We start from the raw sequence: 72,089 nt of genomic DNA, 5'->3' as shown, positions 1-72,089 counted from the left end.
TGCACTGGTAAGTCCCTCTGTTGGTCCAAGGAGGCTGTAGAAAACCATACAGTATGTCCCCTTGAATACACACAGTGTTGCATCCCTTTTTTGGCCACACTAACATTGTGACTGTATGGATGGCAAACCCAGCCAGTCCGCCTTTTGGATGGATTGCTGTGTACATTTTGTACATATGTTCATGGTGCCCAGAGGATGATTTCTAATGACTTTTGTCCATGTTTTGGGCGTACAATACGTGTAGCCTCTCAGAGCCACTAGCATTGTCGTAGACTTGTTTCTCAGTGTGGAGCATCAGTAGTTGGGTCAAGCATGCACAACTACTCATGTTAGATACTGTGCTAAAACCAAAATTATTGTCTGTATACATGGACATGTTCACACATGTTTCAGCTGTGTTTTTTGGTCATCCATCTCATAAAGAACAAATATGCTTCTGTTTAAATCAATCCAGCTGTCTGCACAGGTTGCTGAAGTGCTCGTCTTTTACTCGTGCAATACATCCGTAAACACAACCTGGAGTGTATTTTCATGCTTTTCTTCTGTTTTTACACATGTTACTTCAATGATTGTGTGTAGGGCTCTGAGCACTGCCAAAAAAGATAGTGACCTACAGCTCAATACTGTGCCTGAACGCATCCTGTGTAGACACAGACGGAGCATTGAGGCTGCTGCTGTTCTGCTGATGCTATGCTTCCTGTGTAGAGTAAGACAAAGTTAAAGTGTAAGACAAAATTTACACTGTGAGCATGATCACAGCTATGTGGATGCAGCGTGTAGTGTGTGGTACTTTTAGCAAGAATTAACTCATCATTGGCATGAAATGTGTTCAGAAACTACATATTTTATCTTTAGGCTAAAGTCTACTCACCTCTGGAAGCAGTATATTGATGCTTATCTTGTTCTTACAAGGGAGGAAAAACGAAAGGCGTGTTCATCACTCTTGTGCTCTTTTTTATTTTGCAAGTTTTATTCCATAATTATGGCACAGTAGACGTTTTATTTTGACATTTATATCAAGATTGTGTTAAATGTCCATAACAAAACACCAAACAGCTGGTTACAGTTTGTCATATATGAATTAAATATTGGGTGTTCAATCATTGCAATTTGGAAATCTCTAGATTAATCCATGATGAAAATAATTGTCAGTTGCAGCACAGGTTGAGATCAGAGGAACAAAGACAAGAGTGAAAGGTAGAGACCAGAGTACACGTGTAGCTGAAACTGCGGTGACTCAGACTTGAATGTTGGGAGAAATGAGATGGAGAGATGAGTGGTGGAGAGCTGGAGCAGGGTTGTAGAGGAAGAAAATAGGTGGTGGAATGGGGGTGGAAGAGGAGGATTGCTCTGGAGAGAGAGCTGCATGGTGAAACTGGAGGTTAATTTTGGGTTTACCCGCTACCTGCCTCATCTTTTGAATGCTCCTCTTTGGTTGATAACCACAGTGTAAGAAACGCTGATGTTTTCATCTTGACTCTTGCGTCACATCACCAAGCCTAGAGAAGTCCTTTACTCACTGAATATGTCTATATACACAGAACCTGCTAGAATAGCTGGTGTATAAAAGGGAACTGTGGGGTTCTGCGTATTTCTTTCTTTGCATGTGCAAGCAAGTTTCCTTCTCAATGACTTGGTCTTTCTGTGTGTTTATGCACATGTGCATATGCATGGTCACTGTGATACAAAATTGGAGGAGTGAACTCAGTTTACCCGAGCTGAGGTGAGCCGTGCAGCCATCATGTGGTTACTCTGGGCTGCTCCACTTAGCCAGACTGTCAGTGGAGCCTCTGCAGTAACCACGGCCAAAACAATGATTACATTGCATTGTTACATTTCACATCTCAGAACACTTGAACCAAGATGACAAGAGACAATGGCTAGACCACGATTAAGCCCAGAAACATTTGTCCATGTGTATTTTTGACTTTGTTTAAATTCTTATCAAGACTCAGAGTTCAAAGTTATGTAAATCTTATGTGTTTGAATACACATACAGAGTTTGGGGAGATTTTGACTGTTTTAATGGAATGATAAGGTCATTTAACAATAAAGAAGTATTTCACCACTAGAAAGATCGCCCTTGCATAAAATTGGGCTGGCTATGCAGAAGGAAGAGACAAATATTTTTGAAATTGGTGCTACATGACAACATGAAAACTACAACAGCCAGAATGCACTGCAACCGACCAACAAACACTCCCGCTCATCGATGACGTACTGTGAGTTGGGCAGTGCTTGGAAACAAGAAACAGTATGACAGCCAGCTGGTAACGAATGATATCATATTACAGCTCAACAATACACTAAAATATGTTTTTGAAGACATTTTAGGTGACAAATAGACAATGGACAGGATTAGGGTTCATATTTCATCAGCACTGCCTTGTTTTACGGTTTGATTGGAGTTTTTTGTACCTCCATTTTCAGCACAGAAACAATAAGACAGCCACTTCCAGTTCACGATCGTTTCTCTATTGCAGCTACAGTACAGTACAATACAGTTCAGTCAGTTCAGCTAAAACAGAGGGACTGAGTTGGCATTGAGGTCTTGACCACTGCCGGGGGGGCATGATGGTGCTGATTCCTTCACAGCCCTGTGTATCAGCAGCAGGGTGTAGGTGGACAGACGGGGTCAGTCTGTTGCAAAGATTGACCACTTTATTACCACAGAAATTTGAGTTGTATAAAAGAGCTTAAACTTGTCAGAGTTAGAGTTTTGTGTTATTGTGCCTATACTTTATGGTTTAGTTTGCTTTTAGAGCAGCAGAAATGCATTTGCTGACGACATTAATGTGAAAGAACTACCGTATTATACTGTCAATTGTACTTGGATGGATGGATTGCAGCTTGTAATCAGTTGTTGTAGTGGTAGTGACCCATTTTTCAAACAAATGTTTGAATTAATTACTGTCATACTTGTATGGACATGTACTTATACTACTGTTTATTTCTATCACTGTTTGCTTTATTTAGCAGTTTTCACATTACACCCTTTAATATTACATCCTATTTATCAACACACAAGAACTATCACCACGTCTGATTTTATTTTCGTATTTTCTTTCCAGTTGTAGGTAATCACTGTAGGATACTATAATTTTCTTCTTGTCCGCAGCTGGATCTCTTCACACCATCAGCAATCTTATGTATCCACATTTTTCAGTTCTTGTCTAACCTCCTGTATCATCTTGTTTTCCTTTAAGGCACTGGAGAGAGTGGAAAGAGCACCTTCATCAAGCAGATGAGAATAATCCATGGGTCAGGCTACACAGATGAGGATAAGAAGGGCTTCACCAAACTGGTCTACCAGAACATCTTCACCTCAATGCAGTCCATGATCCGTGCCACTGAGACCCTCAAAATCCCGTTCAAGTATGAACAGAACAAGGTGCGTACCAGAATAAACATATTGTTGTTATTGCAGTGCATATCAATGACCAAATACTAAGTATTTATAACATTATAAATAACAAAATCATACCTATAAATGTTGTCTTTTTTTCCAATTGTCGCTTATTTGTAATGTAATGTTAAAAATCAAAAACTTTAGATTTGACTGACGTGTAGTGTATTCTACAAGTTAGGGACTTAGTCAGAAATGAACTTGGCAGAACTGGTGAGGCAAGCAGCTCAGGACTACATTAGCCTCTACTAGGGCTGGGCGATTAATTGAATTTTAATTTCGATTTCGATTTTGGCTTCCCTCGATCATGAAAACAAGATAATCGTAATAAAACGATCATTCTGCCGCACGCCGTGTCTTGTGTGGTAAATGCAGCGAACCCTTCCATCTCCACCTGTGCACTCCGCTCCGCCCCGCCCCCGCCTGAACAGTTTCGCTTTCAGCCACGCCGGTGCGTGTTTGGAAAAAACGTGTAGAAGAAGACGGTAGAAGATGGCAGAAAGGAGCCTTTGGTCGGGAAGAAAGATAAAGCGAATTCTGTGGTGTGGAAACACTTCGGTTTCGAGGAGTCTGACTCGGAACAAACGAAGATATTGTGCAAGATAGGCATATCCACCCGGCTCCCGCAGGCATGAAGAAATAACGGATGCCGTCACATACATGATGCCAAAGACATGTGCCCTATCACCACCGTTAGCGAGCCGGGGTTCAATAAACTGATTAACACATTGGACAAGCGGTAGTCAGTGTTACCATCACGTCACCATTTCAGCAGAATTGCGCTGCCCTTTATGACGAATGTCGCGGAAAAGTTGCAAGAGAAGTGTCAACAGCATTATATTTTGCCACCACAACGGACCTATGTTTTTTTATTTTTACATTACATATTATTTAATTCATTTTATTAAAATATTTTTCTTATTTATTTGCATTTTTCAGTTCAAACTTATCGTGTTAAAAGAAATACCAGAGTTAAAAGTTCAATAAATGCTTGTTCTCAAATCAATGAATAATCGTCTTTAATAATCGTGATTACAATATCAATCAAAATAATCGTGATTATGATTTTTGCCATAATCGAGCAGCCCTAGCCTCTACTACAATGTAGCATACTGCACCTGATTTGCTTCATTATAGGTAATGTGCGCGCCAGATTTTGAAATGAAAGAAGAATACATGGATTGAAAAATATGAAACTCTGGTTCTGTTGCATCGATTTTTAACCTTTTCTTTCGAAACCTGAGTTTGATGATGTTCCAGCCTTTCCACTGCTGGTTGCTTGTCCAGTGTTCTGTGTGAATGGTTGCTCAGTCAAACACTTGTGTGCGGTTCATCTAATGTGAACCACATTCAAATAAGTCATAAATCTGGTAGTAAGATAAGATGTAAAGTAAACTGAGTTAACTGTAGCCTCTTACAATTCACTATAACTGAATCCAGGCCACAAACTATGTATTCTTTAATAGTACAATAGTACTTTAATAGTATAATAGTACTACAGTACAGTACAGTACTACTAATATTTCCCTGAACTCGAAAAAGAAACCATCCATCAACACCTACTTAGAGATTTGGAAGCTGTAACTGCTGAATTTCAATTGCTAATTTAATTTTGCATAAAATCCACATCTACCTAATTCATATGTTGATGTTCAAAATGTATTTTTTGTGCTTTGTTCTTTCGTTCTACCAGAATAATGCCCAAGTGGTGCGCGAGGTGGACGTGGAGAAGATTTCATCATTCGATCAGCCGTACATTGGTGCGATAAAGATGCTGTGGGCTGACCCTGGCATCCAGGAGGCCTACGATCGCAGGAGAGAGTACCAGCTCTCCGATTCGACCAAATAGTATGTCTGCAATGCATTAATCTACTGGGATGATTGATTATTTACTTTATATGTTCAAATGGAGAAGCAGTATCGCTGTTCAACTGTGACCTCCAGGAATATCCACTGCAATATGATGAAATTAGTAAATATCAGTTGCCATAGTAAAGACATGAGTGATGAAATCACAGATGCATTAATAATGTTAATAGCCCTTTTTTCAGCAGTTTTAAATCTGTGTTAACATCCATTCGACTAGAGGAAGGGAAGAGAGTTGAGGCAGATGGGGAGAGTTGGGAAAAGGAAGAAATGTTGGCAGTTTTATAAACGACTGCTAATAATATCAGGGCTAATTCCAACCTGCATTAATCTATTTCAGAATAATATGTCTCCTTTATAAAGTTGAGGAATTAAAGATTATGCATAGATGGTTTTGTGAATACTTATTATTTTTTCTTATGATCTCCTGGTACCTAAAACAGGGTTTCTGCAGATCCTTAATTCTAAAATCCAACAATCTGAATTTTAGGCCTTACAATGTCTTAAAATTAGGGATGCACGATATAGAGGAGGGATAGTCTATGAGATTAACACAATAATTCTTATTAGAGATATGAATAATAAATCATCCATCTTTGCCTGCCTTAGCCGTTTTACCCTCAGGGGTGCATAAACTACAGGTTGTGAACTTATTTTTAAAATAGAAAAATGTGAAATTATTATCGGGTTATTGGTATCGGCCGTGAGAAACAGGTAATTATCGGCTGAAAAAATCCCATATTGTGCATCCCTACTTAAAATGTCTTCAATCTAATTTTGACCGGTCTTAAAAGTTGCATTTATGAAGGTGTATTACCTTAAGTCTCTCTTTTAAATGTGTTTTGGGAAATAGTGATATTGACACACACACAACAAAATGAAACCAACATGGAGCCAAGAACCACTAATGCAAACTGTGCAGCCCAGTCACACCCAGCTAGTGTATCGTGGTTTCTGGGTTAACATGGCATCTCCTCTCATCAATAAAGCTACTTCTTGAAGTAATTAGTTAAAACTGTTTCCGTCAATGTAACTTTCATCTAATATATCTGTAGATACAAGATCTGGCTTGAGAAAAGCATATTTAGTGCTTGATTGAAGTCAGTTGAAAATAAAGAATTTGAATCCTGCACGAATGCATGGGAAGTAGGTTTGGACATCTCCTTAAAATAACATCACAATGTTTGTAAGCTAAATTACGGAAGCCCTAAAGGGCCATGCATTCATACATTTTATTTCCTCCATTTTCCCGTGATAACGAGTTAATTTCATTTGTTTTCTCGAGATCTCAAGTTATTATCTCGAATTAACAACTGCCGTTTTCTCGAGATCTCGAGATAACGAAACTTTGTTTTCCCGAGATGACGATATAATTAATTCGAGATCTCGAGATAATGACTGTTATCTCGAGATCGCGCCACCGATATAGCTGAAGCCTTGCTAACCGTCTTTTTAGATTACGCACACTAATGTGTATATTATCTGTAATAGCAAGGCATAATGCTTTTTCAGCCTGTGTCAGGCCTTGATTGAAAACATATGTGACGCGGTGATCGATATGCTCCTGCTCCTCTGGCATTGCTACACTGAATGATGTTTCCTGCAATGATTTAATATACTACACAATTGTTTTGTTTTCTCAAGATCTCGAATTAATTATATCGTTATCTCAGGAAAACAAAGTTTCGTTATCTCGAGAAAATTATCCCGTTATCTCGGGAAAATGGCAGTTGTTAATTCGAGATAATAACTTGAGATCTCGAGAAAACAAATGAAATTAACTTGTTATCACGGGAAAACGGAGGAAATAAAAAAGGATGAATGCATGGCCCTTTAGGGCTTCCGTACTAAATCACAATACACAATATATATCTTGATATTTTCAAATCTCCTCAAAAGCACTTCATTAAATTCTAGGACTGGGTGACATAATCAAATATTACAATGTATTTTACCAAATACCTCTGTATTGATATTGATGACTATTTGTTCTTTCTCTATTAACACAATGACATTTTTGATAAATAATCATCATTAATGTGAATATAATGACTAACTGGGTAAAAGTAAGTATTAAAACAAGAATAACATTTCTGGTAAGTTAAGAAAAATACATCAATTTACTGTGATGCAGCCTTTAAAACCAGGAAAAGACAACACTCATGTCATATCACTATAACCAGAATCTAAGACGATATATAGTCTGATATCACGATAACGACAAACTAATATATTGCCCAGCCCTGATAGGAAGTCAGAAAAACCTAATGCTGCTGTCGAAAGACTCAATATTGTACTGTATTCACATCAGGAGCATCACTAAAAAAATGTATTAAATTACTTTGTAGTATTTCTCAGAATGCGTTTATGAAGTTCTTAAAATGTCTTGCAGAAACCCTGTGTTATCATAATTATTTGAATGTTTTGTAATTATATATTAGTGACTGTTTTTTGTATATACGTGTCCATGTGGTCTCCTGCTGTTGAGACTGGTGGTTTGCCTACATGTACTGTACATCTCTTGTCATATGTCCCCTCCCCCTCCACAGTTACCTTAATGATGTAGAACGAATAGGAACGCAGGGGTACGTGCCCACTCAGCAGGATGTGCTGCGGGTCCGAGTGCCCACCACCGGCATCATTGAGTACCCATTTGACCTGGAGAATATTATCTTCAGGTACTGGTGTCAAGTGCTGCCGATGATGTCACTGGTTGGCTTGCTGCCGGACAGTTGGTCAGCCAGTTGGAAACCGTCGACACCGCTTTCGCCATCTACCCTGTGCTGCACAGCGTGGCTCAGCACTTTAACACATCCCTGATGGTACACTCTCAAAGACTGGCCTCAGACCGAGCCTCAAACCTCCTTCCTGTCAAGTCTCACCAGAGAAGCAGTCATTTCTATTTTCACCGAGGCAGTCAATGTTGGCCTTTTGAGTGCTAAATCATCTTTTTGGAGTCAAGTTAAAGGTTTTGCTCCCCTAAACCTTCTCTGAGAGCAGTTTGAGGGGGAGCAGAGAATGAAATTGAGGAATGTTTTGTCTTTGGGAGCTGCCATCAAGGATGAAGCTAAATTCCTGAGAAAATTTTGGGGTAGAGGTACAAAATGTCACCTAATCCCCTCATAACTCTTGGGAATGGTTTTCTGTGGTTACATCTGGACTGATCCACTTGCTTTTGGAGGGGGTGCGCTGTATCTGCTGTTATGCTTCACTTTCTCTTTCCTCCCTTTCTCTGTCTTTTGTTGTCCTTCCTGTCTCTAGCTATCTAAGCGATCTGGATCGTATTGCTGAATCGTCCTATCTGCCAACCCAACAGGATGTGCTTAGGGTTCGAATCCCAACCACTGGGATCATAGAATACCCTTTCGACTTGCAAAGCATCATTTTCAGGTAGAAGAAGAATAACACTACTTTTACTAACCCCACTTTTGTACCCTACTAGTGGTCTGTTTTCATTTTAAAATCTAAAAGTCCATCTTAATGTACCTACAACATGTTTTGTGTCCCCATTTTGTCTGAAATGCGTCCATAGTCCATTCTGTTATTAGCAGTACATTCAGTACATGTGCAGTGTTACCGTAGATTAGTACTAGAGCATAAACAAGTAATCAATCAGTCAGTTAGACGATGTCTAGTTTGTATTCCGTTTGCAATAACTTAATATAGCTGGGAAATGGTATAAAGGGTGTGAACAGTGAACAGTGAGGCCAATATTGACCAGATAAAATGGTGCAGGATTACATGCACGCAAGCAGGCAATTTGAATCCAGTGCAGAAATGGCAGACCTTAGCCACTAATAGAGGGAAAAAAACTACTAAATTTAGAGGTAGTTACTGAATGTTAAAGAATTAAATGGCTACCGCAGAAAATTCAGACCATACTAGACAATGGTATCAAAGATGGGGTTTGATTTCATGAAAGCCTTTAAGGTCATATCTTAGACAGTTTTTCCAAGTTAATTCACCAGTATCAGGATTTACTGCTTTTTTCTTTATATGTTAGTAGACTGACTAACTTCAGGTTTTGAATTGTTTGTAGGAGAAAACAAACAATTTCATGACAAACCTTGTGATGGACATTTTCACCTTTTTCTGACTATTTATAGACCAAACAGTTGATCTGTAGAATTAGGCTGGATTCACATTAGATCCAGCAGTGCGGTGAAAAGGCGCAGGTTGGTGCAGCGGTGTGGGAGTGTCACTCTATGGTCTGTGTCTGTGACGTGTTGGGAAGCCCCCCTGATCAGTTTGCCGAAAGATGAAGCTGCTATATTGTAATGCTACTGGTATGCTGTGATCGTTTGTCCTCATCAACGAATTAAAATAACAGTAAACAACCAGGATGCGAGGTAGATCATTACTGTGTGTTTTAAACTGAGGTACAAGACCAAACCGAAGTGAAAGTGAAACTTTCAGAAAAACGTGTTCCATTGGTAGTATTTATCTATGCTAAATAACATACCCCACTATTGACCCGTTCTTCTCTGCCTACGATCTCCGGTCATGCCTCTGCTGTTAGGGGTCTCTCAATCAAAACAATGAAAATGAAAGAACTTGGTTGGTTAAGTGGGTTAAGTAGTGTGCGTCTTGGGAGTTGTCATCATTGTCAAAGAACCACCAATGCTGATAAAAATCTATCTGTGACTCAGGCAGAATGGTTCACCGATGAGGAAATGTTTTGAAGTTTCATTCACGTTACATTTAGTCACGTTTGCCGACTTCCTTCCTCACTCTCTGATGTATCATTCAATGTTTCCCCAAAAGTTACAGCGACGATCATTTGGTTTGAACATTGTTGGAAACATTCAGGATAATGTAAGTACAAAGCTCAAAAGAATATGTGACATGGGTGTCATCGTTTTTCGTTGGTCTAGTTTTAATGTGGCAATGCTTAAGGAAGGAGATGTTGTGTTGACAGCTCTGAAAAAGAGGCACAAGACCAATGAAGAGATCTATAAATGGAGCTCCTCTATGGTGTTTAAGTAGTCTCAAAACCCCCACACATAAAATCCAGCCCCAGCTTCTACATATATCTATATTATTACCTAATGGCAATCCATAATTTGGCACAATAAAATGAAGCCTAGATGAAAGGGTTATTGTAAAATAAGAATGTTTAAATAATTATATATGGATGCCAAGTTTGCATGTTCAGGAACTGAGAGGCTCAAGAAGGCAGCATTTCTACATAATAATCCTTCCCAGTTTTTCTGCATTGCCCAGAGACACAGCCTCGAGGACTTGGCACAGAGATGGTCACCAAAAACGTAGAGCAGCTTCCCTTCCTCCTTCTCTTGCAAAAAAACCCCAGAGAAGATGAGGAGATAGAGATGGACTCAGGGAACAAGAGCGATTACAGAAGAGTGCAAATCGATAGGAAGCCATCATGTCAGCCCCCTCCTACGCTTGGCAAGGCTAGAAATAACTCTGCTTGCAATGAGGTTGTGCTGAAGAGGTTCCCAGCAGCTCTGCTGCAGCTAGCAGATAGGCTCTACTCTGCCTGCCTGTGCTGCTGATGGTGAATCACTATATGCTCTCAATGACATCAGTCTTGTGTTAACAGACCGAAAATACAAATATGAAGTAGGAATAATTGTGAGGTGTCTTATTGGGAAAAGAGCATTATTATCATTGCTTCTTAATTTAGTAATTTATGAGAATGTGTTATATGTGTATATGAGTTATATGGTATATTCCTGTGGTTAAACATGGAGGATCAGACGGTCCACAGCCTGAAAGTCATGTACAGTAACAAGCACATGGGGGACTGTACTGCTTCTGCTTGCAGTTGGCAAGGCCTGAGCTACAACAAGGAAGCCTTTCATAGACAAACATCTCCATTAGGCTTGCTTCCTTCTCTTTTAATTGGCTTTTGAAGTCACAGAAAATGTCATTTTACTGGCTTATCCAGCATAGGAGAGCTTATCGTACTAAGTAGGTCACCCATCCTTGCTAAAGGAAAAAAGGAGGTCGTCTGATGCATTTTATTTTAGGCCAGCTCTTGTGGAGGACTCCATTTATCAATGCCGTCCCTCTGTCTGGCAGACTCAGACAGCGAGTCTCACCTTTGTGATGTGTGATCAAAGTTTCAAAGTCCAGCTTTTGAATGATATTGGGTATTGGGTGACATTCACTTAACTGATGAGCACAGCCGGAGTTTGATTCAACATCTTTTAGTTTGTATTTTTAGTAGCAGTTCAAACAAACAATCTGACTGCCTTTTTTTCTACACCTCTTCTGTTCGGGCAGCATTTGGTCTTCAGTCTAATTTAATTTAATTTATTTCCCAATTTTTTTAGAAAATTCATCCAAATAAAAACGTGGACGTTACAATGGAGCAAATGGAAAATCAGTTTATCCAAGAGTCAATCTGTGTCTCATACCCCAGAATCGAAACCCATATGTCATGCCTTTACAAACTTGTGTTTCATTTTTCTCGCAGTCTTCAATGTTTCTTGCTTGATTTTCCAATTCTTTAATATTCCATTTTTTACTCATCTTTGTTCCTTCAAACACTGCCTTTGTCCTCCTCCAATCACGACTTGTTGCTCCTCTCCTTTCCCTCACATATAACACCTTTTATAGGCACTTTTAAATATTACTGTTACTTTCTATCTTCTTCATGGACACTCCAACATCTACTTTGCGGAGTAGGGAGTGAAGGCTGGCATTGTTTGTACACATACATACACTTCCTTGTAGTTATTTTGGTTCACCATAGGGAAGGTTTCTCTGTCTGCTCTGTGATTCATGCTGCAGATTCTCGCCTCACGTTTCCTCTTATTATATTCTTGGTGCAAAAGGGGTGTTTGGCTTGAAGTACACTAGACTCATTCGATATTAAGTTGAAGTTTTGTACTAATGGTCATACCACACTGGCCTTATTAAATATTGTTTGGCCACCAGTGGATACAAAGTTTAGTGTAAATGAAAATTAAAAATGAGGCCACATTTTACAAGATGAATGCCTCTTTGCACTCGTAAATTTTCTGTTTGAAAATTAATGGGAGAGCCCAGATTCTTGGCTGGTGGCTCATCCAAATTAGTTGAGGATTTCCTCTATTACAACATTTTCAATTAAATGTAATACATTATTATTATTTTTAATGTGGGCCATGTGTATTTTGATTTTCTGTAGTTCAAGTTTAATTTGTTAGACACCCTGAGTAGTTCCAAAGATTTAATAAAAGTTAAATCCTTGAACTAATGATTGCAATGCATGCTTCTCTATGTGACACTAATTCTGAGGTTAAAACACCTAAACAATAAAGATAAAACTAATCTGAGTGATAGATTTAGAGCTAATTGTAGTATTTCTCTCTTTTATGATTCTTTCTGCCCTGTTTGGCGGCCCTTCCTCTCATCCCAACAATCAGGATGGTGGATGTGGGGGGTCAGAGGTCAGAGAGGAGGAAGTGGATCCACTGCTTTGAGAACGTCACCTCCATCATGTTTCTGGTGGCGCTCAGCGAGTACGACCAGGTCCTGGTGGAGTCAGACAACGAGGTGAGACAGAAACACAGAAATAGTTGTGATCTACTGAACTGTTGAACACACACGCGCACACACACACACACACACACCAATATCTCACACGCACTATTCACAATGAGGCTTTCGTATTTTAACTTGCAAAGACAAAATATTTGCAGGTTTTCTCTCTGGTTTGTGAGAAGATTATTTTGCTTCCATAACTTTAATTTAGATTTTAGCTTTCTCAGCAGCCTGTTTAATATCCTACACTTACATTACAAACACTCGCATGAATTGGACTCATGAACAGTTAAAGCAGCACTGCTCAATATTGTTACATTGACAATGGATCAAATGACTGAGTGTCATTTAAAAGGTGACAACCCAACTCTACTCTATTTCAGGAGTTTAAGCAAGTTTCAGCTCATTGTTTTGTTTTTTTACAGCCTGCAGCTTCATTCTCACTGCTCTCATCAACCTAATCTCCAGCAGCAGCAGGCAGCTGTTTTTAGTGACAAAGCTCAGACAAAAACCCGCTGTACATCAGCATCAACTGCTCAGCACTGAACAGCTGACTAAGTTAGATAATTCCCTCAGAAGTTGGTCATGACCGAAATGTACCTAAACACAGAATAAATAATGGACCTAATGTATATTGGTTGAGTGGCCACAAACACGACTTCAAATAAATGCTGAAGTTGGTCTGTGTTTGCTTACACGTTTACCATATCAACTTTACAAGTTCATAATATACTAGACAATTCCCCGTTGGGAAATCGCGAGAGTGGGCTGTGCTGCGCTGCATGTCTGTGTGTGTGTCTGTCTCTGTGTGTGTTTGTGTCGTCTGTCTGTCTGCCTGCCTGCCTGCCTGCCTGCCTGCCTGCCTGCCTGTCTGCGTGTGTGTGATTTACATTGAAGTGAATGGAGCAGTTGAGAGCTACTCTTGTCGGTTAGAGGCAGATGAATCAAAAACTGTAAATCCTACTAATAAAGTAGATACATTGGGAGAAAGAAGACAAGTGTGGCTACAACTCTGTGAAAAATCACTGTTCTACTGTGTAATTTGTGGCTGGGGTCGTCACAGAAAGAGAGAATTTCTGAGAGTTTTTTTGAGTCTCCACCACTCTGTCATTTGGCTCCTGCAGCCTGCTGCATCAACATTCTGCCATACACAATCATTGAAAATCCTGAATTTTTCCAAAATCACTCACCATCATTAAAGGGTCAGGGTTCAAAAACAAAACATCGTAGGAAAAAAGTTCAAATAGAACTTAAGTACACAAGACCCGTGCCTACATTTTAAAGTTTGAACGGTGTTTGTAGGTGAACATAGGCCAGAGCAGGAGATGTTTGAAAAAGTGGCAGATTTGCAAGTTTTTTGACCTCATCCCATTCATTGCTTATGGAAAAGTTTGTTTTTTTAAAAAAATTAATATTCTGGAGATAAAAATAATAGCACACCGAGTCCGATCGAGCCGCACGTGTTGATATATTTTTTGTTTGTGTGCGCTCAACGGTGCGGCACGAGTTAAGCGCCGAAAGTTAGACAGGGTGAATATGAATTGTGTGTCTCTGCTGGCCCAGTTGATCTCGGTTGCTACGGTGATGGTTGTCGGAACTCCCTAGCAACGGCCTGTGACCACAGCTGCTGTCTGTGACAGAGCTGATCTGAGAGTGACTTTTGGCTCAGAAGCAGGACTTCAAACTAGTGCTATATCTTCAAAACCAAACATGATATGGGCAAAATTTCTTCACCATCAAGCCAGAAAGGCCTTAAAGAACACAGCCATAATTTTTTGTGGTCCTAGCTTCTAAAATGTGGTAATAGGAGCGAGTTAAAAACAGGTGCAGTTTGGAAAATCCTGGAAAATCCTCCTCCCGATTAACATTGGAGTAAATGGAGCAGTTGAGAGCTACTCTTGTCGGTTAGGGGCAGATAAATCAAAAACCGTAAATCCTACTGATAAACTAGACACATTGGGAGAAAGAAGACAAGTGTGGCTACAACTCTATGAAAAAATCACATTTCTACTGTGTAATTTGTGGCTGGGGTCGTCAGAGAAAGAGAGAATTTCTGAGAGTTTTTTTTGAGTCTCTCCCACTCTGGCAGTTGGCTCTGCACGAACATTCCGCAATACACAATCATTGAAAAAACTAAAATTTTCAAAATTCTTCAAAATTCACTCACCATCTTTAAAGCGTCACTGTTCAAAAACGAAACATCGTAGGAAAAATGTTCAAATACGACTTAAATAGACAAGACCCGTGCCTACATTTTAAAGTTTGAATGGTGTTTCTAGGTGAACGTAGGCCAGAGCAGGAGATGTTTGAAAAACGTCGCAGATTTGCGATTTTTTTTACCTCGTCCCATTCATTCCTTATGGGAAATTTGTCGCAGTTTTTCGCGTCTTACGACGCGAAAAATTAATTTTTTGGAGATAAAAATAATAGCACCCCTCGCCCGATCGAGGCGCACGTTTTGATGTATTTTTTGTTTGTGTGCGCTCAACGGTGCGGGGCAAGTTACGCGCCAAAAACTGAGGAGGGGGAATAATAAAAAAGAGGCCCGGTGAAGAACAATAGTGGGCTGTGCTTCGCACAGCCCACTATGGACACCTATAGCTTTGCTATAGAGGTGTCCATAGTGGGCTTTGCGTAGCACAGCCCACTAATAAATGTTATGTTCACAGTTTGCTGTACTCTCGACATAAATCAATTAATACAGGTCAAAAGCAACCTTACCTGTAATGTCATGGTCTCACAGCAACTTGGGTGTAAATGATCTACCATTAATTGAGTAATCGCCGTTAATAATTCAACTGACTAAAACTGTATTAACAGACAATCAGAGATGGGCACAGATGCATCAAAATATATCTTAATACAAATACTTTCAATTCAAGTAACTTGGTGTTTATTTTTTCTGTTCTTTTAACTCTTATGTAGCCTACTCTGATTCTGCATCAAACGTAGATCAAGTCAGTGGCTAAAACTGTTTTCTAATGGAAGAACATCCAACATATTTCACATATTATTAGTGATTAAACAGTAATCATTTGTTTTGGCCACTCGACTATCAATCAAAGAAATTGCTTAGAATTTTACAGCAACCATTAGGTAATTAAAAAGCAATTTTTATTAATGTATTCTATTAAACTACCCTATGGCATTGTCATAGAAAGTATTTATTCCATGTACACACACACACACACACACACACACACACACACAGAGTTATGCTTATTGGTGAATCTCTCATAAACAACAGAAAAGAGGTCTTGTATCTCTTCACTGCAGATATTTTATTTGAACATGTCGTCAGCTCTGACTCTCCTCTGTTCAGATAGAATTATCGCTAATAAAGCTAATGTGATCAGCCGCTGCATGCCCTCTGCTCCTCTCCTGACAACAAACCCTTTCTCTGACCTGATCATATGACATCTGGGTTTCATTAACCAGACCCAGCTGCCAGCTTGACTCACTATATCTGCTGTACATCGCTACTACAGTTTACCAGGGTCGATGTTTGTTAACTGCACACACATACTGTACTTTGTCTTCAGCAGGCCTGCTCAGGTGTTGGGCCTTATTGAGCACAGAAGGACAGGAATATGTTTTCATTTTTGTAGGTTGCTGTTTATTTGCTTTTCCTGCTTGTAATGCATACATGGTCACAGCTAGTAGGCCACACTGGACAATCTCGATGCTGTTACTGAGCTCTGATTGACGGCTGAGACGAGGCTGGTCAGCGTTTAGGCACCACAGTCTGAAGAGATTATCCTGTCGTGTTGACAGGCTCAAGACCGAGACTTTGACCCTTCAGACCAGCCAGAGCCTGACTAGATTGTTTTCAAACATCTTTGACTTCATCGGGTCACGTCTGGCCGGGATCATAGTATGACTTGTCGAGACTAAACTGTGGGAGTGATACTTGCAAGGAGCTTAGATTAGAAAGAGGAAGAGGAGTTGTGTTTGTCAGCAGCTCTTAGCTTTTGGTAGTTTTTTATGTTTTCTAGACAGTTTTGTTTGGAAGAATAAATCTAATATGTGCCTTGATCAATTAACATTTGTCAAAACAACTACAAAAATTACACAAAATACACATCTTAAATGTCCCCTGGCTGTTTCTCATACTACAATTCCCTGTCGTTACTGTAAAAGCTGGATTAACTGCTGCACCATGATGCTGTCCAGCTCCAGTCCATCACTATTAGCAAGCTAATATTTTGTCTCAGAAAAGGCACTCGACGAATGTAAACACACAGGGTCCAAATATAACCTAACATTGTCTTCTTTGTGCATTCATGAAGGGTTAGAAGAAACAATGGCACACTGACTATTGATCACAGCTAAGCCATGCTAGCAATGTTGGCAACCATACAATCATAAAAAGTACCATTGCAGGTTTAGGTAAATAAAATTTTTAACTACTGTTTTCTTCCTTCATGGATTTGTCTTTGAAAGGAAACTGAATGTTTGTTTCATTTAGCTGCATTGTATTCTCCTCAGTAGAATTTTTGCTGGCAACTTGATCATTTTTTTCAGTTTATTATTGAATTGGGTCTTCTTATGGCACGAATCCAGAGACCATTTTGCCCTTCTATCCAAACAGAGGGACAACAATGTTGTCCATAGTGAAGTTAACTGCACTAGAATTCACTTGGTTCTTTTGATCATTGCTATAAGCTCCGTCTAGCTAAATCTTCAAAGTTTCATCCCATATAGAAAGAGCTTAAAACGTTAATAAAGACTAAATAGCTGAAAACAAGGAAGTAAGGGCTGTACTTTTTCACATTCACAGACTCACTGGCATAATATAACTGGCAGGCACTTTCTAGCACTGCTCTGGCTGTGTTTCAGAGGCACAAACACAAAGGCCTGTAGTGTTTGGGCTTCTAATTGAATATCAGCCTCAAAACTTTCAGAGATAATCCTGAAAAACAAATATTTTCTTGAAATACTGATATTAAGTGTAGCATCTGTCTATATTCCAGATATAATAAAACCAACGTTTGATAATTGCATTCATAGTGAAGAGTGAATTAAGCAGAATTAGAGAATCAGAAGAAGTCTTATGTTTTTAATATATCCTAAAGTTGTGTTTATTTTCCTTTGCTCTCTGTCTCTCTCTCTCTCTGTCTCTCTCTCTGTCCTCCCCTGCACTTGTTAGAATCGTATGGAGGAGAGTAAAGCTCTGTTCAGGACCATCATCACATATCCCTGGTTCCAGAACTCCTCCGTCATCCTCTTCCTCAACAAGAAAGACCTGCTGGAGGAGAAGATCATGTATTCACACCTGGTTGACTACTTTCCAGAGTTTGACGGTGAGTTTTTATTTACTTATTTGTTTTTTGGCCCTTCTGCTTTATCAGATTTAGTCTATCACTTTTGGGCAGTGTAGTTTGCTGAGCCTCAGTAGTGAATTCAATTCCAGGATTTATTTATTTCATTATCCATAGAGGTGAGAAGTTGAGCCATCGGTCAAGTTCTGCAAGAGAACTCACTTTTAGCCAGTAACTTGACTGTGTCTTAATGCCCTTTATCAGTATAAGCATCGAAGTAGCTGCTTGCTATCTGAACAGTGAAAGGAGCTGTACCATCATTTGCACACATCAGGTTTTTTTCTTTTTCAATCTCAAGCTATAATTTTATGTAGGAGGGAACCTTTCACTTATGATTTTAATTGTACAGTGACACCTTGTGGTTATCATTCTGTACTACAATGCAAACTAGTACATAACTGAACATGGCAGCACTTCCCCCTCTGATCACAGTCATCCAGAAGTGATTTTTTTTTTCAGTCTAATTGTTAAAGAGCAGGTCATATTTTAAACCATACTTACTGAAATTAATTATATATTATTTAAATTAATATTATTAAAATGACAAAAATGATCGATAAAGCTGAACAACAGTTCACTACCTCTGGTTACATGGACAACATTTCTTCAATCCAATTGAAATAATTATGATTGAGATTTTGTCTTGACTGTTTTCATGGATGCTAAATAAAGTGATTTAATGAGATGTGCTTTTAAATAGCATATAACTTTTTCTGACGAGCACAAAGGGGAAGAAGAAAAGCTTTTTTTTCCAACTTTATTGAGAAAATTAAATTCATTCAATCATTTGCACCACCTGGTATACACATTTTGATATGGACCCACATCATGTCCTGGGAACAGTATTTTTTTTGGTGGATTACTGCCTTGTTCATCTTTTCAACCACTTGTTGAACAACTCATTGTTCTGAGGATTTTCAACAAGTTTCAACTTTCTTAAATCCTTTAAGGGCTTAAAAATGTTTTTCGGCCACAGACCAGTTCTGTTTTGCTGCCCTCATGTATCTGTCCCTCCCAAGAAGCAACGTCACCTAATGTTAGCCCCAAGGGAGGCAAACGTAATTATACAAAGATTGTCACGAGGCATTTTTATTCTGATTATTAGTGTAATGTAAGGGTTAATGTTAATGCTAATGATGCTAGTACGATGCTCTATGCAGGCTAAAAGTAATAATCTGTTCTCTTCCCAGGTCCCCAACGGGACGCCCAAGCGGGTCGGGAGTTCATCTTGAAGATGTTTGTGGACTTGAACCCAGACAGTGACAAGATCATCTACTCCCATTTCACATGCGCCACTGACACGGAGAACATCCGCTTTGTCTTCGCAGCCGTCAAAGACACCATCCTGCAGCTCAACCTCAAAGAATACAACTTGGTGTGAAGAGTGAAACAGAAAGAGAGGGAGAGAGAGCGAGAGCGAGAAAGAAACCTGCAGCCCCACACACACACACAATGCAGAGTCTAGAAACACACACATCTGCATGAAACACAGCATTAAGCATTACCACATACTTTACCAGACCAACACTATCCATGATCTGTCCCTACTGTCCACTTTGCTCCTGATTGTTGGTTTGCCCTCTTTTTGAAAGAACGGCTTCCCGTTGTGTGGTTCCAATAATTCCTCCTCTTGTAGAAAAACACTCAAATACACTCCCTCCATTTCCCCCCCCTCTCTTGTGATCTCGCACCGGGGCTCCTCTCGGTCCTCATGTCGCCCTGGGCTTGGCTCGGCTCACATTTCTTCTTTATTTACACTACATTATCACCAGTGCTTGTGTGTTTGAGGTGGGTAGAGGGCCTTCTCTTGGTAAGCTTTTATGGACAAAGGGCTCTCTCCCCTTCTTCTTATTTAACCCATGCATGCGATACACTACAGCATGAGGGCACGAGGCCAGGCCCTGGACTCTGCTCATCTCCGAAGGGTAACTAATTATGATGATAGGAATATATTATCAGGCAGTGCTGGGGTGCAGTGAGGTACTTCTTGGTTCCCCCGGGTCTTGAATTGTAATTTTGAATTTTTTTTGTTAACCCTGCCCCGAATCAGAGCACAGAAGCTCTGTTGAATGTAAATAAAGTTTTCGCGCTGCTCACAGAGATGTGAGGGCTCGGCGGAGATGATGTCCTCTGTAGACTTTAATAATCTCAGCTATGTTAACTTCTTGGTTCTATTATGACTGCTATTGTTCTCCAATTAAAAATTGAAGATGACTACTCAAAGGAATGCAACGCTCCAGAAAGAATCGCAGTATGTTCCTTTTACACTGCCCCTCATTTTATACGATGCGAGACAACACTACTGGCAGTTGCATACTGTATCAACTCCCCTGTCATTTTGAATCACATTGCCAAATTAAAACCACCTAGTTTTTTTTCTGTAAATATAATTACGTTGCCAGTATCCTGTTCATGTGGTTCAGATACTAACAAAATATATTTGGAAACTGGTATTGCCAAAATTCAGTGTTCTCTCGGGATGGATCTTTCAGATGTCGATGGCATAACAACTCACTTTGTGTGGCATTCCTTCATGCCGACCGTTGTCTGAATCACACATGTATTAGTACTGTGATTTATTTTATTTTTCTCTTGATGGTGAGAATAATAATCCTGTGCAGACGATGATACCAGATTAGTCCAGTGCAATAGTCAGTCGTAGATGAAATAAAGCTTTTGCGCTGCCAGTTAGCTTAAGTCACACGTTGGTCTTGATCATCCATATGGCTTCTCTCTGTAATCAACTTTACTTTGCCATATTATTTGGCCAACATTTATTAAACTGTAATGGACAGCAAAAGAGGGTAAATAGTTCTTTTTTGTATGTCTAATTTATCAGACAGATCTACGTATTGTTGATACAGTAAATGAGACTTCCTCCCTAGTTTCAGCTCAAATGTTTTTCCAGCCGAGGAGACAGGAGGAGATTTTATACTGCTGTAAAATATCAAAACTATTTTATGGACAAGTGTTCTATCTTTCTAATGATACTTCATATATTTAGTTGTTGCAGTTCTGTTTTGAAATGCCTGACAATGGACAACACTGTTTCCATGTCAGGTTTGTGCTTTATGCAAATAGGAAAATGAAAACAGACAAAAAACTTAGTGGTTGAATATTTACTGTTCAAGGATGCTTGCATTTTTTTGTAACTTTTGAGGATATGTGTTGGCTATTGGTACCAATCCCATATCGTGTCTCTTGCCTGATAGTTGTTTAAATATTCCATTAAGCTGAAAGTTGATAGATGGCTATTTTTGTCTTCACAATGTAATTCAGGTAAGTTTTCATAACTTTTTCATCACAAGGGCTACTACTAGCAGCTTTGATAGAAATGAAAGGACTCTATGGATGGCATAGAGCAAAAGGTGCAATTAATTAACAAGGGGGGCTTTGAATCAAGAGTGTGTTGACATCCTGTTGAGGGTGATGGCCGCAGGTTCAGTGAGGGAGGAATGCAGCAGTCCACAGATGCCTACATGACACGCCTGAGGGAGGTCCGGTGGCTGTTTGGCTCTGTGATCACTATCTTTTTGCCTTTAGAGGAGGAGAATGGCTAACGTCAAAAGAAGTTTTCCATGGTGCAATAGCACATTTTTACCACACTCTTATGAATTATGTTTTGATCTTGGCTCTATAATACTTTCCACTATGTGGTTATGCACATTTGGCTTATCACTGGTAGTGTTTCCTTGTTCGACTTTGGCATTGGCTGTGTTGGAGTCAGAAAAAAGGAGTGCTCGGGACAGTTTGACCTTTTTGTGCACATTGAAAGAGCTGGAGGGGTCAGAGCTAACATCAAAGAAAGTATTACAGATCCTGGCATACTCCCTTATCTTTAATTGTTTGCCAAAAGGTTTAATAGTCATATTTTTTGTAGAAAAGCATGATCTGTTAGTTATAGCAAATTTTATTCACCCTGTGTATTACTAAGCCTTTCATGCACCCAGTGAGAGTAACCTCCTCACCTCTGGTGGAAGTGTGTACCATACGTTGATAAAGCCATTATTTTGTATGTTTAGACATTTAATAAGGAAAGGGACATGTATTTGCATTAAGTGCCACAAATTTCTTATGAGTTGAAACAATGTTAGAGATGTTGCAGAGTAATGGGTTCATCTTTGATGCTTCAACCAACATTTAAAGGCCTTTTTCTTGATCAGTTTGTCCCATGTATAGGATGGTGCTTTTCACACCGACTTGCTAACAGAAGATAATTTTGAGGGTGCCACAGCTCAGCACACTGTAATTTTTTTTAATTAAGAGGTCATATAATGTGATAGATGAATAAATAAAGTAAGACTTTAAGTGAGCTTGTAAAGGAACATTGTGTTCTGGGTGTATTTGTGTTTTTAGCCTTCAGGAAGAACACTCTGAACTCCCTGAACTGTGGCGTACCACCTTAAGTGCAGGCGTGTGGTCTCTTCGGGCTGTTATGACGATGATAAAATGGAAGTGGTCACTCCAGGGACCAGTGTTGCCGTGATGTTGTACTCTTTAAAAATCAGTTTTCACCTACATGTGACAATACGTGTACTTCATGCCTTGTCCTGTTAGCACCTCACACAGAAAAAGTCAATCGGCAGCACTGCCAGTGATCGGAGCCAACAACAGAGCTGGGTCTGTTATTTAAGGTCCTTCTACTTTTTTCTTCAGCATTCTGGAGAAGGTTTGTACGACAATCCCGTACAAAACACTGTACCAAACAAAATCAATCAGCCACAGAAAAGATATTTTAAAAGTAATTTGGACCTGACCCAGATCTCTGTGATAAAACTTTAGTATGATCCACTTTTACAGGATAGTTTCTTTTTTCCACATGAAGCTTCTGTGTTAAGCCTCAGTATTAATGTATTTATTGAAAGACTTGCCAAGTGAAGGTACTGAAGAGGCCATTCTAATATTTTGGTGGTTATAGTAGAAAGTGAGTGAATGAATCTGCTGCGTGTTTACATGTCCGCCATTCTCGCTCCCCCCCTGTACTTGATTGGACTGTGTTCTTTCCCTGGGTCGAAGGCACTGAAACTGCACCACTGCAATGGGCCTGCGTACATGCAACTTAGATGTCCGTTCAAGCGCGCTCGTTGGTACTCTGAGGTGTGTGTGCGTGTGTGTATGTATGTGTACACTTTTGATGGCTATTGCTTATGCTTGAGAACCATTCTTATTAGAGGGATGGACATACAGTGATATTAAAAGCTATCTTTGCATCTTTTTTTTTGTTTCTTTTTTAAGGTTGACACACCTTAACACGTGTATTTAGGACCACTTAAGATGACAGACTTTTTTAAAAGAGTTCAAATAAACTTTGTGTAGTGGTGTACAAATTGAAAGTAATGTATTTTTGTTTGATTTTTTTCTTCTTTTTTAAGTATACCAAATGTAAATTATGTACAATGAGTGTGCCAATCCCCTTTCTTTGTAAAGCCAGATTCTTAACAAGTGCCAATGTTGTGAAAAATCAGAGGGCCTGTGAATTTCATGGTCCAGTTTTTAAAACAAATAAACACTTAAGTATGTGATTAATTAACTTAAAAAAGGACAATTTTATTCTATATTTAAGATTAATAATGAACTGCTGTTTTTAAGATAAATGTCATTTTAATTGCATGTGTTTGTCAGGTTGGGGAGGGAGTGGGTGGGTGAGATACTGTATTCATGCAACGCCCTCATGAAAAGGGTCCTAATGGTTATTGATTTACAGTATTTTAGCCATATTTCTCTTTTGTATGTTTCATTTCAACCACTGTTGCCTGAACCTCATTCAAACATGAAAATGATTTTCATAGCCTTCTCCTTTAAATGTTTTAAATTGGAATAAAATATGTTCCTATACTCTCTTATTGCATCTTTGTACATTTTCTTTGGCAACTACAAGCTGTATATACTGTAAATTCACTCACTCATCTATTCACCCTCTGAGCTGATGGAAAGTCAGGTGAAGAGTCATAGTCAACAAAACATTTCTGGAGCTTCACAGCAAAACAGCTACTAAAGTAGATGGAGATTTGGTTTAAAACTTAATTATTTTAATCATAAAATAAATAAAAACATAAAATAGCTCCATACAGCTCGTCCGGCATAATCCAAGTCTCTCGAAGCCTCGAGATCCCAGATGGATTTGAAAAGACGTTATTTACACCCTGAACGTGTGCTGGCGAGCTTGTGCACACACTTCAGACTGGGTACACAATATGCTTTTGGCTTAACCGATTTCGGCTTAAAAGGTTGTAAATAACGTCTTTTCAAATCAGTTTTCAATCCAAGGGCTTCTGGAGACTTGGATTACACCGGACGAGCTGTAAGGAGCCATTTTATGTTTTTCTTTTGGGTTTTTTTCTGCGTTTAAAAACTAGTCCCCATCTACTTCAATTGTTCAGGAGAGTGCTGAATGTTTTGTGGATTAAGAAACTTCACCTGACTTTCCATCAGCATGAGGTTGAGTAGATGATGACAGAATTTTCATTTCTGGGTGGACCTATCCTTTAAGTACATGTCGATAAGACCCACATACTTTTATTTCAGTAAGGTTTTGAAAGCATGACTTTTACTTGGATACTTTCAGGCTGTTTGTGACAATGTATTTTCCTGCTCATCCAAGAGGGTTTAAAATACTTTTAGTTTACAAATTCAAAATGACCAAATTTGGAGATGCATGGTTTTCACTGGACAGTAAGGGTATGGAGAAGAAAGTACTACATCTCTCTCTGAGATGAGTTGAGTAGAGACCAGTGTTATAAGTACCTCAATTTCATATTTGAGTAAACATACAGATATTATGCTAATATATTAATTTGGTAAAAGAAAGCCGTCCATAATTAAAGTGATTTTGAATGTACCAAAGTATCAAAAGTATTTGTATGGCAACAGATATACTTAAGTATTCCAAGTACAAGTGAAAGTAAACTATACATATATTTAAATGTGTGTTTATATGGGTTGACCGATTACCTGATATTCAGCTTTTTTCTGACTATCACTTTCTGTCTTCTTTATCAAGTTGCTGATAAATTTAAAAATACTTGGGCTCTGATGCAGCATGAACTCTGCAAAGTAACTAGTAACTAAAGCTATCAGATAAATTTAGTGGGGTAGAAAGTAAAATATTTACCTCCAAACTGTAGTGTAGTGGACGTATAAAGTAGTGGAAAATGGAAATACTCAAGTAAAGTACAAGTATCTCAAAACTGCATTGAAATAGGCTACAGTACTTAAAGAAATGTATTTACATTCCATCACTGGTAGAAGTAAGCTATAAAGTCTAATGACAGGGAAACACTATATGCACTGTTGTATAAAGTGCCCCAAAGTCATACTTGAGTAAAAGTTAAGATACAGTATTAAAATGATAATTTGGTAAAGGTGAAAATCACTCATACAAATTGTACCTGAGTAGAAGTCTTAAAGTATCTGATATTAAATGTACTCACATATTAAAAGTAATTTTCTAACAAAAAGTTAAGTAAAGTGGTAAGTGTGGTAAAAGTAAATTATACATATATTTACATGCATGCATATACTGTATACTATGGGTCGATCAATTATCGGCCTGGCCAATTATTAGATGCGATATTCAGCTTTTTTCTGATTATTGGAACCAGTGTTTTTTTGTTTTTCTTTATCTGATTGACGATAAAATACGTTTATTAATTAATTTAAACATGCACTCATTATGCATGGGGCAGCATGTAATCTGAAAAGTAACTAGCAACTAAAGTTATTAAAAAAGTACTATAGTTACCTCCAAAACGTAGTGTAGTGGGAGTATAGGTTAGCAGAAAATGGAAACACTAAAGTAAAGTACAAGTACCTCAAAATTGTTCTTAAGTACAGTACTTGATAGAAGATCAGAAGTAGGCTATAGTCTCATAACATGGAAACACTGACTAAAACACTCATTTCACACCGTTTTACTCTGTTGTATTTGGCGTACCCTGCCACCTTTCCTGATGCAGCATGTAATCTGAACAGTAACTAGTAACTAAAGTGCATTGTAGTGAGTATAAAGTACAGGAAGTAGTGGAAGTAAAAAACAATAGCAGAAAATGGAAACACTAAACTAAAGTACAAGTGCCTGAACATTGTACTTAAGTACAGTAATTGAGTAGATGTACTCAGTTACATTCGATCACTGGGTATTAATAGTCTTGGCACACACACTTTGTGAGAGCGTGTGTGTGTGTGTGTGTGTGTGTGTGTGTATGGGGGGACTTGTCCACACGAGGCGCTCGCTGCTCAGACATCAGCCCGGCTGATGAGGTAGATCCGCGGCGTGTAGAGCTGCTCTCGCCCCGCTCTTCTAGCCTCTGTGTTTCTGTGTGGGGCGGACTGCTCGGCGGCGTCGCGTCTACCTACGAGCTCCAGGAATGGACTGACTTTCCAGCTTCACCAGCTCCGACAAACCCACCGTTTCTCCTCCAGTCTTTCGGTTGAGAAGAGACAAACGTTCAGAGTTTGTGACCTGGGCACATTTTTCACGCGGAGTGGATCAGCCGTCAGCAGCACGCCGCACATTCAGCGTCTCTTTTCTCCTTCACTCGCGAGACTTATTTGTAGCCATTGGACGGGATTCAACTTAAACGAACCCGCAGACATTTTGTTATTTCTGAGAAATTACACCGTTTTTTTTTCTCTCTTCATCTTACTTTTTCCACCAGTGTAGCCGCAGCTAGCCGGAGAAAAGCGAACCGAAAGCTTCTGACGGACCGCCAGAAAGACGAAGGAAGAAGAAGAAGAAGAAGAAGAAGACACCATTACCCGCCGCTCGCCTCGTCCAAACGCCGCTGTGTTTATTCATTTACATGCGTCGAGCTCGCATCGCTGCCGCTAGTGCGTTCAGGCGGAGAGCTCGCAACAGCGATGGATCATTTTGACTGACAGCTTCTGAAGAATTAGCTAGCTTAGCCGGAGAGGACCCAGCGCTGATGGTGGCTTCCTGCTCGCAGACACAGTAAATACGGGGTCGGGACAGGTACAGCTGAATGGTCTTGCATCACCCAGACAAGACGCCGACTGTTTTAGCTACCTCGCTGGAAAGTGCGTTACTCATATTCAGCTTCGTCTTTTTTTTAGGGGGGTCGCTAGCTATCGTTAGCTAGTCATCCTGCTAGCGCTGGACAGCTCCTGTTTAAGGCTGGGCTAGCTTTTGGACAAAGGACCAACGCAAGGAAAAATATAAACACAGGGCACCCAGTTGGTCGTGTTTGGGAAGGACAGCAACAAACAAGGAATTGACATGATGTTTCCACAATCAAGACACTCAGTAAGTGATTTTTTAAATTTTTTATTTGACATTTATTCAGGAATTAGACACTTGGTGTTACAGTAGGCACGAAGTGATTTACGCAGGGAGATTATGCCTTCAACTTGTTTATTGACAGCATGAATAGAGCTATTATAAGAGAAACTGCAGTGTTTAGTTCTGGTGAGTTCCCCAGAAGATGTGCGGTTGTAGACATAGAGAGTAAAGTATAGAGCACAGAGAGACAACCTTTTTGTATTCAGGCTTCAAGCTGCTCAACTTTTCCCCAGATTATGGCATTTATAAGTCATCTCCCAAATCAAACAACTCAAATGAATGCTGCCATATTTCACAGCCTTCTGATTTTTTTTACACCCTTGTGTCAGTTTAGTGTCAATTGCCTGCATACTCCAAAAATGCCCACACCACATAATTATCATCTGTAGTCCTGTTGAAGAGGAGCACAATAGAAGTGGTCTCGTCTCTGTCATCGCATGGTCACTGAACCATTCAAAATTCACGGTTCATTATTATGTGCAGGGGGGTGTTTTTTATGACTGAAAAAGCACACATCTCCTCTGTTCCCCTAAATCTCAAGTTTCCATGGTAACAGAAACTCAGTCCAGGGCATGCATCCATCAGTGATGAGGGCTCTCAGTTCATTGGTCAAACATTTATGTTAAGTGTCTGGCTGAATTGTGTTGCTTCTCACTGTAGAAATATCCAGTAGTGTCAGCACTGCCTCGGCGCAGTGATTAAAGAATTGTGTTTCTGGCTGGAATCCAGACTCAAAATGAAAATAAAAAAAAACATCTCAACTGGCTTCTTTCAGTGCCATAACAAACCTGCCTGAAACCCAAATTTGGGGGCGGCATCAGTTTTTTCACCTCCTAGTTTTGGTCGATGTTTCACCTTGTCCTAACAAGAGCAAATACAACAAAAAGGCGCTTTTGTAAGTGCAGCGCAGGTAAACACGGCAGCAGGAAGACTGTGATGTTGCCAGGGACTGTGCCCTCTGCTGCTCCATGGCAACGTCTTGTCGCCACCAGTTGTTCTTTTACTGCTGAAAGGCGAAGAGTTGTTCGCTGAAGCTAGAACCTGAATGTCTTTTGTGACATGAATGTTTTGCCCTTTGGCAGTCGGTCTGTGTGGCAGCCTGATTGTATTGCACTGTGGTGCTGCTGCTGCTGATGTGTGTTCTCAGACTCGGGAGCAGGATGTGAGGATTTGGGAGCCTCTGGTCGCAGCCTGGCTTGTCAGACGAGAGAAATCCTGTACGAGCGGTGCGTCCTGCAGAGTTCATTAATTCAAACTGATACTCTAAAAGGATGTTTATATTTTTAAAACAATTCCAACTGCAAATCGAAAAAACAGTTTTAGCGGTATTCTCTGTAGACATATCCTCAATCAAATATCGGTCACTATACTGAAATCTTATGTCTTCTTTTTAAGTAAAAGGGGAAAACACACACTATGTAAAAAGTCTTCAGGGACTCCATTTTGTGCTTTTCATACCTCTACTCAACTACTCAACAGTAGCCATTTCACATTTAACAGTTGCATGGTTTACATATACGACCTTTACAGGGAGCGTAGATTTTGTCTGAAGAACTCTCTTTTGATTTGTGTCACAGTTTGTAGTCGCAATGTTTTGCTTGGGAAAATGTACTGTTCACCTATTGAATGTAGTACAGTGCAAAGTCAGGCTCACTGTGGGATATCAGGTGAAAAAATATGGTTGAAATGGATGCTGGATGCTTTGGATTGCTTATAGAAAAAGTGATTCAGTGGTAGAAAAGGTAGTTTAGCGTAGACAAGGCTACGCAGTTTTTGTTTGTTTGTTCGTTTGTATGTTTTTGCATGATTGGTTGCAGGGTCTCATTCTGAGTTCATCAAACATCAACACTGGCTTGGACTGACCACTGACCTGAACCATTGGTATTAATCACTCCACTTTTAACGGAGCTCTAACAGCAATGTAACGGCACCATAAATTACATTTATATGACCTCAATGTCTTAAAATACACTTACAGTGACTTACAACTCCAACACTATAATAGTAAATTATGTAAGTCCTTACAAAAAAGGCTCATTTTCCGCAGTACACTATCATTACATCATATTATGTATCTGTATTTACTTGGCACTCTATTTAATCTGATTAATCACTTTATTCAAATCAGGGATCCCAGGGCCTTGCCAGGCTTGTACAGAAATTTAAAAAATGATGGCCAGGTTTGGGTCAGGGTCAGTAGTAGGTATTGCGTTGATGTAACTCCAGTTCTGTAAGAGCACATGCATAACAATAGACATAAAACCTATGTACAGTATGTTTGCGCGTGTGTGTGTGTATATATATATTATAAAATCTTTACACCCTCATTTACACTGTACATATCTGTAATCAGGGTAAAGAGGCAAGCAGTAACCATGGAATCAACACTGACCCAGTGCTTAGGCTAAGCTTACATTAACTGTGTCAGATGTAAGTCGGGTTTGTATGTTTTAAACAGAACACCTGTCGAGTTCGGGTTGGGTGCTGTTACTACTCTCTTCGACTCGTCAGGTTTAGATAGATGCGGCCTGAACCACACTCCAAATAACATCATAAAATACACCCACAGCCATTCAGAGTTAATTAAAAAAACTCAAAAGAACCTTCAAACGTTAAAAACAAAAATGGACATTTGGTACAGCTCTACATAATATTTCCATGCAAAAACAAAGTACTGGTTGTCACATGTTACAATAATTATTGGAAAGAGTTGATCATTCAATCTTTCTAACGTGCAAGCTAGTGGCTAGTTTGTAAGCGCTGATGCTGGTGGAGGTGAAGTCGCGCAGATTGTGCGCCTCCAGTGGGTCCTAACTGAAGGAAACCAAGTTGTACTAGCTGTATCTTCTTGAATACAGACTGTTATTCAGTTTGACATGGGGACACCCATTCTTAATGGCCATTAAGAATTTTCAGGGAATTACTAGGACAAGGCGACACTATTAGACCCTTCTGTATAGCTTTGTTCCTGCAGGTGAAGTGGTGAAGTTGTCACCTCCTGGTGGGGTGAGAACTCAGTCACCTTTTCCAAGGTGAGAGCAGCTGGGCTACTCCACTCCTGCCTGCCTGTCTGTCTGATAGGAGGTTATTTTTCTAATCCAATTGAGTGCCCTTATGCTGCTTGATTGGACTATTAAAACCCAACACACAGGATTAAAAATGGGGTTTGGGAATTTGGCATGTCTCTTCACTGGTGCTGCAGCTGGTTCCATCTTAACCTGCTACAACAAGCCATTTCTGAACCCTCCATAAATACACTTGCGTACAGACCCTCCACCCTCTGCTGTGGCTTTAAATATAAATATACTGTACGCACACATCCTCCCTCCTCAAATCCTCTCTCTCTGTCTGCTGCTGTCACAGGGGCCCGTGGATGGGGAGAATGTGTGACACCCATATAGATATGAGTGTCAAAGATAAGGAGCTGGAGGATGAGAGAGTAACAGTGCTGCCTCATAATGACAGATGATGGATCTCTCAAACCGACTCGCTCACCTCCAACTCTGCTTTCCCTTTATTTTCCTTTGTTCACTCTGTAGTAACATTAGCGTTAAAGTTCCATACTGGCATATGATGTGAACAAAGGCCTGCCACTTCCACTATGGAAATGCACAATCAAGGATCCTCTTGTGTATAATGTGTCTAATTTAAAGCAGCAGGGGACTTGCAGAGGAAGCCGTGTTGGCGGTGGTGCTGATGTGTGGTCACATTGCATTAAAATGATGTTAAGGTGTTTCCTGTGTAATCATGAAAGAGGGTGCCTTTGCCTGGACACTGAGGATAATCATATATTTAGAACTCGAGAGAAAGACATTTCTGGACCAGGTCATTTTCTTCAACATTTGGATGGTTGCTGCTGTCTTTCCAGATATAGGCATTGCAGTTTCGCCGCTATCTTCCAAAGTTAAAATCTTTTTTTTGGTTACATGTGTGCATATAAAGAGGCGAGCTCCACCCCTTCAGTTGTGCCCCATGGGACCTTATTTCAAAAAAAATATGTGTAGTGGGTAATAGTGATGCATGATTAAATATCAGCCCTAAAAATTATCTGCCTGATATTGGGAAATCAACCACATATGGGTATTGGTTAAAATTATAGCCGATAAATGGACCTGATAATATGAAGCCAAACTTTCAGTGACTTATCAAGCGCAGCATCGACAAGCTTGGATACTATAGGTGGCAGCATGCTCCTCTTAAATTCTAAATAAAAATGTGAAATTATTGGTTAACTCATCAGTATCCATGAGAAACTGCCAATTAACAGTTACCAGTATCGGCTGAAAAAAATTGATATTGTGCATCCCTTAATGGCGAGAGACAAATGATTTTATGATCCCATTTGATTTGTGCCATGAATAACACATTACTTTGTCGGGTTAAAATATAATTTTACAAGTCAAGAAAGTCGCAGTTTGTTGTAAATAAAGTATCATTTAATTTGTGTGACGGTCAGTGAACTGCATTGTCTCGCACAATATATGTCACCAACATGGCCGTCATTTTGACACAGAAAAAGTATGGAAAACAGTGAAAATCACAGCAAGTCTGATTTAGTCAGGTTTGTGAGCTAGCTAATATACAGGACAGGCTCTGCAGGGTTTTGGTCATGATTTTGGTAAGCCTTAAATGAAATTAAGCCAAATTCCCGTCTGTTGGGTGTGTAGTCTTTCTAATTGCATATTTCACAGTTTAACACTTGATTTTATGGCAAACTGCGACTGTCTTGAGTTGAAAAATTATCTTTGAAATTGACAACTATCATAGGCGTATTTCGTGGCACAACATATTTACATATTGTACATATTTTTTCCAAAATAAGGTTTCACAGGGCACACTGGAAGGGGACAGACTCTCGATTGTGCGTTTAAAAGTGAGTCACACTAATGGTGCTTACTTTTCAACAGAGTTACCAGAATTGATTTTCCCAACAAACTATAAATTGAGTGAAATAGTGATATTGTTATTTTATCTGGAAAACAAAAGCAATAAAACCACGATCTTTTCTTTCAGATAGCTGTCCCATTTAGACAAGATAGAACAAGACTATGGTTTAACAGGGATTCATGTGTCTTTTTTTTTTTGTCAATGATCGCATTTTAATCCACTGCCACAGGTTATGGGCACAGTTCATTGGTTTAAGAGGGAAAAGCCTCATTTGATAGCAGCACAGTGCCTGACCCAGTTGATAGCATTTGCCATATTGTTTGGGTGTTGATTAATCCTAATGCAGCTTCAACAAAGCTGGCTGTGGCGTGAAAGTGGAGCAACAGAAAGGCCTGGTGCCAAAGCCAGAAAGTAGCGCGAGTAATGTGGAGACGAAATCTCTCAAGTCCCCTGAGCCCATGCTCGACTGTAGAGATGGCCACAGGTTGCACGCATGCACACACACACACACACACACACACACACACACACACACACACACGGACAGCCACACTCCCTCCTCCTCCTGCTTGTCTCCCTTTATCATGCGTTTCCTCCCAGATCTGATGTAGTGGTGGGAGGGTCAGGGGCAGAGGGTGCACAGGCATTATTAAGCCCACTTGAATTAACAGGACAGCCCCCAGCCTTTCCTCTAAAGCCTCCAGCTGGGGGGAGCGTAATCCCCATGGCCCCCTGTCTCGCCCATTAAACAAACTCCCCCCTCCCCTGCTCCATTGCTCTGCTGCGCACACACACACACACACACACACACACACACACACACACACACACACGTGTTCGTATTGTGTGTGTATGAGAGCAACAAGCCTGGTTCTGTGTGTGTGTGTGCGCGCGCATGTGCGTGTTGATGGGGGTACCAGACATTAATGCATTCACACACGCGCACAGAAAAAAAAAGCATGTGTATGGCTTTGAACACACGAACATACACGTAGCTCTCTTCTCTGCTGGTAATTATTGCTCTAGTTCATGCATTGAAATAAAAGGATTTTTTCCCTTTCACCCATACAGCGTCAACAACAAGGACACACACAGACATTCTTACAAGCCTCAAGGGTCTTACCTGCTTTTTATATCTGGGGGGACAAATTGAATGTGGGGCTTGACACATGCAGGGCAGCAGATGTCTGGGTCGTTAAGGTTAGGCCAGCTGATTAGCATGACAAACAGGGCCCCGTAGCCCCCCTCAAACACCCCCACCCCGCAGGAGGCCCTGCTTTTGAGTGACCGAGTTGAGGCCATGGGTCACAGGTGATGTTGATTTTTGTGAAGGGCCACAGTGGATGATTGTCAAAATGCTTTGGGGTTGGTTGAAAGGGAGGGGTGTAGACTGGTGCAGCCCTTTTCTTTCCTGAACACACACACACACTTACTTTGACTCAAGTAGATAGAAAGGATACATGTGAATACACATTTAAGATTGTCACTTATAACCCCTTTTATACAGAAAACCTGTGCTGATGACAACAACAGAAATGCAACACAAGTCTGTTAACACCATTTAAATTTTGCACCAATTGTAGCCAAATTTCCAGAGAATCTGCAAAAGAAAAATGAAAATTGTGTGTTTCCATCTTCTACCGTTATGTACTTATTAGGAGTTGGACACATCAGGGTCAACGATGAGTGGATTTATATTTCCAGTCACGTGCCATTAAGCCCTTGCAGAAGAAAACGGCACAATGAGACAACGTAATTTAAAAAAGGCACCAGTCAAACCTGAAATGAACAAAAATAAAGCGGAATACATAATGGAATTATTGTGTGTGTGTTTGCTAACAGTCTTCTCATCCACTCCCAATTTTTGTCTCTTCAGTGGAAGCTTGAATGGAAGTTCAAGTCACATGCACATCATGATGTTTTTCCCAGTCTGTTTACTTTGCACCTTGTCACATTTCACTTTAATCTATTGGCCACATTTTCCTCGTCATCCAACCTTTTTGTGATATTTTGACTTTTCTGGCAATTTTTAATGCTCTGCTGTTAAAGTACTCCATGTTAAAGGGACACAGACCTCAATTGCACCTCTGTTTATACTTTATTGGGTGTCTGCGTATGTCATTGTGTCCTTCATGAGTAGACACCGCATAGACGTAGAATAAATAGAACAGGATTATGTAGAATTTCATGACTCATAAAGAGCACCAAATATTCATATTTGGTTTGTTTTGCTCATTTCAGTGTATAATTTTCCCCCCAAAAAAACACTTGTATAAGACAAATAATATACTTTGTGGCTGTCACCATTTCCTAAATGTAAATAGTTACTATATATTTACAAAGTCAGCAGTTAGTGTCTTGCAAGTGAGGATTCTATGATTTTTGCCATATGTGACAGCTGTATGTCAACATTTTCAAATGTCTTCTATTTGGAGAGCTTTTTTCAAGCGGGCTGTGTTCGGTGCCTAATCCGAAACAGCTTTAAGTGAGCTCACTTTAGTGTGAATACAGCTAAAGCAAAACAAACACTCTTGGAGACACACATACGCTTTCTGCACCATCCCTTTGGAGTTCACAGCGTACACCAGAGCAGCGTCTTGCTTGATGGAAATGCTGAATCAAGGCGACAGAAAACATGTCATCACTTTATGAATGATGCAGTCCCCCGCTGGTTCAATCAGTAAAAGAACCTCACTGTGTGGACAGAAATAACTGGAGAAGAATCTATCTGGATTAAGCAGTGGCATATTCATAGGATACAAGCAGAGCGAAGAGAATTTAAGGCACGCTTATTGTGTGGTTTATCGCATCGTGTTAAATATATATTTTGGTTACATGTATTTTTTGGGTGTAAATTAGTATTTTAGAAATAGAAACTAGAACAAGGGTCGAGGGATATGTACACTAAATGCCGTGCATTTGCCCTTGCCATGAATTGTCAAAATTATGTAAAAATATTTCCAACTCGGGCTCCCATCTTAACCTTGATGAAAAATTAGATTTACAAGCTGAATTGTATCGGGTTTAATAATAATAATAATAATACATTTTATTTGTACAGCGCTTTTAAAAACTCTCAAAGACACTTTACAAGAATAGAAAACAAACAAGAATACATAAAATCAAGTGCATGGTGCATAAAATCAAGTGCATGGTGCGATAAAAGGAGAAATATGTAGAAAAAAGAACAATGTATGAAGGATATGGATCTGTGTAGGTTTTTAGGGAGAACAGGTTGAGGACAACAAACAGCTACGGGTGCAAATGAAAAGCGGATTTGAAGAGGTGGGTTTTGAGGTGGGTTTTGTCTGTGTCTTCTTTGTCTCCTGCTTTGCCTTACATAAAGTACCGCAGCAAATTTACCAGAAAGATCGTGAATATAAATAAAAACAGATGTCAACTGAGTTGTACCATGTTTTTGGTTTTGCTCAAGTCTGCAGGAGCTATGTGAATTCACCGCTGTGTGTGTGTGTGTGTGTGTGTGTGTGTGTGTGTGTGTGTGTGTGTGTGTGTGTGTGTGTGTGTGTGTGTGTGCGTGCGTGCGTGTGCGTGCGTGTGTGCGTGCATGTGCGTGCATGTGCGTGCATGTGCGTGCATGTGCGTGTGTGTCTGCTGCATTTATGGACATAAGTGCAGATTTGTGTGTGCATGCACTGAAGGATGCTGTGTGAGATCTGAAAAAAGAATGGTAATGAGTCTCTGCTTGTGTTTGTCTACATGCACGTTGACACACGCAGCCGAGAGCTCATCAGGGTGTGTGTTTGCGTGTGTGAGAGTGAAGATGGGGGGGGGGTGTGTGTGTGTGTGTGTGGAGTGGAGCGGCTGCATCAGTATTCAGAGGTTGCTCCCTATGAGGAGTGTGTGGGAGGTGGAAAAGAGGGAGGGTGGTATTGGTGGTGGGCGGGGCAGCCTTTCCTCAGAGCAGAACAGTGCGATGGGCTGGAACAAAGCAGCTCGACGGGGGGCTGCTTGATTGGCCTGGCCCGGTCAGGGCCCCTAGACCTGCCAAAACGCAAGGCACTGCACCAGTTCAGACAAGAGAATTAGCTGCTCTGTTTTTGTGCCTAAGCGCAGGACAGCCTGGACTGGAACAATATGCCACCCCATCTCCTCCGAGGTCTCATTCAGACACCATAAGGATTCACAGCGAGGCTATGAAAACCTCCCCCGTTCAGTCTGTTTGTCCAGGAGGGGGGAGTTGGTGAGGACAGACGTCCCCTATGAGACAGGACTGCTCAGAATACATGTTGGCAGGTATTGTCACCCCCCTGCTGTGAGGTCAGCGCCCCGCTAGTCCTGAATGCAACCAGTCCCATCCTTATTAAACATGCTTGATATTTACAACAGGACACCTTGTCGATTGTATCACACAGGCTAATGACATTTTCTCAGAGTAAGCGGGTATTAAGGGTGAAAATAGAATCATGTTTAATTTGTTTATACAATCACAAGGGGCTGCTTTGGTGTGGGTGTGTTGCTACAGGTACCAGTGAGAACACAAAATGATCCAGGAAGTCCACATTTAGTAATAAATTGCTTAGGTTGAAGGATTATGCTGGGGTAGTAATTAAACAAAAGTAATGTTACTTTTCTAGTAAAAAGATGTATTCTTTTCCTAATTTCCTCCGTGTTGGTAGTAAATCGTTACACTTCTTGTTACATTACTTTTGTGTTGTATATCAGCACAAATCCATGCTTATGACATTAGGACATACACAAGTTCTTTCTTTTATGCTCTTTAATACCACAAAGCTGGCAGCAAAGTTGGTGAAAACCAGCCCAAAAACTGAAATGTTGTGGAGAGAACAAGGCTTAATTGCACGCCTAGAAAAATCAAGGCGACAACACATCAATAAATAAAATTAAATAAGAGACTAGTTTTGCCAACACCATTATATGATGATGGACTTTAAAGAAGAAAAAAACATGTTTAAATGACATGAACTGCATTTAATGGGCCAATACACTCATTTGTGTCATGTGCTCAGCAAGCCATTACTTTTTAGTAGACTAGTCCAATTGATTTGACATATTTAAAGACAAGACAGCCCGAGGAAGCCTCTCCATGGGTGCTCTAGATGGTGTTGCTGTGTTGACTTTCATAGACATAGTCTTTATTGCAGGGAAACGATTCAGGGTCTTCATCTCTGACCCCAACTTTAAACATTCAGTGACTTTCGTGTCGGAGCTAAGGGCAGCTGTATCATCCTCATTGAAAGCAAAGAAGTCATTAACTGCTGCTTTAGGCCAGGGGTATTTTGTGTTGCATCCTGCTCATCATGGGGGAAAGTGCACCACTCGGTAGTCAATAGTGTCCTTGAGGCTTCTGCCCTCTCCTTTTTAAACCCTTTAAACTTCGGCAATGTGAGCAACTTAGGTAACGCAAGTAACAACATAATTGATTTGATTAAAACTGTAATGTGATTACTGAATTAAGGAACAATGATGTGTTACATGTGTTACCCCCACAATTGACTGTGAGACATTTTACATCTAGAAAGTTACAATTGATAAAAAGTTCAGTTTTCGTAGTAGTGAAACCGTGTAATTACAATGTCACATGATGCACTGTGGGCCAAACATACTTTATCCTGTAAGCTAACATTGTGAAACAAGCGTAAAATGGAGGATACGTTGTTTTTTTTTTAGCGTCACAAAATGACTCGTTTTACTATCAGAATTTTAGCCCAATACAATTTGGAAAGTCGGAACCAGCTTTCATAGGAATGACTGGGGCTCTGCCTCCAAGGCTGTGTCTAGATGTAATATAAAGTCTGTTACTACCTCCACTGCCAGCGCAAATAAGAAATGTCGCTGGCCTCCATTTCGTCTTTCTACCTTTTATGCAGAACAGCTAGGCAGAATAACAGTGCACCATTCTTGTCTTGAACAGGCTGCATAAAAGAGCTATAGAGGGGAGCAAGATGAGATGATCGTTCAAAATGCTCACAATTTGGGACTTCTCTTTAAGTCATTTATAGTGTTTTACTTGTTTGTATATACAAAAGGTAACAGAAATAGATGAATGAGAAATGAGAAGTGTTCTTTCTCACCTCTACACTCCTGGCCAATCCCTGCGTGAAGTGGACATGCTTGAAAGTTAGAAAAAGTGTCGTAAAGATTTGCCCCACTTCCAAAGTAGGAAGATGGAGGCTGTTGGTCCATTAGACAAGCCTTGTGGTTGAAGCTAACAATAATACCGCTTTTCCACCAAAATTAGCGGGTCTACAAGGGTTTTTTAAACGCAGGTAATCCCGCTAAAAATTGCCTATTGACCCCATTCCCACTTCCCGCAGGCAAGGCAGCACGTCTGTGATTTTTATCTGGAGTGTTACATTGTATATTGCTGACATCACGTTTCATGTCACGAATGTGCTGGAAACAGTTGTAACAGAAGAGAAAAGGACAATAGACTCATTGTGAGAGAAGTGTCTGTAAAACGGCGGATGCATTCTTTTGAGCATCACAACCCCTGCGAAATGACTCGTTTCACTATCATAATTTGAGCCATTTGGTCCAATAACATTTGGAAAGTCTAGAAGAGCTGCACGATTTAATTATTTTATCCACATTCAAGTTAGCCGGGTGCTAAACCGGAAGTTAGCTGTCTCGGTCGGCTATCCAGGTATTTTCATACCCAGGGAGTCAAGCTTTTTTGGCTTCAAAACACCACTGAGCAGCTTTCATAGGAATGAATGGGGGTCCACCTCCAACACCGTGTCCTGTAATAAAACTTCCTTGAATAGACCGCATCCCAAATTCCTTCCTTATTTATGTGCCACCACCTGACATTGATAACGCGTCATCATTTCACGTGGCCGAATTTAGCGTGTTCACCCGGGTCTTGCGTTTAGATCAAAGCCGAGCCGAGGTGATAAAAACCTGTGTCTACCGTAGAGTCTATTGACCCGGGTGTAAATGCCAAGTTTACACATTCCCATTGCACACAAAAGCCCAATCTTAGCGGGTTTAAGTGGGATTTTTGACCAGTGGAAAAGGGGTAAAAGTGAGCTAACTGTCAATGCACCAGTGTCATTGAAATTAATGAGGGGCCTGGCCTAAGACATGCTGAAATTTCTTTATGCAGCATGATATAAAGATTAGATGGGGACTCATTAGCAGACACTCAACATGAAATGACTTGGATCAGAGTCGGGGGAAAAATAGCTCTACAATTTAAAACTTTTAACATGTGCACACATCAGAAAACAAGTTCCCTGGTGTCAGCCACATGCCGGCGCTCCAGCTTTCTGCTTTCATTGTCCACTTATTTGTTGTGAACTTTGGGACTAATCTTCCTTTCCTCCCTCCTTCGCTGGCTGTTGTAGGTAATAACCTTGGTTTTTACAAGCAGGCATCAATCATCTGCACAACCGTACTGGGTGTAATCTTAAAGCCTCCCTTCTGCGAGGCTGGCTTTAATCTCAGCCATGGTCTCCAAACCCGCAGCCCTGTCGGCCTCACCACTTTCCCCACTCTTGACAAATTGCCCATTTCCCTTGGCTTTGCAATCTCTGTACTATTTTCCTGTGTGTGTGTGTGTGTGTGTGTGTGTGTGTGTGTGTGTGTGTGTGTGTGTGTGTGTGTGTGTGTGTGTGTGTGTGTACGGATAAAGTCTAGTACATTTTTGTGCATCTGTGCACATTGCAGGGCAGTGTGCCTTAAGTGTCATGTTTGTGTGTGTTTGCACTGCGCGCTTGGCTGGCCTTGCACAGGGGGTCAAGATAGTTCTGGAGAGTGGGGAGGGAGGCCGAGCCATGCCAAGCCTATGTTAGCAAGGGCACTTCACTCGAAGTGATAAAAGTAGAATAATCCCCTTTAAAGCGTCTTAACGAGGTCAAATCTGTTGGGCTGCAAGGGGGAGGTGTGTGTGTTTATGTGTGTGTGTGTTGTGGGGATAACGCTGCAGAAATGGGGGTAAGCCTCGGCTTGGTTCGTGAGAGATAATAATCAAAATCAAATTCCTGGCCCAAACAGGATTAGGCTCTCCCTGCGCTCTAAAGCCCCTGTCCAGAGCGGCTGAAGACACAATCCTATTCCTTAGCCTCTCTCTCTCTCTCTCTCTCTCTCTCTCTATCTCTCTCTCTCTCTCTCCCTCTCTCTCTCTCTCTCACACACACTCACACACACACACACACACACACACACACACAGACTCACACACACACAGACACACACACACACACACACACTCAGAAGCTAACATAGCAAGGCTCGCTTGGCCCAGACAGAGCTGGCCGGGGTGAGCTTGGACGCGGGCCAGTTAGCCCTGTCCCTCTCTCAGATCACTGGGCACATACGCTTTAGTCCAAACACTAATCTAGGATATTTAGATGGAATTGTTTGGTTGGAGCTATTCTTAGATGGAGGATTTGATCTTGTTTGGTGCTGGTGTATTAGCAAAAAGCTTAAGCCCTCAACGTCTGGCTCAGTCGGTGAATCATGTCATGATGGATTTTTGCTGAGAGGAGGTTTGCCTACATGTTAAACACATACTCCATGTGTTGTATTCACCAGTTCACACAGAGGGACATAATTATCCCCTTCAGAGGGGTGTAAAAACTTATATTTTAGAGGGAAATGGGCCCAGAAAATCTTTGATGATTCCCATTGCAGAGCTGTGTTGAATTACTCCTAATGTATCGCAATAATGCATCCCATCTAAACATCACTTTCTGTACTTGCTCTCAGCACTTTTCACAAAGGCTTTTTTCTAAACCACACACATACTGCACTCACATCCAGGCTTTAATTTACCCCTACGATTTCTAATCTCACCACCAAACTCGGCTGTAAAAGGCAAATGATTATTTAGCTTTCACAGAAACACTTTCCCATATTTCCAGTGTTATCTTTGAATAATAATGTGCCTGCGTTGATCCTCCACACTCAAACTGGGCAACGGGAGTCTGTGATGGACAGCGGAGGTGGATGGCTCAAATGGCATCCTTGGGACTGTTGCTATGGAGCAAACAGACAGCCTGGCGTTGAGAAATAGGCCAACTGCTCATCACTGTAGATCTTCTGCATTCATTTACAAGTGGGAGTGAGATAACATCCAGTCATTAGTGAGTGATTACAATGCCAAAGCTTCATCCCTGCCCCCAATGTGCACACACACATACACATATACCACACAAACACACTCCAACTGAGATGTAAACAGTCAGGCAGTGCTCCAGGAAATACAATCCCCACACTGCCGCTACCCTCAGGCAGGATTTATACCGAGAAGGATGTTTTCCGATGCATCCTGCTGCTGTTGTGTGTATCTGTGTGTATTATATATGTGTGTGTGCTAAATACTCCACTGGATATATGTACTGTATTCATGTATTGTCGGTGTGTCTAATCACTGTAGTGTGTTCTGTGTGTGTGAAGCTGAGCCCCCCCCCCCCCGTAATCTCTATCCCTTCCCATCGCCTTTGTCGACTGATCTATGGAGCAGAAACAGCCTTAGCTTGATTCTTATTTAAAATAGACATTATGGTTCACAGTAGATTTCACATGGATTCGACCAGATGATGAGGCCAGGAAGGGTGTGTGTGTGTGTGTGTGTGGTGGGGGTGACAACGAGTGGGCTTTGGGTTGGTGGGTGGGGGTGGGGGATGGGGGTGGGGCAGCAATTTCCTGAAACGATGAATCCCATTTATTCGCTGAAGACTGTCTCAATTGCCTCACCAGCGCACAAAGCTTTTTAATGCTTTAATTACGTCTCAAAGGAGCAGGGCAGAATCAAATTAGAGATTGTCCTACATTTAGGTGCTCTGTGTGTGTGTGTGTGTGTGTGTGTGTGTGTGTGTGTGTGTGTGTGTGTGTGTGTGCGCGCGCGCATACTATGCAAATTTTGCATGTGAAGAAAAGTGTGTGTGTGGGCTGTTGTATCCTTGCGTATGATTCATGGCAGTGAATATTTGTTCCTCTGGCAGCCAAGCGTCATGCATAGAGGCTTATCACACCCCACACACAGATGCACACACACGCACACACACCTATTCAATTTTAAGGCTCTCTGTTTTGCTCTAACACACACATATCTTTCTCTGTCACATTCACACTGTATAGGCTATTCCTTTGTAACACATACACACAGCGTGCGCATGCACACACGTGTTGGCCTAGCCTCTCTCTTGCACAACCACATTTTCACTCACAGCGTGTAGGTGCCTTTTTTGTCACAGCAGATGGCACGTGTCACAATATTACGGCAGTATTTCATTAACATTATGGGCATCCATCTGTTGTGGGCTTTCGGGCCCCCATAGAGCACCTTGTTTTGGTCACTGACAGAGAGAGAGATAATAAACATTGTTAGCTGTGTATATTGCCTGGAGCCAGGAGAGGACTGCACAGTGTGGTTGTGCTGTATCAATAGTATCAGGCTTCTGCACTTTGCTGGACATTTTATCCAGGATTTAGGCTTCTGGTGATGACCTTCATGGATAAACAGTGGAAGACCGTACTCTAACATATTTTACATCATTGGTGAAACAAAACAATTTTATACGATTGTGGTAGTACTTGATTACACATTCGGCAAGATTCTTGTGGTGGACTTTCCTCCTGGGTGCAGGAGTTGTTGTATTTTATGTGGTTTTTAATAACAAAACCATGGCTTAAATCACCCCTAGCACCTCATGTTAGCAGGGGTTGTGAGTTAACATCACCTCCAGCCAAGTTTACAAATTATTGCCAGCCATCAGCCAAATATAGCAACATTTGATCTAGGGTCAGTAAATACATCCTTTTCACTGCAGACTTCTGATCTATGTTAGTAATCTGTGAAACATTTTAAGTAGAAGGTAAAGTGTGACGGTTATCTAGTCGCCCCAGGCAACCAGATGTTGACCACTGCCATCCACTTTCTTTCCAAACACTTTCTTTTTACTCTGGTTGCCGCTGTTGGCAACCATTCCCACATTAAAAAATCCCCTGTATCTGTTGCCCTCAGTGCAGAATCGTCTGCCCGAATGACAGCGCTGCTGTCAAAATGATTTAATCTAAACTGAAGGTGTAGAGTAAAACTGAAGGGCAGAGAAACACTAGATGACAACTGATGAGCATTAATAATCCACAAAACTCCTCTACCAATACTAAAAAGGCTTAACCACAGCAAACAACATTTAGTTCATCATCAAAGGTTTGGATTCAAAGCAGGGCTGATGAGCAGCAGGTGCACAATGGGCAACATGTTTCCTGAAAATAAATAAAGCAATTCAGGCTTCTGAAAAACACATTGTACTTTTCCTCCAAAACAAAGTCTACTTTTGAGTTTTTATTGGTTTGCTGCTTGTCCATATGCCATCTTCATGAATTAAAAATTGAGGTTGAAGTGTGTGGTTCAGAGTGAAATATCTTGACAAACACTGGATGGATTGTCATGGAATTTGCTACAAGTACTTGGTGTTTGTGACATCAACTGTGATTCACCAGACATACACAGATCCTTACCAACTCTTTGTGACATTTCTGCCCGAAAAACAGCATCTGTCCCTGGCAGCGAGAGCCATACTGCTCCCGCAGTTGAATGGCGATTCAGTGCAGAAAACTTTAACTCGCTGTGTCTTTGTCGCCTCCGCCATTGTAAAAAAAAAAATCATTCTGACGGTCAGCCCCCCCCCAACCGAGACTTTTGAACATTCCCCCAGAAAACGGCATCCCTCTTCACGAGTGAGAGGGTCAACTATTCACTGATGGCGATTATGTAATTTGGAGCAAAAAACGTAACTTTGTCACTTTCCATGATACATGGTGGGTCAGAATCTCATTCACAACACATTATAACAGCATCCATATGATTATAAATAGTCGGCCGATACATGTTTAGATTAACAGGTGAAAACCGGGGGGGATACAAATAAAAAAAAAAGAGAGAGAGAGAGAAATACACAGATATCAACGTTATGATGTGTACTGTCAAGCCTCTTTTGGCTCAGCAACGCCGGCATGCTGTATGAAATGACACACTGGAGCAGCTTTAAGCCGACGCTGCTTGGTTCAGTGTGAACAAACAAAAGCGGCATAAAGGCAAGGTGTGAAAAGGGTTTCTGTCTCTCCCTGTGGAATTGGATGTCCTACCTGGGGCTGTTGACTGAGTGAAACTTTGGTTTTTATAAAACGTTTGCATACTGCGCTACACAGAGAGGAAAACGGATCTAGGGCAACAAGTCTACCCTCAGGCTCAGAGGGTAACCTGTAGGCATACACACACAAACACACACACAGTGTTCAGAAACCATGCCAGTGCAGGTAACAGTTATTGCAGTGTGAGTTGCCTGGCTGCCTGTAGCTAAGTGCCTTTTGTTGACACAGGCTCTGTGTGGCATAGACCCATATAGCCGAGCTGCTGTTTGCTGAGTTTGGTCCATGCCATACTGGCTGGAGAGATAATGGAAAAGGTTATTTTGCTTTACAGTTGGAGCCTCTGTCTCCGAGCAGCGGCTGGGTTTGTGTGGATTGGGGTTTTCTGTGTGTGGCAGCATCATGATAATGTCAGCACTTCTCATGACATTTGAAAGTGTAATGGCTGGGGTCAGTGTGTGCTTCACTGTTTTGCGGGGCTGTGTAATTTGTTTTTGTTTTTTGTTTGAATGAACTTGCTGTCCATTTTTTCTCTTCCAACCCCAATGCTTCTTAATTTGTCTGTTTTTCTGGAGGTGTTCTGTGTATACAAGATCTCAAGTGTTTAATCTCCAAACTGGCATAATACCATATGTATATATTTTTACCATGGGAGGCATTAGTAAGAATTCATCCCCAACCCATAACCAGGTGAGAGCCAAACACCGCCTACTGAGCCACAAAGCAAAAAATAAATCAGCCTTTGAAGCAGGCAGGTCTATTCCTACAACCTGAAGCAATCCTGTTGCTTAGCATATTCTCTCTGGCTGTGACTCTGTGAATGCGAAGCAGCCTATTTGTAGTTAAAAATGAAGCTGAGCTACATGCCGTGGGGAGCAGGCTACAAAGCGTCAGGTCATTCCCAACAGCGGCGGAGCTAGCTTCCCGTAAGTGCTGCAATCAGATTTCTGATGGTTTTTTATGCCTGCTCAATCGTAGTGGGAAAATGTCGATATTTTTTTTTTTTTTCTCCCCCACCTGACCCATTACGCAGCCTGCTGAGAAATAATGAGATTTTGTCCCTATTTGGGTTTGGTGCTTGCTGTGTTCTAACACACAACCAGGCCATCCACCGCTGCCTAGGGAATGTTGTGTGGACTGAATTACAATAAGGGCTAATAGCAACATCCAGGCTAGGTGAAGAACGAAGATGTACTTGCTGTATGGCATTTGGTGGACAGTTGTATCCAAAGTGCCTTTCACTGAACATTTACAGTATGACAGGCCTGACTAGGCTAGTGTTGGTTACACAGGACAGTGTTTTGGTGCATGACAATGCATTGTCAGTGCTGATAGGTAGCCCGGTATATATGTTGTCCAATATGCACCAAAATGAAAACTTTTTTCGAGATTATATTCCAATATCATTATCAAATTACCAGTGAAGTTTCCTGTTTCAATGCACTGATGTCATTTTTGAGTTTATTGTTAAACTGTAAAATACCCTCCCTTCATTAAATATTTTTAATGCAGCCCGCCCAAGTAAAGTCTATGTGTGGGAAACACTGCTCATAATTACAAAAATAGCAAAGTATGTAGGTAAATAATGACTGCAAGTTTGATAGCCCTTGTTTCGATAATACTTTTTATGATTTGAATATATATGTGATTTGATCACCTGCCCCTACTCCACACATTGCAACATGCGTACAAGCTCTTCTACGAAAGAACAGTTGAGACTGTTGTTGTATTGTGGCAAAGAGATGGCTGACGTTGGTGAGAGATTTTAAGAGACTTTTTATTTGGACCTAAATCTTTTCAACACCTTAAAGGTCTCAACCAAGTTCCCTATAATAATATTTATAAATGTGTGTTACCATCATTATTTATACTAGCAAGATTTATTCTAGCATCAGTATGTAGGTTTACATATTGTCGCCCAAATTGAATGTTGGAATAACAATGAGGGCTGGAATAATAACACACATTAGATTATACAGTAAGTTGGACTCGGTCATGTGTCATCAATCAACAGGCTGTTACGGCTCACAACATGTGCTATTGTTCATAATGGCCATGGGTAATAACTCTTATGGTTGCTTCAGCACTGTAAAGACGCTGCCGGTGCCAGACCAAGGACACAAACAGTCTGGATTATGTGAATAGAAGGTTAAACAGGGGTGTGTGAGTATCCATTTATGGCTAATTGTGGCTGTGTGTGGGTTAGGCACGTAAGCACGCACATAATTTCACAGTGATTGAGATATATAACAGAACAGTGCATATGCAGGGGTTTAAAAATCTGGCAGAAACAATGGGTATCCATGTTGCTTTTGTGAATGCACACTTTTAGTCTTGAATCTACACAGGCTTTTTTGTATTTGGCTCCTTGTATGTGGGAACATACTTGGCAACCAATTTCTTAGTAATGTCGTACCCGTTGGACTGCATCAAATTGAAAACCGCTTGATTTCATGTTCATGTTTTTAATTATTTCTCTCACTCTGCTCTATTTCTCTGTTGTTGACGTACTCTGTCTCTTTCCACATGTTATTAACTTGTGTCCTCTTGTGATTTTCTCTTTGGCAGGCTTCATCGCAGCAGCTGAAATTCACAACCTCTGACTCCTGTGACAGGATCAAGGATGAGTTCCAGTTCCTCCAAGCACAATACCACAGGTGCAAACAGAAACACTGACATGCACACAAACATGCAGAAATACAAAGGGGAAACAGTTGCATACCCCAGCCTGATAAGTGCAGCTCTTTGTAATAAGGAGTATATCTCCAGGCTATACATGAATCACTTAGTGTTTTTCTTTATTGAACACATTTGTAACAGTAGCTACAATGTTAAAGTGTAGAATTGAGCTGCAGTATGGCTGCAGGAGCCTGCCAAATCTTGTTAATGTCTGGCCTTTTTGAACACTTAATTTCCCACCATATTGTCACATATGGTTACCCTTGGAAACCACCCCCCTTTTTGTTTTACCGGTCTTTAAATCTATAATAATTTCCTATGAGATTGCCTGGGAATAAATATATAATTTGGCATTAATTAGACAATTGGCAGACATCCAATTAATAAATTCCATATTAGATGCTAAGCCACTGACTGTAACTTTAGTCAGTGCAAGCTCAGATGAGTGTGCAAAAATGTGCATGTATCTAAAACAAGCACAGAATTCATTCAGTCTGAAAAATAAAATTTGTAAATAATATATGAATAATACATGAATCTTTACTTCAGTTTAAATGGGGCTCTTTCAAGAAGATTCCTCTGGACAACTTAAATAACAGTCTCAGAACTGAGTCTGTTTATAAACCAAAGTGTGTTAGCGCTGAAGAATTTTAAAGAAATTATATGGAACTTTTTAGGAAATAATGGAATCATAAGATAAAGCTTTGCAGAAAAACATAGCTTGAACTTGGGAGACACCTCAGGAGTCAACTGTGATGAAATGAAGATGTCTGTCTTTGTTCCACTCACCTCAACTCCACAACCACACTGCACTCTGAGGAAACATCCTTTATTGACTCATACCTAAATCAATCTCGTTTACCCTAGGCTATTGATCTCCCTTTACTGCTTAAATACCGCTACAGTGCCAGAAGTCTAAGGCACTTCCAAAGTGGCTGGTTCAACCTCAACTGATCTGTTTGATAGCAGTTATAAAGAGGGGGGACGCCACAGGGTCTGCATCTCAGCGAGAGATCCTCTCTTTGTGAGAGTGGAGTCTTTGAAGCCCGCCTTCCTTCCTGAGGAGGTTGGTTTGTTTCTCTGTACCTGTTCTCCCAGAACCTTCCAGAGGCTCGCCTCTGCTGGTTTCAGAGACAGGCGAAGGCAGATGAAAGCCCAGCAAATTGTGTGCAAAATCCCTGCTCTGGTCTGATCGCTCTTGTTTGTGGAGGATTCTGAAGTAGCAGTAACACCCTGCGTGTCTTTTTCCTCGCCTTTGGTTTTTGTAATTCCCACAACGGTGGGCAGCACCGTTTAACCCTCTTCAGAGAGCCAGGGCGCAGTTGAAAGACTACCTTTTTTGTCTGAGCATACAGAACATGCATACAGTGTCTATTGACTCAGGAGGGGGGCTGGGATAGGGTGTGGGGCTTGGGAGCCACAGACGAGGCTTTGTAGCGCTCTGCTGCTGTGCAGTGCTTGTCTGTTGCTGAAGCCTTTAAAAGGCAAATGTACCGCAGGCGTTCCCCCGGGTATAGTAGCAAGCATTGTAGCTGTCGCTGTCTTCCTCTTTCCTCCCCCCTCCTCTTCTCCCACCTCTCCTCCCCTCCCCTCGTTCACATGCATAAATAGATCAGGGAATACATAAATCAAAATAAAGATGACAGCAGGAGCGATTTAGAGACGGAAGAATCGGCAATAAAACTCCATCAAAGTGTCGTTTGAGAGCAGCGGTGCAGGCCCGGGGGCTGCTGAGCACCAATCAGAGGAGGCACGAAGCCAATCCCAGGTAGGTTGGCAGCAGGGAGGCCTGTCGTCATGACAACCCACCACACAGTCTACGCATTTACACAGGGATAGCAGGAAGGGTTTCTGATGTAGGAGGGAAGGGGAGCGTTTTGGATAAGTGGAGGCTGCTCATACACACACAGGAATAGGTGGCAGAATAAACCTGCCAATCAACCCCGACAAAGAAACCCCCATGACTGTTGAGCAGGTTGGATATCTGTTGCTTGCCATGGTGAAAGCAACCATGATCATCCTGTAAAGAGCTTAAATCCAGCTGAACACATTGTGTTGGACTTTAGGGCCTCATTCACGTGCCTGTCACCTGCACATCTTCATCCAACTAGTTGAGTTCTGGGGGGTACTGAGTGGCAGTGTCTATTGAAAAGGGAGAAGACGGTGAACAAGTCATCGGTTAGTGATCTGGGGCATGAGCAATAGAATGAGATATACACCCATCAGCCATAACATTAAAAGGAGAACAGGTGAGGCAAATGACATTGATCATCTTGTTACATTGCAATGTTCTTTTGGGAAACATTGGGTCCAAGTTCCAGACCAAGCACAGCTCCTCATTGTAAGCACACTCCCTGATTGTAGTGGGCCACCCAGCAGGACAAAGTGTCCTGCCACACCGCAAAAACAGGAACGGCCAGAAGAACGTGACAAAGAGCTCAAGGCATTGGCCTGTCTTCCAAATTCCCCGGATCCCAATCAGATTGAGCAGTTGTGGATGTGCCGGAACAAGTTTCAATGGGTGGTGCACGTCAAGTGGCATCTACATAAATGCCAGGGCCCAATATTTCCCAGAACATTGTGCTGTAAGAAGATGATCAATGTTCTTCACTTTACCTGTTAGTCCTTTAATGTTGTGGCTGATTGGTGTATAGATATGTCACAATACTGCTCACATTTCCTCCACATTTGGCCAAAGCAGTGCAGAGACATCACCCCAATAACATCTTAAAAACAATGACGTCATCCTTTTTTAAAAATGTATCTTCTGTATTACTTCTTGGCAGAATAATTACAGCATGATTTGAGTGTTTAAAAACGTTTTTACTCTGATGTTCCGCAATTAAAGATCATTTCAAAAAGGATAATTGCACATGAGGCCATGGCTTGTCTTCTTCCATTTTAGAAGTTATATTAAAAATGGCTCTTGGGACGTCAGTGAATGTAATTGATCACAGTGACGTGAGGATGCTGATATTAGGCTATTAACTTTTACATTTAGAAAGGGGTTCTGTGTACTGAGTGTACTGAATAATGAGCACCATGAGAGCACACAGAATTCTGGGTCAGCACGTTTTATTTCTCTGTGCTTTTTTTTTTAATAAAAATGTTAAGGAATAGCTTTTAAACTGAGTGACACGGTGGCACTGTAGTTTATATAAAACTCAAGCAGGATTGGTCTTCTAAACATTAAGTACAATTATAAATGTTATATTCTTTATGTTTTAATGTTATAATGTCCATCAATAACAAAAAGTCAGACAAGGATGAAGATTCAGCCAAAACTGTAGCCAACTGCAAAAATTATAGACGTACAACCCTGTGTGTATGAGTAAGCTCACATTATTGGCTGTGTGTAACAGTGTCTTCAGTCTGCCAGTTAAGACTAACAGCGATGAGGATTCAGCCAGTGCTCACTGTAATCGAGCTGTCATTCCTGCAGACGGCTGAGAAGAACATCCCAGCATAAATATACACACACCATCAAACAGGTTTCAGACTTATCCTAAATCTGAAACTATCCACCATGTGCCTGCGCATATCTTTATCTGATCTGAGTCTTATCCCGTCCTCACATCGCGTGATGCCTCCTGAGACTGGCACGTTGTAACTGGCTGCTTCAATCAGAGGCACCGGGAGGAATTCTTTTCCCTTTTTTTCCCCTCTGTCTTTTTCATTTGACGATCAGGGTGACTTGTTGACGCGTCCTCCTTTGTCCTGTCGCCTCGCGTGACATCAGCACTGACATGATTACAGCTAATGGCTGTCGCAGGGACTGGGTCTCAGGAAACGCTCGTACTCTATATTTAGACTTTGTACTTCACTGCCTCTTCTCTGATTTAGAAAGCAGACATTTTGGCTAGACACATCTCTGGAGTTCAGAGTAAGTTTGACCTCCTTCCTGTCAATCGACACATTGTGAAGCGCGGCAAAAAACGCCGCCACTGACTGCTAAGGATGAGGACGGCGGTAATGGTGATGATGATGGAGGCAGTGATGGTGATAAAGAGGGTAATGGAAGCGGAGATGATGACAATTGAGGGGCTGCAGATGATGATGAAGGTGGAGGCAGTGATGAGGGTTGAGGTGATGATGAAAGCCATGACAGTGCCGTCGGTGAAAACGGAGGTAATGATGATGAAGGGGGCAGAAGTCACCTGGTGTCAGCACTTTAGAAGGAAGACTGTCGAGCTGACTAACAAGGTCTGACTCAGTGCTCCTCTCCTCTCTCCCCAGCTTGAAGCTTGAGTGTGACAAGTTGGCCAGTGAGAAGTCAGAGATGCAGCGCCATTATATCATGGTGAGTGAAGCTGTGTGTGTGTGTTGTGCATCAAAGATGATGACTTGTTTATCCTTAAATGTAATTTTGACACAGTATGTTTGTCCAATGTAATATTTTATTCTTATGTGAACGTACACACAAGATGTTGATTACTGTTGTTTTTATGTTTTCACCCTCTCCCTTCTGTTAATTAATAGTCTTTCTTTCCTTGCACTGTGGTCTCGCGACACAATAACTGTATGCTGAGACTGTCCATACAAAAATAGAGCAGCAGTGTCAGTAAATGTATCACAAATGCTAATATCAACTTTTTAAGATATATCGAGTGTATTTTCAAATGAAATATAGTCAGACACAATACAGTTTATATCAATAGGCTGTATTGTTATGCTACATAACCCGTTTCTTCTGTAAAGTCATGCCAGTTTTCCTCTCTCCTCTCTCACACTCTCCATTTAACCCCGTCCCACTCACTCACAAGTTCTCCTGCAACATTGAGAGAGACACAGCACTGCTACTCTGTTAAAGCAAACGTTTTCAGCACTTAATTCATTTGAAAAACGATGGAAAATCACTTTTTAAACTCCCCCGAAAAATCGTTAATGTTCAGCCGTGCAATTTGTTTTGTGTAGTTTTTCATTTACACATTTTGCAGTTGTATATTTTCAAACAGGAATGAAAACCCTGTCTTTGCATTTTATTTTTACAGTCCGTTTTAATAAAATTGCTTGTGAAATCTCAAATATGGCTTTGACTTATAACTGAACATTTAGCCCACGTCGAGATATACTGTGTATATATATCATGTGTGGCCTTTTAGCCTGAAAATACAGAGATACTGTACGAATTTGGGTCTGTAGCGCCCAGCCCTACAAAAGCTCTAAAAAAGCTTTTGTTGTAAATAAATCCTTTTTCTTTTCCATCAACATAGCAAGTAGAAACTATAATGGAATAAACGTCAAGTAAGAATTGAATTTTGGATATGTAAATCAATTCAGAATTGTTGAAGATGAGAATCACAAGTTTATGTCTTATGCTAATCGACCCTAACCCCTCCACACCGAGCTAAAGCTACAACAATACAACCGTAGTTGAAATAAATATGATTTGTCCATGATTTTTTTTTTACTTCCATTGTGCTTCTGGAGGAAATATATTTGTGATTTCTCTCTCCCCAACCCCCTTCATTTCCTCTCTTTCCCCCATCTCTCTGTCTCCACACATACACATTCACACGCAAACACACACACACACACAGATGTGCTCGCCCGCTCTCTGCTCCACCTCGGGGCTAATCTCATTGTTGCTGGCCGTGGCTGTGTAGCCGTCTGATGTTTTGCCTCTAATTGATCCTCTGACTGGCTTTAATCTCATCTAATCTGTGCCGCCGCACTGCTCTCTCCACCATCAGCCAGCCAGCAGGCACACACATATGCACACACACACATACACACTTCCTCTCTGTTTATTTCAGGCAGGCATGAGTGCATGCAATCACGCACACACATACATATGCAGGGCCATTGTTAGCCCGATAGTGGCAGAACACACACACACACACACACACACACACACACACATTCTGACAGAAACTGACAATAATATGAACGGACGTAATAAAAGTTGATGACAAATTTTACATTCAGATGTCTTGTTTAAGCTTGGTTGTAATATCTAACATCTGACACTCACAATTACATTTATTCACTTCGTTGAGTGAAGTGTACCCAATTAGCCAAGTTTATGTGATTTCTTTGCTGGTCGGGAAAATGTCCGACTGGATGTGCCTACAGGGAGATATTATCACCATAAAGTAAGGAAAAGAAAGCAAAAGTCTTGCACCCCCCAACGCCCCCCCCCCGTAACTGCTAGCCATAGTATTTATTCTGGCTTTTTGTGCATGCATGTGACAAATCAGAAAACTGAGGGAAACTGTGCAAAGCCTCACACTTGGAAAGAGTAACTGAAAGGTTAACATTATAGCAACAACAGTAGGCTTTTCCATTGCCACTTTTGTCAAACTGTGCCGCACTGATTTCAAATACCAGTTTAAGTGTGCGCAGGGGTAGTAAGCCGTGCCATAATTGGACCATCACTGTAGTGGGACCAAAGCGCACCCAACCTTCCTCCAAGTGGGCTATTGTGACATCCCACGACCGAAGCCAGCTCATTACGACCACCCCTCTCCCTCTCAAACAAGTGTGTGTTGTGAAACTCATATCTGTGCAGCATACCAGAGAGAAAGACATTTTTAGAACTGAATCTCTGTGGTTTTAAGTTTAGTTTCTCTCCTGCGTGCCTGTTTGTAAGTTCAGACATTTGCTTTATTTTACTGTTTTATCGTGTTTCAGGAGTTGTTTACAGGGTTACTGCTGGTGAGAACGTGATTTTTCCTGATTTATTATAACTAGATAACAGGGTACTTTTATTGTGAAGAATTTATAGGAAATTGAACATGTTTATAGCTGAATAAGTGAGGCTTGGTGAGCAGCTTTTCTTCAATAATACTGCTAGGAGGAAGAGCTTACAATCGTTCCTTTGACCACTAGTCAAGATGAACGCGTCAGCAGTGAAGGACACACCTTCAGGCTGGTAGCTTCTCCAAGAAATGCAAATCGCTGCTGCACTGAGCTAAAGTGCTGAGTCAAACTGAGTCAAGCCGAGCCAGCACGTGTGTGTGTAGAAAAGCTTTACTTTTTGCATGCATTACTAGCCTTAACTTTTTCATCAGCCGCACCTTGATGTGTGATGGGTGGCAAATATTACTGGCAACAAAGCAGTCAAAGGAGACCAACCATGTAGCCCGCTGAGTGGTTGTCATTACATTATTGAGGAGATACACGTAAGCAACAGGCCTACATCAAGCACAGCTATGGTATAGGTGACTGGGTCTGTAACTTTTTATTACCAACTGTGACAGCATATAAAAAATTTGGTCCTCCTAGAGACACCTTTTGTAGCAGGAGCTACCAACTACAAAAGCAGTTTTGAGTACTTTGCCAGGTGTTTATATGTCTGTCTGTCTGTCAGTCTGTGTTTGGACAGATTTTTGTCACAAATGTGTAAAAATGCAGTTACAAATTTTTACAGGTGTGTAGTTGAGATCAAAATGAAGGCAAAGTCCAAAGACGGGGTGGCCCCATCCATGAGTACCGAGTACTCATGTAATAATGTAGTAATCACTAATGAGTAGTCATGGGTTAGAACGTGAACATGCTGACGGGCATCACAGCTGGTGTGACCCCATCGCAACAGCTGTTTGAAAGAGGGATGATCAAATATTCTGATCAATCACATGTGCTGCTGCCTTATCAGTATAGTGGCCAATTGCTGTAAATCAACATCTGCGAGCTAATGTGTAGAAGCTTTTAGGAATTAACCATCAATGAAATTGTTAATAAAGGTGTTGCTGCCTTTTTAAAATGCATTTGCCTGCAGCATAGTTACCACAATAACATCAAAGTAACCTGGTAGGATGTCAATGAGGTAAATGGACCACCATCAGCTCTGCAAGATATTCCATGATTAAGTGCTGCGTTTATGCAAACCTGATTTTTTTTTTTTTTTTTTTTTAACGACTTCCCTCATTTGGTTGTGATAATACGCAGCAGTATAACCCAGATTATACTCTCATTGTAATCAACTTGCATCATCAAATCTCTTTACAATGTTACATACATGTTAAATACAAAGAGATTTTCCTCAGTCGAAACTGTCTTCAGATTCAGCTCAAAATGTAGCGATAAAATTGAACTATGAATGCAATATGGTTTATCCGTCCTACACACACACACACACACACACACACACACACACACACACACACACTTTCAATCGCACTTCCACTCCATCAGTGGCAGGCCTAGCCTTGTATCCCCACAACGACCCCCCACCCCTCACACACACACTCTTCTAATAGCATATCAGGTTGCCCCACTCCCCCGGCCAGCGGCAGCACCTCCATTTCCCCAGCGCTGTAATTACTTTAGGGAGCTTCCGCGTGGGCTCGAGCAGCTACAGAAAAAAAAGTGTGTGTGTGTGTGTGTGTGTGTGTGTGTGTGTGTGTGTGTGTGTGTGTGTGTGTGTGCACGCACATGCATTCATGTACAAGGTAGTGTCAGTGTGAGACCGAACAGAAAACAACAATGGTGTGTGTGTGTGTGTGTGTGTGTGTGTGTGTGTGTGTGTGTGTGTGTGTGTGTGTTGTTTGTTTTCCAGTGACAGAGCCAGTCCCCCTGCAGACAGAGTGGGTGATTAACAGGGTTGACGCCTAGAGGGTGGCCCTCTCATTAACACTGAACACACACACACACACACACACACACACACACACACACACACACACACACTCGCAACAGAGGCTCTTTCTCTACTGACTCCTTTTCTCTCTCAGTTCCTTTTCCTATTTGAAGCCATGTGTCTTCTTTCCTCTTTGTGTGTGCATGCAGGCGTGATTGTGGTGGGAATAGTTATGTAGAATCAAAATCTGGAATCTTGGGAGTCATTAAGATTTCTAAGATGTGGCGTGTTGGGTTTAGCGTCTACTTTGTGTTGATGGATAAATTAATTTATTTTCAGCCAGGACTTTCCTCGCCTAAATTTTAGCCTTGTGATCAAAAATTTTCTAAATTGTGCAGATTGTTTATAGTTGTTTACACAAGGATTCTAGGAAATATCACTATTTTATTGTCTATGATTGCTATAATATTGTTCTTTTGTATTTTTTATATTGTGAATTATGAGGCACAATTTTCTTGTCTTTTTTAACAACTCTGAGTAATTACTAAATTATACTTTTGTTGAGAATGCCAGCTAAAAAAGAAATGTTTTTTCCCATTACAGGAAATGCACACCACACAAAGAAAATTGTGCACAATGAGTATTTGAGGCCTCTTATAACATATTCTTTTTGTTCTTCCCTCTCTTTTTTCCCAGTACTATGAGATGTCCTACGGCCTCAATATTGAGATGCACAAACAGGTGAGCATTTATCTGTTCCCATCACATAACATGTAAAACTGTTGTTTGTCCATGAATAGCAAATTGCAGATGCAAAAAATACTGGAACACAGAAGGATGCATTTTTTGGCTGTAGGACAGGCTGGATTCATGCCTGTTTATGGAGGAAATTTGCAGTTACAATCTTGTGGTGCCAGTAAGTGTTAAAGGGGTTTATGTTGCTGTAGTTGACAACATTTGTTGGTCCTTATACTCTGTGTGCCAGTGTAGATCGTGAGACTTTCCATAAAATACCATTTAAAAAGTTTTTTTCTGTACATTTCTTTATGCATTTTGTATGTGGCATGTTAAGTATTCAAGCTGAAAGCCCCTATTGAGCAAATGAGTGGTTCACTAGACGGAGCTGTAAAAAAACAATTTACAGTTGACATAATTCAACCTGTTAGAGCCCTGAAGGACGAGGCTGTTGATGAACGTCTGTGGCCCTAGTTGTTGTGGAGTCCCCCACACTGTTGGCTTTAGCGGGCCCTTGTCGTCGGCTTTTTGGCTAATTTGAGCATGTTGAATCAGCATGCCTTTCAGTGAGGGAAGTCGCTCTGAATCAGTGCACGAGAAGAGAAACAGAAAATGAAAGTAAAAGCCCCTTGTGCCTGTTGCTGTTGTATCCATGAGTTCAACCATTTTGCACAGTTCTGTTTGTTTTACCTCCACCTCTTCCTTATTGCCATTTGCAACATTTATCAGACATATTCTTGAGTAGAAGTGCCTTGCAGAGTCTTCCGGTTTCCTTTTTAAAATGACAAACACAGACTACTGCCACCTGGTGGTATGGAGTGGTGTGTCCTTTCACGCAGGCACAAAACGTACAAGCTAGTTGGCTGTCGGCTGCAGTATTTGCGGTGGGTGCAGGTGCAGCTTTTTGGCCTAGACACAGGGGACATGAGGTGACTCAACAGTCGGCCCTGTCAGGGCCCTTTTTAAAGTAGTGTAAAGTAACCAGAGCGAGTGACAGTAAAATTCCTATTTGAATGTTTTCTTCAAACACAAGTCTCCAGATACATTAAGCTACACACTGGGGTTATGTTATGGCCATCATAAATATTTTAACTTTGTTTCTGAGAAAAAAAATGCTGTGGCCAATGGCTGTAAATTCTACTGCAGGGAAGCTAAAGAGAAGTCGAGAGAGAAGTGAACCATTGCTTTTTCACCAAACTTGGTGCTGAGATTGAAGAGTAAGAGATTTGACGTTCGATGGCGAAACTAGCCAGAGCCAGAATAAGAGCTGCAGAAATCTCAAAACAGTTTGTAGTCGAATCAGGAAAAAAGCACCACAGCAAGTTTGTTGAATTCATCTGACATTAATCTAGAATATAGAGGTTTAGAATATAGAAGAGGGCTTTTTTGTACTTCTGCCAGCCATAAGCAATGTAGGCAGCATCATTTTAAACTTTACTTACAAAAAATGTCTCAAGGACTACCATCACAGTCCATCATTGCAGTTGCTTGTTGTTGATACTGATGAATCTCCTGGGGAGAGTTTCATGGCCATCAAAACCTTGGAGGTGTTCCAGCTGCCAGTCAGCTAACATCGTCTGTGCAAGCAAACAAGAAAAAAGAAAATAAGACTTTTATTTCCAGGACCTTGATCATCCAAAATAACTCCTCGCATTTTTGTTATTTTGTTGGTGCAGAAACAGCTGTGCATCCCCAACCCTATTCCCCCACTGTGCACCTGCAGCTCACTGATTGGCAGGTGTGAATTGCAGAGATAATCTCCCATCACTTTGGTAGTGTTCAGCGACATTTGAATGATGCCACCTGAGGCTGTGTGTAAAATGCAGGCGCCGAGGGGTTAGCTTTTTTGCTGTTGCCACATCAGTTTTAGTTCACTCCATACACTGTTTTCCATTGAGATGTATGAGGAAGGGAATTTTATCATCTCCAAGTCGTGGAAAGTTTAGTTTTGACTGCACACATGTGGATATTGGTCTGGCAACAAATCCTAAATTATAACAGTTAGATAGTCATAACTTCTGCAACAGCTTCATCACTTTTCAGCAGCCTCCCCTAAAACATCCAGTGAAGTCTGCACAGATGGAATCAGTTGGCCATTTTGAAAAAGAAAAGAAAAGGAAGCCCTCATTCAGGCAGGGGAGGGGTGAGGAGCTGATATCATACATCAGTGTGTGTGTCTGAAGCCGGGGAAGTAATTTATGCTCAGCCTGTAGGAGGGAGAGAGCGATGGGCCTCCAAAGGGCCAGCCCTTATCGGTGACCTCGTCTGGCGCTGCCCGTCCACACAAACGCACACACACTGTCTTATGATTGACGGCACACTCTGACAGCCATATTGGGAGAACCGAGCACACTTTGACAAATGGACACACACGCACACACAGAAGTAGCAGCTTCCATGATTTAGAGACCTTCACATATATGCAGCCACACAAACTCGGAGGGAGGAAGCACAGGACAGGGACCGTCACACACAGACACACACTCGCACACACACAGACTGTTACAGGCAAGCATGTACGCACACAATCTTCAGCTGTGTGTGTGCTGCTCATCCCACCCTTTTCCTTTAACTGACAGGGATGAAATTCACAGTCACGAGTGCAGTTGTGTGTTTGTGTATGTTATGTCGTATGTGTGTATGTGTGTGTGTGTAAGTGATGTTGTACATTTGCTCACGTGCTTTCCTTTTGGCTGTCTGCAATTTTAAAAAATGTGTGGGTGGGTGGGTTGACACTGCCTGCACGAGCCTGTGTGTGTGTGTGTGTGTCTCTCTCTCTTAGCGCATATGCTCGTCTATTTGTGTGTGTGTGTGTGTGTGTGTGTGTGTGTGTGTGTGTGTGTGTATGTGTGTTTGTGTGTGTATGTGTGCGCGCGCATGCTTTCTTTGTGCACAGTGTGAGTGGGTGCAGAGAGTCGCTAGTTCTATTAGAGAGTTGAAATTGAAGGGGATGTGTGGAAACGAGTGTCGAGGAGCATTCATGTCTAGGCCTATTGTGCACAGCCATCCCCCACCTCCTCCTCCTCCTCCACTTCTGCTCCTCCTCCCCCTCCCTCTCCACCTCTGTCTCTATTTCCCTCTTTCTTTCTCTCTCGCACTCTCACACATTCAATTGCTCCCTCTTGATCACTCTGTCCCACTCAATTCAAAAAATGCCTCTCCACTCTGTCTGCTTTCGCTCTGTCTGTCTCTCTCTCTCTCTCTCTCTCTCTCTCTCTCTCTCTCTCTGTTTTGTCTCTCTCTCTCCGTTTCCTCTCTGTTTTGTCTTGGTGCGGAAAAGCAAGGTTGAGTTGTGGATTGAACTGGGAATATGTTGAATGAAGCTGCATTGTTGCCAGGTCCTCTTTGTCTTTCTATTGTTCTGTTTTCTCTCTGTGTTTTTCTTCCTCTATGTTTAGTCTCCAGTGTGTCTCCCTCCTGACAACATAACTCCAGCATCTATGTTTTGTTCATATCGTATATAATGTAGGTGTTTCCATTGTGTGTATAAATAATGTACATTCTTCAGTCAAGTTCTCGTCCTCAGTCATACTATACAGTAAAGCCGAATCCTGATGCTTTCTTCTCTGCTAGGGGGACTCGTGTCTATAGGTTGAACTGGGCGAGTTATACGTGTTAGGTGTGGAATAAGAAGTATCTATTTACTTTATTTATAGTGGCAACAGACAACTAGTGTTTCCAAGTGCTATTATTGTTATCGCTGCTGTTGCAAAGTCTATGATTCATTTAGTCTTTGTTCAGCAATAAAGCTGATGTCATTAATGTCATTAATTGATGGACAGCAAATTAATCAGGAACTATTTTATTAATTAATAATAAGTTTGTAATTTTTAAAGCAAAAATGGCCAAAATTTTTGGAGGAGATTCTAAACTGAATATCTGTTAGTTCACGATTAAATCATTAGTCATTTAGTCTATAAATTGTCAAAAAATCTTGAAAAATGCTCATCACAATGTCCCAGAACCCAAAGTGATGTCTTCAAATTGCTTTGTCTGCTTTTGTCCAACAAACAGACTCTTCATTTACTTTCATAAAAGACAAAGAAAAGCAGCAAATCCTTACATTGAAGAAGCTGGAGCCAGCAAATGTTTGTCATTTCAATTAAATGAACTATCGATTATCAAAGTAGTTGGTAATATTCATTCAGTCAACTAATCTATTATTGACTAATTGTCGAACTCTAATTTGAAGATGATCTCCTGTGTGTTTTTTACTAATTTCTACTACTTCATCAGATTTTGTGACTGTACATTTGATTCAAATTCACTCTTGGCATTTGAAAGTTCATAGAAGAATCTCTTTAAATTGTTTATAAATGATGTATGAAGTATCATGTCCTGTTGTATTCTTGGCAGGAAGCAGTAACACAGGACACTCAAAGAGTAAAGATCATTCAGGGACAAAATCAGGACGCTCTGAGGAAGTCTGTGAAATGTTAGGTTTGTTTAGGCTGCCTTCCACACTTCCTTAAATCAACTTAAACACATTTTTGTCTCTATGTTGGCTTTCCTTTTTGTGTCTACATTTTTCAAATTACAAAAGATAAAGCATATTTAAATTGGCCAAAAGCAGCAAAGACATCTCCAACGGCTATGAATTCAGTCAGTTGCAGATCCTCGATGTGTTAGGCCAGTGTTATATTACCTACATTTTATTTGCACACATACAATGCTCTTGTCAGTGAATGTGTGCTCCAGTGACACTTGAGGAAAGCTAGAAAGAGGCAGAGTAAAATGTAAAGAGAGGACAAAAGAGAGAAAGAGGTGTTCAGAGAGACACAGAGGAGGATAATGGAGAGCGCAGATAAAAGAAGAGACAGAAGCTGCGTTGGGAAAAAAGAGGGAAAGAGAGACGGCATAAAGGGCACTGAAAAAGAGGAAGAGCCATAGTTAGCATGGAGCGAGTCCCGCAGAGACATTTTAGAGAGACATTTTAGATATGTCAGGGAGTGTGTATGTGTAATGATGAGCGGATAGGAGTGAAGCGCTTGATGGGGAGCTGTGCTCTGCATGCCTAATGACTGTTAGGAGGGCCCCTCTCTCCTCATCGCGCCACAAATTACGCTCTAACACAATTACTGCTGCTTTGCATATCTCAGACGGATTGGATGATTACCAACCAAATGTGATAATAGACCTGTATGTGAGAAAGATAGGGTATGTGCACGCCGTGTGTGTGTGTGTGTGTGTGTGTGTGTGTGTGTGTGTGTGTGTGTGTGTGTGTGTCCAAGAGTTTTGAGAAAGAGCATTAAGTACGAGCAACTTAATTAATGAGGTGAATAACAGGAGTCTGACGTGTGAGTGTGTAATGCATGATATGTGCACCCCAGTTTGGGAAGGTCATAGCAGACGTTTCCCATACCGATGAGAGTGGGGTTTGAATCACGAGGGTTTAATGATAGTTTAATTGATACTATTTTCCAATGAAAAGACAAAAAACAACAATAAAACCACAAGTTTTATCTTTGTAGCCAAACTGTTGTGTAGTTTATTCCCCTTTGTAGTAGACCTCAATTGAAGGCCCTGCACACCCACACAGCTGTTTTTATTTAGTATGCATGATAAGACCTTGATATCAACAAAGTACAACTACATATTTTAATAAATAGGCCCTTTTCACAGCTATACTAGTGGTAAAAAAGACCATGTTATTAATAACAGTTGAATATGGCTCTTTTGTATTTAAGTGTCCCAGTATGTCATGACTGGTCGACAGTGAGCCAGCATGCACAATACGAGGACCCTGAAACGGAAGCAGCTAAATTAATTTATTTCTTACCCCTGTGCTTCAGAACCAAAATGGCACAGTCTTGGTTTTCCCAACCCTTGCTGCTATGTAGCAGATTTGTTGCTGGCATGGCCAAACTAAGTCAATGACTATGTTTACGTACACAAAAAATTCCAGTTCTTGCTCTTACTCTGAAAAAGGCGATATTTCTAGTTAAATGACTATTCCATTAATATTCCTTTAACCACGTTCCCTTGCATACTTGCTCCTCTTTCTTCCATTTGTTTTGAAAAGGTCAGCATTGCCATACTTGTGCATGTCCAGAAATCTGTGGATATCTTAGTCTTTCATAATGTTTAGAAGCAGGTGTTTTTCTCCTTCTAAACATTTCTAGTGTATTGTGGACTTTTATTTTGTGTATGCTTCTCTACCATAACCTTACAAAGTGTAGGCTAGGCAAGACACAGAGCTGATGGTAGGTCATGTGTCCCAAACTGCCGTAAAACCCACAATTGAGAAGCATATTCTGAGAAGTGCTGTAGTGCTCTTTAAACCTGAATATGAGCATATCCCACATGTCTTAATTGGAAAATGCTCCATGTGGAATAAGGCCTAATTCTCTCAAAGGTGAAGTGCTGTATGCATGACCCGTATGAAAGTCGGAATATTTTCATATTTGGAAGAATTGTAGAATTAGTGTGCATGTAAACATAGTCATTAAAAATGGTGCAATAATCTAACAGGAGAGAGAGGGAGCCGTCAGTCAACCACTGTCTGACGTAGTCCTGTGGCGAGCTCTTATCAGGCAGCATAAGTGATCACACAGTGAAAAAACTGTGCGGATGAACTCATCAGTGAGCTACGCTGTTGCACTGTAGTTTTTGAGTCAGTCCCACGTACAGTGTTCTGCTGCTGTAAATATTCACTAGAGCACCAAATGTGTAATAATCTGCATCTGAAAATAGTCCCAAACAAACTCTCTTCACTCCAGTTTGTGTAATGTAAAAATGACATTGCCCTGCTTTTTTAGGAAGCTACTTAGACTATTTATTTTTTTAGAAATTCATCTGTGACTAGTTTATATGTTTAACATCCTAAGTAGGAATGAATGTGTGCCACAGACGGGGCAGTGATGTTGGAAAGACTGACTAACACACTGTTGGTTTTAGAAATGTAGAGTAACACCAGTATTATCCTTTAACTAAAATAAATCTCTTTCCACAGGCTGAGATAGTGAAGAGATTGAACGGGATCTGCGCACAAGTCCTCCCCTACCTGTCTCAGGAGGTAAGAACACGCGCTCACACACACACACACACACACACACACACTGACACAAACACGTCACTAACCCTCTGACCCTCAGCCTTATTCCTTACATCCTGGAATGAGATCACCCTCATTCCCGCCTCATTACCTCTCCACCTCGCTGACCCCTCGCTCAGCATCCCTCCCTCATCTCCACTTCCCTCCTCTCGTCATTCATCATCACTCGCTTCCCGTGTTCCTTTCCACCTCACTTTTGCTTTTATTCCTCCCTCCCCCACTCTCCTGTGTCATATTCAATCTGTCCTCGCAGCTCTCCCTCCCCCTCCCTTTTTGACCTCCTCCTCCACTCCCCCCTCCTTCCTTCTATGCCCCCCCCCCACCTACCTCCATCCCACTCCTCTTTTCCTTTATACGTGTGTGTCAGCGTAATAAATGGTTGTGTGATTCAGATAAGCCATGCTCTTATCTGCCCACCAGGGCGTTGACCTCCACCCATTACAGCACACCAGCCAACCATCCATTCACCGGTGTCACACAAGGCTTTTGTATGTGTGTGTGCGTGTGCGGTTGTGTGTGTTTGTGTATGACTGGATGAATAGCTGAATGGCCGGAGGGGGGGATGCATCACCAGAGAGGGTTGTCGGTTCTCTGTTGGGACTATTGATATTGATCTAACCTCTTCACCCCCTCCCCCCCACCCCCCCTCCAACTCTCTTCCACTTGTTTCTGTCTCGCTTTTATTGTCTCCCTCACTTTCCTTCTCTCGTCTTCACCCCCTCCACCCTCACCCACCATCTCCAGCACCAGCAGCAGGTCCTGGCGGCCATAGAGAGGGCCAAGCAGGTCACCCCCCCAGAGATGAACTCCATCATAAGGGTATGACGTTCCAGCCCCACGTGAGGGTCTTATGAGGACTAGAAAGAGCAATTATTGATATTTAGCACCAATTCTGTGGTTTTCTCTAATGTCCTATATTTTTTCGGTAAACCAAACTAAATGCAGTTATCAGTATTATAGTATAGTATTATTATTTTTATAAAAATCAGGTTGGAAATGAAATGAAAAAAGGGGCTTTGTGTGTATGTGCCTCCATTCAGAACTCGTGTGCAAGAATACTTCGACTCCAATAAACGCATTAAATAATATCTATTGTAAGGCAAAACTATAGCACTGGTACTGTTATGTAAAAGAAAATCTGGCAACCCCTGGAAATTATCTTGCATCCCCCTTCAGGGGTCCTGAGCCCCAGGTTGAGAACCGTTGGCTAAGCTGCTCCATCATTTTGCCAGAGCTTTAGTGTTAGCTAGCCGAACCTCTCCATCATTTTCCTATGGGTCTAGTGTTAGCTGGCCTAGCCTATCCATCACTGTGATGCAGGATTCGAATAGGTGCCTTGTCTTTTTCTTTGTGTCTGCTGCTTTAGATACAGAGGAGTCTGCCCTGCATAGGTCTTTTTCAGGACTGGACCTCTTCTCAGTACAGAGACACAAATGCCCACCAATATCTGACTGACAGCAGTTAATATCATACTTTATACATCTTATATAAGGACGCAGAGCATTTGAGCTCTGGTTCTGAATGTGAAGCAGAGCTGTTGATTCTGCAGGTGTGGCCTGTGCAGACTGAGGCTGTTTATGGGAAGTCAGTCAGGATTGTCATAAAATCAACTCACTGATGTGTCATCATGTTCAGTGTGTGTCCAACAGGGAGTGATGAAAATGCAGTCACTTGGCAGTAACAATCTTTCTTCCTCTACGTTAAGATGAAATGTGTGGTATTTATTCATGTGTGTTTTTATATTTTATAGTGGACCATCTCTGTCCTCTATAAGACAGTGTTTCCATTTTTGTGTTTCTCTGGGTTGTATTGAAAATTGCATCTAATATAAATAAGTTATGTGTGCTGCAGATTTTCCATCTCCTACGGAGCATGTATTGTAGCCATCCATCTATCCTATTGTGCCTGCGCTATTAGCGCTGTGCCTCAGGGGTTATATATTAAACATAATTTGTGATGTATAATAGGTCTGTGCATTGCAGATTTTGCATTTCCCTCTGTGTTTTGCAGTGATTTGTGTGCTGGATCTATCCCGCTGTGTCTTACTTGGTCTGGTTGTCTTCCATGCAGCAGCAGCTCCAGGCTCACCAGCTGTCTCAGCTCCAGGGCCTGGCCCTGCCCATGACCCCTCTGCCGTTGGGCCTGAGCCAGCCAACCCTCCCTGCCGTCACCACCTCCTCTGGTCTCTTCTCCCTCTCCTCCCTGCTGGCCTCCCAAGCCCAGCTGGCCAAGGAGGAGAAAGCATCACGTGACGGAGTCGACAGCCACCGCGAAGAGGACGGAGACAAGTCTGATTAGATGGTGTCCCCCTTCAGCTCTGTTTTTATCCAGAGATCTACAGCCTCTCCCCTGGTCTCCCTCTCTCTGACCTTAGCTAACACGGGCTTCAATCCCATCACCACAGCTCCAGCTACAGACCCCTAACCAACTCCCATTACTGGGCGAGCTTTGGCACCTGCCTCTCATGTCAGACTGGTCCCTATCTCCTCATATTTACCATATTGGATTGTTTCCTTATATTTCCTTTCTATGTCTTTTCCTCAGATGCTGTCTCCTTTTTATATGTGATTAAGCTTCAGTTTTTTTTTTGCTTATTTCTTTTTTTTTTATCAGGACTACTTTCTATTTCTGTTCCTTCCTGCATTCCTGTTGCTCTGCCTCTCAGTTCTTATTCCTGTTCAGTTTCTGTTTTTCTCTTCCTCCCACTCCCCTCACGTCTCGCCTGTGTTGTAAGCGGGTGTCCATGTTACACAGGACCGATCTGTGAGACTGAACACACCATACTGTAGGTGTTAAAACAGGCTAAATGTTAAACACAGGGATTCTTTGGCAAGCTGTTAAACTTGCAGACACAATACAAAATTCCTAAAAACTTCATTCTGCTAAGAAAGAGGTCCTACAGAGATCAGTAGTGTTGATACTTTTTGGCAGTTCATATTGCATGCATTCATTCACAGCTTAAAGTTAGCTTCAAGTTTAAATGTTGGATTGTTTCGGAGATCAGGTGTTAAAATAATGCCCTGGCTAAAGAGAGAAACATCCCAAAAGTTTCTCACAAACATACATAACAACCAAAACTGCTGCTTTTAGAGCAGAATGATGTTGTGTATAATCCTAAATTTGTACGGAGAAAGGAAAAGCACCTTCTCAGATGAACTTCCTGCTGAAAGCTGTAAGTCTAGATAACTAACCCACCTTCGTAAGCAATGTCCCCCCTACATCAGATAAATCCACCCAGCACCTTAACAGAAAGGCAACATTTTCATCATTAAAGGACAAAGATGCCACTTGACTCCTGCACCCTCCTTCACAGAGGGGGGAGGGTGTGCATGTTGTGTGTTTGACAGCAGAGGGCAGTGTGTGTCTTTGAGGAATTCCTCCTCATTTGGTTCAGGCCTGAGCAAAAACAAGGACAGGACAATGACAGAGTGCAGACTGTGTCACAAGGGGAGTGTCTTATTTATCCACTCTGTGTACAAACTTAGTATACAGAGACTAGACCGGTCACATTAATCTCTGCATGCGGTCAGTCCCAGTCTGTGTCATGATCAAGTTTTTTGGTCTATTTTAAGGAACATCTCAGCAAGAAACAGAGCTAGGCCTAAGCTTTTGATCCTGCCTGTAAATTTGAATACTGTACATTTGGATTCACAGGTCTGTCTACACACTACATAATACAGATGATTTTTTGAGTTGAAAATCTCCATGACTCTCAGATCTCACAGATGAAGCACAAGCGTTCTCCACAGCCGCTCTGATGAGTCAAAAAAACCCAAACTCCCCCTTAGCATCACAGGCCCTGCACACCTACTCAGCTGTTTTCAATTACCTTGTCCGATCAGGCCTCTCGTCAGGTGGAAGTTGGGTGAAACTACGCTGTTAACAATGTGATGTCACCAAATTCTGACTGTGTTCAAAATCTCTGTCCAAATTGTCACGAATGGCAACGCCCCCAGTTTGATTCCAGCAGGAGATCTTTGTTGCAGGCTAATGCCCCATTTAATTACTTGAGCTTAATTGCTGAACGATGAACTTTGGCTGACATGAGGCATCCATGTTCATTTGGCTTTCAGGCGCTTCTGTATAATTAAGGGCAATGTCAGATATATCAAAGCTTTCACAGAAATCTGAGTTTCCCAGTACTAATTACCACTAGAAGTGTGAGGGAGAAGAGAGAGGAGGTCTGATCAGGCGACATGAGTGAAGACAGCCTACTGGGTGGACTAAGGGTGTGTAGGGGCTTTAACGGGGCTAGTAGCAGGAAGAATGGCCCCATAAAGGCCTTGTCCACACATTTACAGATATTTTTCTAAATCAATAATTCCCCCTCTGTTTAAAAACAAATTCTGTCCACACAACCTTCGTTTTATAAAATATCTCTGGACACATGAGACGGCAAAAATGATTCCAAACACCAAAACAAGCATGCTTACAGTACAGTACATAGCAAGCCCGTCTGGCATTGAGCAACCAAAGCAGGAAGAGGCATTGTTTTCCCCAGTCGCTATCCCCGGGTAACGCTGGAAGAACTGTGGAAATTCAAAAGAACCCCGCTGATGGAGGAGGCAAAGAAGGTGAAGAGGGAGAGTGATGGAAACTGAGGTAAAACAAGAGTGAACTGACAGGCATTCGATCGCTGGAGAGAGCTCTGGTTCTGTCAAAGTCTGTTCCCCTGTTGATGTTTCCACCTTTCGTATTAGATCAGTAAGTAACAAAGCCTGCCTACTTACTAATATAACCGGGTGTTTAACTCTGCCCTTTTTATAGCGCTGAGATCTGGGTTTTTAGGTTAAAAAGGGGTTCTTATGTTGGACAGTAGCCAGGCTGCTCGCAGTAGCCATGTTGCTGTCTTTGCAACAGCAGCGCCAACAGTAATACCACAGGAAACTCGAGGAGAGGGGGCCGTTGAAAAGTTGTCTATTTCTGCTTCAAATAAAATAATCCAAAACAGTTTAGTTAAGTTGTAACCGAGCGTAAACAAATGGTCGTGATTGTCGTAGTTTCAGGCTCATTACACAAAACAACGATGGGCGTACTTGAATTAAGTTAATGACACCATTGTTTCTTGGAACTTTAGAAGGCGTTTTAAAAAATCTCAGTTAGACCTAGGAAAAAATTCATTTTGCAAAATATGTGTATACGTGTGGACAAAAGCCTAAATGTTCGCTCTCTACACACCGAACACACTGAAATGTACATATTGAAGTTGTTTAACGAACGCAAACATTTCCACCAGAGGTAGCCTCAGTGGTGATCGAACCTCTGACCATGGCACAAAGATTGTTTGATTGAATGAGTCGACGGTGGCGGCCCGTGTTTGTCTGAATGTTGATACGGTTTACAAACCCAACAGACTAATACAGATGCTTCCAGAGATGCACCATGGGAAACTGCCTCTTGGCCTGCTTTTCTAATCTCGTCTTCTCTCTTTGTGTAGTTCCCCATTGCGCACACACACGCAGACAGGCACAGGAACACACACCTTACTTCGCCTCCTCTGTCTGTTTTGATGGCTACACTGTGAGAATGAATTGATATGAAGAGTTTCATACTTAAACAAACATCCTTTTGATTTGTAAACACTCTATAGCATGATGGTGATGATAAAGCACATTTTATTGTTGAATCATTCAGAAAGCAAACAGAATAATAAAACCCGTCTTGTGTCTGGAAGTTGAGATGACAAACTGTTCCTTTTATGATGCCCGTTGTTGTGTATGTATGTGAATACATTAACACGGTGTGTATAAACAGATGTACAGGTTTGGTCGTTGCTGATGAACCACAGAGATAAAATGCATTCCTGTTCCTACTACAGCTAAAGCTAACATGCTATTCTGCTTGTGAATTAAGCTCGCAGCACATCGTCTCCCATCACACTGTACGTATGTAGCTACATACTGTACTCGTCGTAGTGTATGCAGACTGTGTAGACAAAGCGACACACACACACACATCAATGCATGTCTGCGGGGGAAACGAGATTGATTTCTTTCTAGTGGAGACGTTTTTTTAAAGAATGTTTGGTCCAAATTTTCTGTGATCAATGCACTTGTTTTTCTTTTTCCTCTTGTTTGTTTTGAGATATTAATCGATATGAACTAGAGTGAGAATTACAAAGCTGATGTTATAAACATACAAATGAAATTCTATGTATTTGTTAAAGTAGTTGGAGGTGCTCGCCTCTGTATACAGTTATACATAGAAAGCTTTATGTGTATATAGCTGCATCTTTTCTTGTTTGTCCTGGATGATTCCTGTGCTATTGTGTTACAAAACTGATGTGACACCAGGGGGGAAACTGCAGTACTTTTGCCCTTTGACCCCTTTCTTCTTCTCTGACTCCCGACTCCTCTTTACCCCCATGTCACATCCCACCTCCCCAACTTTTTGCCCCCATAGCGTGAAGCATTGTAAGCGTTTTGAGCTTTGTAAAGGTCTTTTTTTAAATACTTATTTTGTGCATAATGTAAAACCTGAAAGTGTGTACTTTGGCAAAAAAAAAAAAAAAAAAATGTTTTGTGTCTGAAATCATAGCTTCATTAAAACAAAAAAAAAAAAAAAAACTATAAAAAAGTACAACAAACATTTACTATAAATAATATGAAATGTTCTGCAGTAAGGAAGGACTTCTGGTGCCTTACAAATAAAGTCAATCAAATCATAAGAAACTCTCCCTGCTTTTCTGTCACTCTTTTTGAACGTCCCCTGATTGCTGATAATGGTTTGGTGGCCACATTTGATTTCTGTAGCAGCATTTTAATCCAGTTTTAACTAAGACACACCTCTACACTTATTTCCAAGCAGCCCATTTAAGATTTTGTTACATATAGGACCATTTCTTGTTGAAGTTATGTAATCTTAATGAAAGTCAGTACATGGAAATTTTGTTTCAGTGTCTTTGTGTTCAAGCCATTTAGCTAGTGGTCCGGAGTGGGAGCTCTGATCATCAGGAGCTTTGGACTGTGACATGTCAGGGCTAGCTGGTTAGCATGCTAACTTCCATAAATATCTTTGTAACAATACATAGATGTCATAACATCACAAATTTACATTTCTTCACATTCTGTTTGATAACTTTTGTTCATTTTCGGTGGTTTTGAACTAAAATTCTTACATATTGCACCTTAAATGTTTGCTTGTAATATTTTCTTCTTGTTTTAGTTTTGCAAAACAATGGGTCCCACACGTGTCGCAGTTCAAAAACATGATAACACATTAGTTCATTGAACCATCCATTAATAATTTATACCTACTAACCTTTTATGCAGGATCAGCTTTGCCAAAAAGTATGGAAAACAAACTCACCACAAAGCCTAATTAGCAGCTGCTGGGGCTTTTAATCTTCTGACCTCTGTGGATGGAGTTGTCATGGAATTGTAGATATTGAAATTTCAGGGTTTTTTGGCCCTTTTTAAAGGAGAAGTTCACCCAGAAATTAAAATTCATTGTCATGCATGTTTGTTTGAACTTCAAAGAATTAACCTTAACCGCAACTTAAAGTCAGGGTTCCCATGGGTCTTAGAAATCCTTGGAAGTTTGTGAATATGAGGGAAAAATCAAGGAATTCAAAGTTTTTAAAAATAGATGATAAATAAAAATTTAAATTCTTTTTATATTTGCTCAAACCTAATGTTAGTAAACAGGCTGTGTTCTGCTGTTTGCATGCGTCTCCCAAAGTTTTCTTTCATCACTGTAACAGGCAGCACCACTGAGAAGCCTGTCAAGTCTGTCTCTTTGTAACTGAGGTCTGCGAGCTTCTATAAAGCCTGCTCGTCTTCATCATAAAGAACTGCAGTGTTGTTCAGAAATTAAGCTTGATCCATATCTCAAACCAAGCTGTCTTTGATTCTTGGTTTTGAGAGAACTGGGTCTGGAGCGCTCCTTGTGTTTCATGTTTTGGAAGGTGAGGGAACCCAGTAAAGTTTGCTTTGACAGATGGTCAGTTACATTTGTAGCTACAGGCAGCAGATCCTGTTTGAAGTTCTGGGTCATTGACGGTGCTTGATTTATATATTTTGTGCAAGAATCCAGTTTCTTCTGATATTTTTTTTAGTTAACGCTAGTAAATTGGCATCATTCTGCTGTCTGCACTGTAAAAAAAAAATGTTTTCATGACTGAATAAACAAACTGACCTTAAAGGAAAACACAATTTCATACTGTTTTACTTTGTTTATATGATGGGCCCTGCCACCTTTCTAGCTTCAAACAGTGTTCTGGGGACCTTATTTTCCGCTGAGAACAGCTTGTTTATTCAATTATGGAAAAAATAAATATTTGTGTTTGTATTATTACCTCATTAATATTGTAAGTATTAAAATTCTGAGTTGGAATTTCTTCTCCAAAACTACGTAGTGCCCTTTTAATTTTCCAGCATCTGTGGTTCCTGTTTTTTATGTTTGATTAAGTATATTTACGTGTAAAAAATGAAATTAACTAAATATGGTTTAATACTGCTATAATACAAATAATCAGGCTTAAAATTGCAGAGGAGTGCTGTTTTTAGTTGGATTTTGTTGTGATAAAATGATAAACCACTCGTTAAAACATTTATTTACATTTGAAAAAAATGTCATGTTTTAACAGACAATTCATTTCTGTTAAAAATAGTCAATTACATTTGTAGCTAATGGAGTAAAACATGCAAAAACACCAAAAAGGACACTAAAACCTGCCCTTCACAGCACCGTACTGAAGTACTCTATTACCTCTTTACTAAAAGACTGAAACCTGTAAGAAAACCTCT

General features: G+C 41.1%; 2 protein-coding genes across 6 annotated transcripts in view; both read left to right on the top strand.

Moving 5' to 3' along the window:
* The window catches only part of LOC141004440 (guanine nucleotide-binding protein G(q) subunit alpha), a 42,998-nt gene extending 19,071 nt beyond the window's left edge, over positions 1-23,927 (top strand). The window contains exons 2-7 of one of the 2 annotated variants that reach the window (XM_073475925.1): positions 3,207-3,391; positions 5,100-5,254; positions 8,534-8,662; positions 12,649-12,778; positions 17,916-18,069; positions 19,278-23,927. In XM_073475925.1, coding sequence (XP_073332026.1) covers positions 3,207-3,391; positions 5,100-5,254; positions 8,534-8,662; positions 12,649-12,778; positions 17,916-18,069; positions 19,278-19,468 — 944 coding nt within the window. In that variant the 3' untranslated portion in view covers positions 19,469-23,927. Of the gene's footprint in view, positions 1-3,206; positions 3,392-5,099; positions 5,255-7,821; positions 7,951-8,533; positions 8,663-12,648; positions 12,779-17,915; positions 18,070-19,277 lie in introns of both variants that reach the window. The other variant, XM_073475927.1, reaches the window with a different exon arrangement.
* A 2,489-nt stretch (positions 23,928-26,416) lies between these two features.
* On the top strand, positions 26,417-70,379 carry tle5 (TLE family member 5, transcriptional modulator). 4 transcript variants are annotated; one of them, XM_073476262.1, is made up of 8 exons: positions 26,417-27,037; positions 27,160-27,349; positions 46,922-47,010; positions 51,269-51,332; positions 56,250-56,294; positions 63,241-63,303; positions 64,087-64,161; positions 65,413-70,379. In XM_073476262.1, the coding sequence occupies exons 2-8, from the start codon at positions 27,323-27,325 to the stop codon at positions 65,638-65,640; spliced, it is 591 nt and encodes a 196-aa protein (XP_073332363.1). In that variant the 5' UTR covers positions 26,417-27,037; positions 27,160-27,322; the 3' UTR covers positions 65,641-70,379. The 4 variants fall into 4 exon arrangements, with proteins under 4 accessions (XP_073332363.1, XP_073332362.1, XP_073332364.1 ...); XM_073476261.1 differs by having other exon boundaries at positions 26,417-27,058; XM_073476263.1 differs by having other exon boundaries at positions 26,417-27,349; positions 65,416-70,379.
* The last annotated feature ends 1,710 nt before the right edge of the window (positions 70,380-72,089 follow it).

This window comes from Pagrus major, chromosome 11 (genome assembly GCF_040436345.1).
Source record: "Pagrus major chromosome 11, Pma_NU_1.0".
NCBI classification, from domain to species: domain Eukaryota; kingdom Metazoa; phylum Chordata; class Actinopteri; order Spariformes; family Sparidae; genus Pagrus; species Pagrus major.
This window is presented reverse-complemented; position numbering and strand designations above follow the sequence as displayed.

Excerpts from the sequence above, each read along its gene's own strand:
- tle5 (XM_073476262.1), top strand. The coding sequence starts at position 27,323 with ATGATGTTTCCACAATCAAGACACTCA. Across the intron at positions 56,295-63,240 it reads ATATTGAGATGCACAAACAG|GCTGAGATAGTGAAGAGATT; the intron begins GTGAGCATTTAT and ends CTCTTTCCACAG. Across the intron at positions 64,162-65,412 it reads AGATGAACTCCATCATAAGG|CAGCAGCTCCAGGCTCACCA; the intron begins GTATGACGTTCC and ends TCTTCCATGCAG.